The 71,574-nt window shown below is 40.5% G+C and overlaps 2 protein-coding genes and 1 pseudogene across 8 annotated transcripts; 2 read left to right on the top strand and 1 right to left on the bottom strand.

Moving 5' to 3' along the window:
- The first annotated feature begins 15,679 nt into the window (after nt 1–15,679).
- Znf655 (zinc finger protein 655) lies at nt 15,680–34,075 on the top strand. 7 transcript variants are annotated; one of them, XM_026404162.2, is made up of 6 exons: nt 15,680–16,508; nt 17,464–17,626; nt 19,018–19,103; nt 19,498–19,624; nt 29,597–29,698; nt 30,263–34,075. In XM_026404162.2, exons 2-6 carry the CDS (start codon nt 17,491–17,493, stop codon nt 31,654–31,656), a joined length of 1,845 nt encoding a protein of 614 aa, XP_026259947.1. In that variant the 5' UTR covers nt 15,680–16,508; nt 17,464–17,490; the 3' UTR covers nt 31,657–34,075. The 7 variants fall into 7 exon arrangements, with proteins under 7 accessions (XP_026259947.1, XP_026259948.1, XP_026259946.1 ...); XM_026404163.2 differs by lacking the exon at nt 15,680–16,508 and adding an exon at nt 16,525–16,714; XM_026404161.2 differs by lacking the exon at nt 15,680–16,508 and adding an exon at nt 16,525–16,725.
- A 5,307-nt stretch (nt 34,076–39,382) lies between these two features.
- On the bottom strand, nt 39,383–57,791 carry LOC113193560 (mitochondrial import inner membrane translocase subunit Tim8 B pseudogene; annotated as a pseudogene).
- A 21-nt stretch (nt 57,792–57,812) lies between these two features.
- Nucleotides 57,813–67,563, top strand: Tmem225b (transmembrane protein 225B). Its single transcript, XM_026404170.1, has 4 exons — nt 57,813–58,020; nt 59,645–59,791; nt 60,792–60,929; nt 67,391–67,563. Exons 1-4 carry the CDS (start codon nt 57,813–57,815, stop codon nt 67,561–67,563), a joined length of 666 nt encoding a protein of 221 aa, XP_026259955.1.
- The last annotated feature ends 4,011 nt before the right edge of the window (nt 67,564–71,574 follow it).

Below are 71,574 nucleotides of genomic sequence, written 5' to 3'. Positions count from 1 at the left end.
GTTTCAGCCTCCTGAGTGCTGGGATTACAGGCATGCACCACCATGCCCAGCTTTATTTTAAAAAATTGAAAGCCAAACATGGTAGCATATGCCTGTAATTCTAGCAACTCAGGAGGCTGAGGCACGAACAATCGCAAGTTTGGGGCCAGCTTCAGCAACTTAGTGAGGCCCTAAGCAACTTGGTTAGACCCTTTCTTTTTTTTTAATTTTTTTTTTAGTTATACATGGACACAATATCTTTATTTTGTTTATTTTTATATGGTGCTGAGGATCGAACCCAGTGTCTCTAACGTGCGAGGTGAGCACTCTACCACTGAGCCACAACCCCAGCCCCTGGTTAGACCCTTTCTGAAAAACAAAAACAAACAAACAAAAAAAAAAAAAAACAAGGACTGGAATGTTGCATAGTGGTTAAGCACCCCTGGGTTCAATCCCCAGTACAAAAAAAAAAAAAAAATTGATGCAGGGTCTCTCTGTTGCCCAGCTCAGCCTCAAACTATTGGGCTCAAGCAGTCATCCTGCCTCAGCCTCTCAGTTGGGACTCCAGTGTGTACACCATGCCTGGTCACCTGTTGATCACTCTGCCATTCTCAGGTCTGTCCAATCCTTGTTTCGATTCCTCTTACACAACGGCTTGAAGTCGTCAGTTCTGTATCCTTGGTGATACACTGTCATTTGGTTTTGTTGTAGATTCAGTTCAGTTTTCCTGTCCTAATTGCTGTGCATTTTAAAGGAGGTATTTGGGGAAGTTTACAAACTATGCCATTGTCATCCTTGTCTTCTCTTGTATGTCCTTTTTGAGAGCAATGGAAACCTCCACAGATGTTTACCAATAGACCACCTCCACATCTCTCTAACTAGAGTTATAACGAATCCCTACCTAAGTAACCTGGGGACGGTGACAAGGAGCATGGAATTACAATAAAAAGGGAAGAGCAAGACACTTCCTGGAATTACAATAAAAAGGGAAGAGTGCATAACATATGGATGGTGGATTACTAATTGAGTGCAACTGGGATTCTGCTGGAACTTTTTTTTTTTTTTTTTTGTACTGGGATTGAACCCAGGGGCACTTTACCCCCTCCCCTTTTTAGTTTTCATTTTGAGACAGGTGTCAGTAAGTTGCCCAGGCTGGCCTCAAATTTATGATCCTCCTGCCTCAACCTCCTGAATCATTGGTGTGCCCCACTGCACCTGGCTACTTTTCAACATTATTTTTTTAAATATTTTTTTTAGTTGTAGATGAACAGAATACCTTTATTTTATGTATTTATTTTTATGTGGTGCTGAGGATTGAATCCAGTGCCTCACACTTGCCAGGCAAGCGCTCTATCACTGAGTCTCTATCACTGAGCCACAACCCCAGCCCCAGCATTCTTGACAGTAACTAACAGAACATATTTTATTTCACACACAGTTTTTTTTTTTTGTTGTTGTTTATTTGTTTTGTTTTTTGGTACTAGGGATTGAACTCGGGGGCACTCAACCACTGAGCCACATCCCCAGCCCTGTTTTGTATTTTATTTAGAGACAGGGTCTCACTGAGTTGCTTAGGGCCTAGCTTTTGCTGAATCTGGCTTTGAACTTGTGATCCTCCTGCCTCAGCCTCCTGAGCTGCTGGGATTACAGGTGTGTGCCACTGTGCTTGGCTATGTCACACTGTATATATACAAAAATTCATGTAACCAAAACAAGGTTTATGAAACAATACTTACTGCAAGAAAAGAAAATTCTAGTTAATTATAAATAAATATAATTTTATTAACATTTAAGTGCAACATATGAAAAATACCTTAAAAAGTACAAAAGCAAAGTTTTGTAAAGATTTTCTTTAATGTGATGGTCTGCTTGTCTGTTCATAAGTTCCTTGTCAGGAACATAAAGAAATGCTACTCTCATGTCAGGTGCACTGTTGAGCCTGTTTCTTTTCTTTGTTTTAAATCATATCAAGATTGAAAATCCTAGTTCACATAAATAAGTAGTTGTGAATGGCAATAATTGCAATGTATTCTTTCTACTCAGCAATGGAAACTCATCTTTAATCTTAATCCAAAAGGCTGATAATTATTATAACATCTTATAATAATTCTTCAGTGTGAATGATGAACCAAGTTGCAATAGTTTATTTTCTAGGAATCAAGTTTAACTCAATTATTGATTCTAGGTTTTGAAAAGCAAATGGGTCTTTCACCCAAATATTTTCTTTAAAAATTTCAAATTTCATTTCTGGAAAGTAACAAAGGTTTCAGACAAAGAAGGGACATGCAACAATCTCTCTTATTTCCTTTAAGTCACCTTCCTTAATGTCTTTTCAATGTATTGCAACAATGTTGAGAACATATAAAGGCTTGCTTGCCACACAATAATGTCTTTTGGAATCCTAGGATAGGTTCAAGATATTCAAATATGTTATTGCTTTTCCCCTGTATCTTCATAATTAATTCTAAGAATGCCAAAGATCACTTAAATATGCCAATTTCGTTATCCAAATGTTATCTTCAAAATGTAAATTTCATTCCAGAGTTCATATTCTCTGCTCAGTATCTTGCCCTGAACAACCAATGAACTTCTATATGAAATAGTAAATGTATATGGTTAACTCCAATCTCTGAACAAAATATTCAAGAAATTGTGTAACATCTTCTGCTCCCAGTTTTATCTCTTAAAATTGTACTTTTTATTGAAACCCATTAAGCCTTTCTGACAGCTGTACACTTTTGTCCCATTTTATAGCATTTTTATTCTGTCATAATTTGTGTTGCTATTCTTCTCCCCTTTCTTTTTCTTTATTAAATTATTTACTTATTCTAATTTGTTATATATGACAGCAGAGTGAAATTAATTTCATAATAAATTTATTTCATAATACACATATAGTGCATAATTGAAGTCACTGGTTGTACACAAAGTATTTTCACAACATTCGTGTCTTCTTACATGTACTTATGATAATGATGTCTAACTCATTCCACCATCTTTTCTACCCTCATGTTCTCTCCTTTCCCCTCCTTCCCCTTTGTCCCATCTAAAGTTCCTCTATTCCTCCTATGCCCCCTCTATCGCCATTATGAATCAGCATCCTCATATCAAAGAAAACATTTGACTTTTGTTTTTTTGGGATTGGCTAACTTCACTTCCCATTATATTCTCTAACTCCATCCATTTATCTGCAAATGCCATGATTTTATTCTCTTTTTATCCTGGTAATATCCCATTATGTATATATACCAAAGTTTTCCTATCCATTCATCTACTGAAGGGCATCTGGGTTGGTTCCACAATTTAGCTATTGTGAATTTTGCTGCTACAAACATTGATGTGGCTGTGTCCCTGCAGTATGCTGTTTTTAAGTCCTTTGGGTATAAACTGAGGAGTGGGATAGCTGGGTCAAATGGTGGTTCCATTCCAAGTTTTCTAAGTAATCTCCATACTGCTTTCCAGATTGGCTGCACTAATTAGCAATCCCACCAGCAAGGTATGAGTGTGCTACCAGCTTCACTCTTCTTGGTAAGAATTGCTTTCCCTACATCCTTGCCAACACTTATTGTTGTTTGTATTCTTGATACCTGCCATTCTGACAGGAGTTAGATGAAATCTTAGAGTAGTTTTGATTTGCATTTCTCTAATTGCTAGAGAAGTTGAACATTTTTTCATATATTTGTTGATTGATTGTATATTCTCTTCAGATAAGTCTCTTTTCAGTTCCTTGACCCATTTATTGTTATTATTACTATTTTTTGGTGTTAAGGTTTTTGAGTGCTTTTTTTTTCTTAAAGAGAGAGAGAGAGAGAGAGAGAGAGAGAATTTTAAAATTTATTTTTTAGATACCGGCGGACACAACATCTTTGTTTGTATGTGGTGCTGAGGATCGAACCCGGGCTGCACGCATGCCAGGCGAGTGCGCTACCGCTTGAGCCACATCCCCAGCCCTTGAGTGCTTTATATATCCTGAAGATGAGTGCTCTGATGTGCTTGTAGTAAAGATATGCTCCCATTCTGTAGGCTCTCTATTCACCTCACTGATTGTTTGTTTTGTTGAGAAGAAGCTTTTTAGTTTGGATCCATCCCATTTATTGATTCTTGGTTTTAATTCTTGCACTATAGGAGTTTTGTTATGGAAGTTGAGACCTAACCTGACATGATGGAGATTTGGGCCTAGGCGCAAGGTCTCTGGTTTATTTCCTAGGTCCTTGATCCACTTTGAGTTGAGTTTTATGTATGGTGAGAGAGAGAGAGGTTTAATTTCATTTTGTTACATGTGGATTTCCAGTTTTTCCAGCACCATTTGTTGAAGAGGCTGTCTTTTCTCCAATATATGTTTTTGGTGCCTTTGTCTAATTTGAGGTAACTGTAATTATGTGAGTTTGTCTCTGTGTCCTCTATTCTGTACCATTGGTTTACAGGTCTCTTTTGGTGCCAATACCATGCTATTTTTGTAACTATTGCTCTGTAGTATAGTTTAAGGTCTAGAATTGTAATGCTACCAGCTTCACTCTTCTGGTAGCATTACAATAGCTTTGGCTATTCTGGGTCTCTTATTTTTTGAGATGAATTTCATGATTGTTTTTTCTATTTCTGTGAGAAATGTCATTGGGATTTTGATTGGGATTGCATTGAATCTGCTTTTGGTAGTATGATCATTTTGATGATATTAATTTTGCCTATCCAAGAACAAGGGAGATCTTTTCATCTTCTAAGTTCTTCTTTAATATCTTTCTTTAGCGTTCTGTAGTTTTCATTTTAGAGGTCTTTCACCTCTTTCATTAAGTTGATTCCCAAGTATTTTATTTTTTTGAGGCTATTGTAAATGGGGTGGTTTTTCTAGTTTCTCTTTCTGAGGATTTGTCACTGATGTATACAGAAATGCCTTTGATTTATGGGTGTTGAATTTATATCCTGCTACTTTGCTGAATTCACTTATTAGTTCTAGAAGATTTCTGTTGGAATTTTTTGGGTTTTCTAGGTATAGAATCATATCGTTATCAAATAGTGATAATTTGAGTCCTTCTTTTTCTATCCATATCCCTTTAATTTCTTTCATCTGTCTGATTGCGCTGGCTAGAGTTTCAATAACCATGTTAAATAGAAGTGGTGAAATAGGGCATCCTGGTCTTGTTCCAGTTTTTAGAGGGATACTTTCAATTTTTCTCCATTTAGGATGATGTTGGCCTGGGACTTAGCATAGATAGCTTTTACAATGTTGAGATATGTTCTTGATATCCCTAGTTTTTCTAGTGTTTTGAACATGAAGGGGTGCTATATTTTGTCAAAAGCTTTTTCTGCATCTATTGAGATGATCAAATGATTTTTATCTTTGAGTCTATTAATGTGACAAATTACATTTTTTGATTTCCGTATGTTGAATCAACCTTGCATCCCTGGGATGAACCCTACTTGATCATGGTGCACCATCTTTTTGATATGTTTCTGTATTCGATTTACCAGATTTTATTGAGACTTTTTGCATCTATATTCATTAGAGATATTGGTCTCAAGTTTTCTTTCTTTTATGTGACTTTGTCTGGTTTTGCAATCAGGATGATATTGGCTTCATAGAATGTGTTTGAACATGTTCCCTCTTTTTCTATTTCATGAAATAATTTGAGGAGTATTGGTGTTAGTTCTTCTTTAAAGAAGAAGGTCTTGTAGAACTCAGCTGTGTATCCATCTGGTCCTGGGCTTTTCTTGGTTCGTAGGCTTCTGATGTTGTCCTTTTTTTCCTTGCTTGAAATTGATCTGTTTAAATTGTGTATATAATCCTGATTTAGTTTGGGCATATCATATGCTTCTAGAAATTTTTTGATGCCTTTGGTGTTTTCTATTTTATTGGAGTACAAATTTTCAAAATAATTTCTAATTATCTTCTGTATTTCTGTAGAGTCCATCGTGATATTTCCTTTTTCATCATGGATGTTAGTAATTTGAGTTTTCTCTCTCCTCTTCAGTTGCATGGCTAATAGTTTATCGTTTTTATTTACTTTTTAAAAGAACCAACTTTTTGTTTTGTCATTTTTTTCAGTTGTTTCAATTTCATTGATTTCAGCTCTGATTTTAATTATTTCCTGTCTTCTACTGCTTTTGGGGTTGATTTGTTCTTCTATTTCTAGGGTTTTGAGATGTAAGGTTAGGTTGTTTATTTTTATTTATTTATTTTTTAATATTTATTTATTTTTTTAGTTTTCGGCGGACACAACATCTTTGTTTGTATGTGGTGCTGAGAATCAAACCTGGGCTGCATGCATGTCAGGTGAGTGCACTACGGCTTGAGCCACATCCCCAGTCCCTAGGTTATTTATTTTTTGACATTTTCTTCTTTGAAGGAATGAACTCCATGTAATGAACTTTCCTTTTAGCCTTCATTGTGTCCCAGAGATTTCAATATGTTGTATCAGTGTTCTCATTTACCTCTAAGAATTTTTAAATCTCCTCCTTGATATCTTTTGAAACCCATTGTTCATTCAATAGCATATTATTTACTCTCCAGAATAGCTGGAGAGTAAATAATACAGTAGTAAATAATATTTATTTAGAGTAGCTTTTATTTTTTATTTTGTCATTGATTTCTAGTTTCATTCCATTGTGGTCTGATAGAATGCAGGGTAGTATATCTACTTTTTGTATTTACTAAGAGTTACTCTGTGGCATAATATATGCTCTGTTTTAGAGAAGGATCCATGTGCTGCTGAGAAGAAAATGTATTCACTAGTTGATGGATAATACATTTTATGTATGTCAGTTAAGTCCAAGTTATTAATTCTATTACTGAGTTCTATAGTTTCTTTGTTTAGCTTTTGTCTGGAAGATTTTTCCAGTGGTGAAAGAGGTGTGTTAAAGTCACCTAAAGTTATTGTGTTGTGGTCTATTTGACTTTTGAACTTGATAAGAGTTTGTTTGATGAACGTAGATGCTCCATTGTTTGGGGCATACATGTTTATAACTGTTATATCTTGTTGAGGTATGTTTCCCTTAAGCAGTATGAAATGTCCATCTTTATCCTTTTTGATTAACTTTGGCTTGAAGTCTACTTTTTTTGATATGAGGATGGAAATCCCTGCTTATTTATGCAGACCATGTGAATATTTTATCCCAACCTTTCATCTTTAGTCTGTGGACGTTTTTTCTTCTATGATAATTTCCATAGTTTTTCCCATAATTTCCATAATTATTTTCCATAATTCTTGGATATTCTGTTCATGGTTTATTACCATCTTCATTGTGATGTCAACTTTATTTTCAAGATTGTATGTTTTGTCTTCATTTTTTCTCTCTTGAAGGAAGCATATTGTTTTTTTTTTTAAAATCCAGTCTACCAGTCTTTGTCTTTTGATTGGTGAATTTAGGCCATTAACATTCAGGGTTATTATTGAGACCTGATTTGTATTTCTGATATTTAACTTGACTTGGTTTCTCCTTTGGTTGGCTTTTCCTTTATTGTAGTTGTTCCTTTTGCAGATTTTCATTTCCTCCTTGTAGAATATTTTGCCAAGAATGTTCTGTAGTGTAGGCTTTCTTGCTGTAAATTCTTTTAGTTTTTGTTTATCATGGAAGGTTTTTATTTCATTGTCAAATCTGATGCTTAATTTTGCTGGATATAAGATTTTTACTTGGCATCCATTATCTTTCAGAGCTTGTTTTATGTTGTTCCAGGATCTTCTGGCATTGGGGGTTTGGGTTGAAAAATCTTTATATGTAATTTGATTTTTCTCTCTTGTGGCCTTTGAAATTCTATTCTTATTTTGGATGCTAGGCATTTTCATTATAATGTGTGTTGGTGTAGATCTGTTGTAATTTTGTATATTTGGTGTCCTATAGGCCTCTTGTATTTGATTTTCCAATTAATTCTTCATGCTTGGGAAATTTTCTGATATTATTTCATTGAAGAGATTGTGCATTCCTTTGGTTTGAATCTCTGAACCTTCCTCTATCCCAATAAATCTTAAAATTGGTCTTTTGATGGTATCCTATAATTCTTGGATATTCTGTTCATGGTTTCTTACGATCTTCACTGTGAGGTCAACTTTATTTTCAAGATTGTATATTTTGTCTGAGGTTCTGTCTTACAAGTGATCTAGTCTGTTGGTGATGTTTTCTATTGAGTTTTTTTTTGGGGGGGCTTATTGTTTCTTTCATTTCAAGGATTTCTATTTGTTTTTTCAGAATCTCTCTTTCTTGAAGTAATCTCTTGCTACCCTTATTTGTTCTCTTATCTCTTTGTTGGAGTGATCAGTTTTTGCCTGTATCTGTTCACTTAGGTCATTCCTTAAGTCCCAGATCCTTTTAGTTATGTATATTCTGAACTCCTTCTCTGACATTTCATCTACTTTGCTATCTATGGATTCTATTGTTCTATTTTGGTTTGTTTGGGGCACTTTCCTCCCTCGTATTTTCATGATGTCATGTGTCTTCTTCTCTTGAAGTGTAGATTTGAGGTATTACAGCTTCTTCCCTATTGTCTTATAGTGTCCCTGCAGGTCATTAATAACTCACCTTTAAGGGGGAGATCAGTATTACAGCACCCAAGTACCCAATGTGCAGCCATAGGTCAGTTAGCTTCTATTTTTACATTTGCAGTTTTGTTGCTATAATTAGAAAGAATGATTTCGGTTATCTTCTATCATATAGTCAATAGGTTTGCATAATGGTTTACAGTTTCTAATGGTGTGGGGGGGTACTGGGGGGTTGGCTGAGATGTTTATGACATAGAATGTGAGAATATAGACGTATTAGATTATATGACTAGTGAAAGGGTAATCATAAGAAATTGGCAGTCAGTAGGCGAAACGAGAATGGGAACCCCATGCAAGACTCCCTGTTATCTTAGCAACGGGATAACTTTTAGCACCCCTATTAGAGATGCCTCTGGTGTAGCCAGGCCCACAGGGACCTTGGTGATGTCTTACCGGTCCTTATTGTTGTCCCTTGATAGAAGCAGTGATATCCCAGTTTTGTGGCAGCAGCACCCTCAAGCCTATATGTACCCTGATATAGGGCTGTAGAACCATGCTTTGTGAATAAGGAAACTCCGCATTGGGTGTGGGACAGGCCTCTCCCCAGGTCGCTAGACTGCAGCAGGGTGGGGTGGGCCTCCTCTTTCAACTATATATATATATATATATATATATTTTTTAATATTTATTTATTTATTTTAGTTTTTCGGTGGACACAACATCTTTGTTTGTATGTGGTGCTGAGGATCGAACCCGGGCCACACGCATGCCAGGCGAGTGCGCTACCACTTGAGCCACATCCCCAGTCCCTTTCAACTATATTTTATTTGTTGATTTTCCTTCAATTTTAGCGATAGATCTCCTGAAATCCCATTCAGTCTTAGGTATTTTAAAATGGAGGAAATATTTTTGAAATCTGAGTCAAAGTTCTAATAGTGAGGAAGGAGAAAACAGTCCTACAAACCTTTGCTCATAGTGGTAGTATGAATCCAAATGAATGCACTCCAACAAGGTGGCGAAACAGAGCCAGGGCTGCTGTCAGGATCAGTCACTTATCCCTGATTTGGACAGGTCCTTTTGGGAATATTTTCCTGCTCCAATTCAGTTCTGGCAAAAGTAGAAAGATAGGGTTTTACTTTATATTTCTCAAATGATCCCAGCACCTAGTTAATCCTTTCTTGGCTTCAGACTGTCTCCACCACTGTATACCAATTACTATGTAAGAGTCTGATAACTCTATTCTTAAAATTTAATTTTTTAAAAAATATTTTTTAGTTGCCTGTGGACCTTTATTTTGTTATTTATATGTGCTGCTGAGAATTGAATTCAGTGCCTCATTCACACATGCTAGGCAAGTGCTGTACCACTGAGCCACAACCCCAACCCCTCTGAAATTTAATTCTTAATGCTTTCCTACTTTATATCAACTAGGCTACTCAAGAATAAAGACTTTCTGGGTGCAATGGCATTCCTGTAATCCCAGTGATTTAGGACGCTGAGACAGGAGGATGGCAAGTTCAAAACTAGTCTCGGCAACTTAGAGAGGCCCTAAATAACTTAGCAAGACTTTGTCTCAAAAAATAAAAAGGGCTGGGAATGTGGCTCAGTGGTAGAGTGCTTTCCTGGCATGCATAAAACCTGTGTTAGATTCCCAGCATCACAGGAAAAAAAAAGTGTAAAAACTGGCTGAAGCCAGGTGCAGTGGTGTATGCCTGTATTTCCAATGGTTCAGGAGGCTTAGGCAGGAGGATCACCAAGTTCAAAGCCATCCTCAGCAATGGCAAAATGCTAAGCAACTCAGTAAGACCCTGTATATAAATAAAATACAAAATAGGGCTGGGGATGTGGTTCAGTTGCCTAGTGCTCCTGAGTTCAATCTTCCATACCCTCCTCAACCCCCCAAAACCTGGATGAGTGAAGTAGTGTTCTTTTGTACTGCCAATGACCCATGAGGCTGAAGCAGGAGGATCCCAAGTTTTAGGCCAGACTCAGCAAATTAGAGACCCTGTCTCAAAGTAAAAACTGAAAATGGCTGGTGATATAATTCAGTGGTAAAGTACTCATGGGCTCAATACCCAGTATAAAAAACAGAAAAATAAAATTTTTATTTTTTTTTTTATTTTTTTTTAAAGAGAGAGTGAGAGAGAGGAGAGAGAGAGAGAGAGAGAGAGAGAGAGAGAGAGAGAGAGAGAGAGAGAGAGAGAGGGAATTTTTAATATTTATTTTTATTTAGTTCTCGGCGGACACAACATCTTTGTTGGTATGTGGTGCTGAGGATCGAACCCGAGCCGCACGCATGCCAGGCGAGCGTGCTACTGCTTGAGCCACATCCCCAGCCCAAATTTTTATTTTTTAACATAACATTTAACATGGTTCTTCATAAAGCAGTTGACATTTAAAAAATATTTGTTCAAATGGATACAGTATCAATGTTTTTTTTGCTCACTGGTAGAAAGTATAAAGTTCAATAAAGTTCATTCTAGGCCTGCTATTTCAATTGTTGCAAGGGCATGTCTTATATAAGTTAAAGAGATTTCACTATATTACAAATGCAAGGTTATTTATGAAAGATCCAATGAGAAAGAAAACAGTATTATTTAAAATACACATTTCCCTGTGTAATAAACCTATTGCTCCAGCAAATTCTAAGATTTCATTGATCTGTTTACAGTGTATTTTATACAATTCATTTATTGCTTACTTCTGGTCTACTTAGCACTGACCTGTATAATGAAGTTTTTATTTGGTCCTCTCTCATTTAGTAGCTCTCAGTAAAAGAAACATCTTTCATGTGCTAGTGGCACAACAAGAAATGGAGGTGGTCATTAGGTTTTAGCTAGCTGAATTTTTCACAGTGAAGTTCAGTCTATCATTGAATTTCAAAATTGAAGAGCCTTTAACATAGCTTATTTTATTTAGGGAAAATTTCAGACCTGGTGGGCTTACAGTTTTCACCCAAGACCACCCTGGTAACCAGACTCCTAATGGCCCAACTCACATTCTATACAAACCCCCTTCACTAGGAACCTTTGTAAGTTGAAGAGTTATCCTCCCATAACTGAAAAAATCCACCTATGGTCTACAGTTTCTCGTTTAAAAGCCTCACAAAGCCCTAAAACTGAAAGGAAAATGGTTTTATACACACAATCTTTCCTATTGCATCCAAAACGTTTTTTAATTCAATAGGCTTCATCCTGTAATTACCATTAGTGGTCGTGGGTTCTGGGAGGAACTGATGATGTACAACACTTTTGATATGTAATAAACCTGGGTACTTAAAAAAACTGGGGTCCTATGGAACTTCAGAAATTAGGGTGATTTCATCCAAGTCGCTGATACCGCCAGTTATCGGTGATGAGTCCTGTTTCCCCACCTGTTGAAGTTTGAACATTAGAGAAGCATGCTGAGAAAAGCATATAAAGCAGGGTTTATTTAAAAAGGGGTAACAGACTTCTCCCAGGAGGGAGAAGGGGGCCATAGCTGGTATCCTGGTATCCCAAGAAGCAGGTGTTCTGCCCTTTTTATATGCCCCGGACTTACTTTGTTCTCCTTCCTGTGTATGTCACTAGGCCCAGGAATGCTCACTGGGAGGGCCCAAAGGTGGGAAAAAAGTGGGCTGAAGGGGGAAGGGCAGGATGGAGTAGCCAAGGGCTTGTTAACAATAAAAGGGACAATTCCTGGGACAGGTTACCTTGCAACTGGTTGGAGCTGGGGCAGGTTCCTGATAAGGGTGGAGGAAGGGATCTGAAGGAATTAACATTTCAATCCCTCTGGGGACAGTCTCCAACTTCCCAGACTCACTCAAAATTGGCCTCTTTGACCCGAACTGACTCGATTTATCTATCTATACTGACTGCCTAATTCTGACTTCAACCCCACAGCGGGGCGACCACCAGCAAGTGGGCCCCAGAAGGGTGCGCAGACTCCTCTATCTGGTCTCTGAAACATCTCACCCCAGCCCCTTATCCAAACTTTGCACCCTTCTGGCCAGGATCCAGTGTGTCCCCGAAGGGAGCAGGGGCTTCTGGGGCCAAGGTGGGGAGTCAGGACACGTGTGAGGACCCTCCTCCATCCACATCATGGGTGGCCAGGGGCACGGCGGACACCTCAACCTTTACCACGCCCATTTGGCCCCTACCACATTTCAAGGTAATCCCTGGAGAAATCTGGAGTGCTGGGACGGAAAAAGGGGCTGATGCGAGCAACCCGGACCCTCAGGTCACGAGAACCCAGAGGAAAGAAATAGTGCTCTAACCGGAAATGGAAATGCGTCGCACCCGCCTTGCGGAATTGCACTGAGCTCGGGATCCTCTCTAGGATCTTGGGAGGTATTTGCCTCCGATTTCTGGACTTCCTTGGTACTAAATTCTGGCTTGGGGATCTCTTTGTTCAGCTTGCCCGCTTTGAGGACAGGGAAACTTGCCTTCACAGATATTTATATTTCACAGATACTTATATTTTTCTTATTGATGGCAGTAATTAATAGTTATAATTATTATCGGTCAATAATAATAGTGTGTATGGCTGAGGCTCTGCTGCAAGAGTATAGGTAAAAGAAGATCAAGGATAAATGGTTTCACAAATTGAAGTGGCTGCTTCTCTTTGGGGCCATGATTATGTGTTGCCAGTTGCGTGGACACTATTTTCAAATACTTGATTTATGTCGTAGATTTTTTTATTATAGTTTAGCTTTGCATTACTATAACAAGACAGCCTGAGATAATTTTTAAAGGAGGAAAATTTTATTTTGGCTGAGTTTCAAAGTTTTCAGTCCATGATTAGCTGGCCCTGTTGTTTTGGGGCATGTGGTGAGGCAGCACACCATGGCAGGTGGCAAAGGAAGTTACTCATCCCATGGCAGCAGGGAAGCAAAGAGAGAGAAGAAAGTGTTGGAGGTGAGGATCTCAATATCCCCTAGGAGAACAAGCCCCAGCCAGCTAACTTCCTCGAGCTAGGCCTCACCTCTTAAAGTTTCCATGACTTCCCAAGAGTGTCAGTCTTTAATACACTTCTTCTCCTTTCAGCACTTCTCCAGGGATCTGGTTAAAATAGCAGTTTGCTACTTTAATTTTTTTGGTTCTGGGGATTGACCCCAGTGCGGAAAGGATTGTGAAGAAAGAGGGCCATTCCTTGTGACTCAAGGAATGAGTCACTGAGTTGTATCCCCAGCCCTTTTTATTTTGAGATAGGGCCTTGCTAAGTGCTGAGGCTGCCCTTGAACTTGCAATCCTCCTTTACAGAGCTGGTGCCTCTGGGAAACTGAGGTAGCACAAAGATTCCCCCCACCTTCAAACCTCAATTCTTGTGATCAAGTCTGAAAGATTTCAGACATATCACAAAGAGTAAAAGGCATGAGTTTACTGAAGGGATAGAAGGGTAAAGGGGACACTCTCAAGGGAAAGTTTTTCCTCTTGGAGAGAAGAGGGACAGCGTGACTCTCCTGTATTCTAGTTTAATTGGGGAACCCAGAGAAACTTTCCAGAGAGTCCCATGCAGGTCTGACTTTTGACTAATAGCAGGATGACACCAGACTTTCAAGTCCCCTCTGCCATGCCAACTCTGGCTCACTGTGGCCCATACCAATTCTAATTGAATTCTTAACCATAAATTCTTATAGATGGTTAGGATGAATTATTCTTATATCTCCCTGGTTTTCAGAATCTGGTCTATGAAAGGACACACAGAAGTCACCCCCCCCCCCCCAGGGTAACTTGGGTTCCTCTTATCAACATTATTTTGGGCCTGCATTTCTCCTACAGATAACAGTTTGCTGAGGAATGTGACATAACCTGTCCATTTAAGCTAGGCAAGGCTGCAGGCAAATTGCTTCTTGAAAATGGGCCTTTTAATGAAGTATTCCCTTAACCTCGTGTCTCAGTTGTCTGTCCCACAACTCCAGCCTCAGTCTCCTGGGATTACAGGAGTGTGCCACCTTGTGCCCAGCAAGTTTGTTGCTTTGTTCAGATTCCAACTCAAACCTTTTCTCCAGCTGTTCCAAACTGCCCTAGTTACCCCATGTTTCCTCAGCAATTTATCTTAGCTCCCCTGCCCTGGCACTGATGTTTGAATTGAGGTCTTTAAACACGCTTGGCGAGTGCTCTACAACTGAGCTACATTCCCAGACCTTTTTTATTTTGAGACACGCAAGGTCTTGCTAAATTGCCCAGGCTGGCCTTGGGTTTGTGATCCTCCTGCCTTAGCTTCCCCAGTAGCTGAGATTATAGGCATGTGCCACTTTACCCGACTAGCTTAGTTTTATGTACACATGTCTATCTCAAACTACAAAAGTATAGGGGTGTAATATTTTACTTCTTTTGTGCCTATCCATGATAAGTGCAATAGGGGGCTTATGGTAAAAATTAATGAAGTGCTCAATCCTCCCTTGGGAATAGTTGCACGTTAAAGCAATATAGTTAGTGCTAAAAATCATAAATTTTATGAGTTGGTTGTTTCCACCTGTGTCATCGGAAGAAGTGTTGAAAGACTACTTTGCTCAAAAGCAAAATGATAGCTGTTTCTTAGAGAACCCTGCTCTGTTAGGGCTCAATAGCTATTGGGGGGAAGGGGACTCTTGAATGGGTGTCTCTTGTGATCCTTTCATTGGAAAAAACTGCCTGAATCTGCTAAAACTTGGAAACACTGTATGTACATCACTTTCAGTTTGCTCATCTCTTCTGCCTCTCTGCTTACAGTGTGAGGCACTTTGAAGTGGAGAAATAGCAACTCAGTAAAGAAATCCAAACCTATAGCTACCCTAGAATATTAAAACAGCTGTTATAAAAAGGAGAAATTCATGTGTCATCTGTTGTCCCAGGGACTGTCAATAGGAACAATAGTTAGACATCACCCAAGGGTATATTTCTGTTTAACACAAGACACAGTTTTCAACTGGAGCTGGCCAGCAAGCAATAAACTAAGCAGTGTATTATCTGTCTCTAGTCCTGACTCCATTGTGCCAGGATATTAGAGACTAAAGGACTGTGTCACAGTATGAAGTTGGACTAGATCAATGATGCCCAAGGAGGAAAGACAAAGACGGCAAAATCTCTCAGAAGTTGATGCAGTTTAAAAAGCATACAGAGGGGCTGGGGTTGTGGCTCACTGGTAGAGCACTTGCCTAGTATGTGTGAGGCCCTGGGTTTGATCCTTAGCACCACATAAAAATAAAATAAAGGTCCATTGACAACTAAAAAAAAATATATTTAAAAAAAGCATACTGGATGCTGCACATTTCAGATTTTTCTTAATTTGAAATGACAAGTAACAGTAAAGGATAGCATTTGACTTACTATAGACAATGTTTAAAGTTTTTTCCAAATCACTTTTTTTTAGTTTTGATTCTGTTAAAAGGTCTTAAGATCCAAGAATACCACGGGGATGCAATGCCCAGGCTCTCCGCCTGCCCAGGTAAGGCACTACCCTATACCCATCCCTGTTTCTGCGTGGCTGAGGCTTTGCACCAGAAACCCAACTGCCTTCCTCGGTCTCGCTTCCATTTCAACTTACACAAGGCTCCCCACCCCCACATTACCCAAGGTCCACAAATTTCAGCCGATCCCAGGATTTGGTGGTCCTCCTTTCGCTGAGGCGCTACTCGGCGGAGGCACCCTTCTGCTAGATCCCTACTATGACCATTAGTTCAGTCATTGTTCCTCAGGGTGATGGGCCTACTAGGGCGGGCCACCTCCCTGCGGGGAGTCCGAAGGGCCCGCTGGCGTCTGAGAAGGGCCGGTGGGGGGCGCTTTCCCAACGTCTGTCGCAGTCATAGGTGGTGTGATGGCTAAAAGCGCCCATCAGGTGAGTGCGACCGCAGAAGGACGAAGAAAACTCATATGAGAGAGGGTTTACGGCCCTTACTAGAGTACCCACTCCCCTATCCAGGACCCTCATCCAACGGCACCATCCGGGGCTCTCATCCGGGGCCTTTATTTCGCCGCCGGAAGTGAAAACGAGAAGCGCCCGCCTCCAGGTTGTCTAGAGCGGTCCCGGAAAGGCTGGCGCTGCTACGCGAACGAGGGTGTTCCTGAAGGGACTGTCGTTAGGTCCGCCTCTCTGCTCAGGGTGAGTCCCCCGGAAGCCGTTCTCGCGTCGCCGTGGGAGCGGCCCGTTGTTTCGCTTCCCCAGGAGGAGGAGGCGGCCCCGGCCGGGGCTGAAGGCTGTTCGCGTCTCTAGGAGCGCGCGGGGGCCTGTTTCTCCTCGTTCCTGGTTCTCCCGGAAGCCCGGCGCGGACTGAGGGCCCCGCGGTCAGAACTCGGTGTCGTGCCTTGGTGTGAGCTGGGTCCGTGTGGCCCGCTTCGCCTTTTTTGGGATTCTGTTTTCGCCTAAAAGGGAAGTGGGAGGAGGGCAGCATTAGGCGAGGCCTTTCGCGCACCAAGCTAGGAGCCTGGCGAGGGCCCTTACACCGGGTTGTGGAAGGAGGACGTAACCCTGTGGCGTCCTTGGGTTTGAAGGACACTAGTCAAACCTCTTTGAGTCTCAGGTCTTCTGTATGTTCCTCTCAGACTGCCCACCCAGTCGGACGAAGGGTCTGACCCCAAAAGTGGAGTTTTATTATTCTTTAGGCCCGTTCAGTAATTCAAGTGGGCTGTCGTCGTTACCAAAATTGTTCCTAAGGGGCCTCCTTTAGAAAACAATGAGTAATCACAACGAGCATGTTTCTCTTGAGTACGAATTTGAGACTCCAAGGTTGTACATTTAATTCTTTAAACTCTCTACAGGAAGCTTTACAGCATTCACTTGTAGTATATATATTTTTTTCTTAATGAAATCCTATAAGTTCAGATTTAGTGGGTTTCAAATACACCTATGAACCAGGACCTAATGATTTGGATCTTAAGTATCTGAAACTGAGTAATATCTGTTTTTCTTTGTGTTGTTTATTTGGAGTGGGTAATCGTTGTTAACTAGTTTTTATTGAGTACCTACAGTGTGTAAGATACTTTGGTAAGTCTAGAGGATATAAATCGATGTGATGTTTTAATGTATTGCAATAATTTCTCCTAATCTCACCCTGCAGTGATGGTCATTGTCCTCCAGAACAGGGATGGAGGAAATATCGGCCCAGGAAGCAGCAGGATCACCGAGGGTCCAGTTTCAGTCTTTGGAGACACAGTCTGAGTGTTTTCCCCCAGAACCTCAGTTCCTGCAGGACACCGACATGGAACAGGGACTCACTGGGGGTAAGGCAGAGATAGCATTTATAACCAGGAGAATGGGAGTGTAGAGAGTCTCCTGGGCCTGCCAGGGTGAGGCCAGGAACTTGAATAAGAATTATCCCCTAGAGGGAGGACTGGAATGGACAGATGTGGCTCAGATCATTCCTAGTTTGGACCTCTTGGTTAAAAATTATTCTTCTTTCTTTTTTCTTCTTTCTTTCTCTCTTTTTTAGTATTGGGGATTGAACCCAGGGATGCTTTACCACTGAGCTACATCCCTAATCCATTTTACTTTTTATTTCGATACAGGGTCTCCTAAATTGCTAGGTTTCACTGAGTTGAAGGATCTCATTAAATTGCTGAGGTTGGCCTGGAATTTGCCAATCCTCCTGCCTTAGCCTCCTGAGTCACTGGGATTACAGGCATGCACCACTGTGCTCGGCTCATCTTTCTTTAATAAGCAGAGTGGTAGTCATTCATTCTGTTCTGGGTGTTTGTCTTTCAGACAACCTTCACTTCATCCCACTTAATACATCCAAAATAATTTCTAAGATTTGCTGCTTTTGCCATATCTCACAATCCTTGCTTGACTCTCACTTCCTCTTAGATCCAGGACCTTTCCCTTCCCCTTTCACTTTACTTGCTTTGCCACTTGCCTTTCTGTTGCAGCTGCAGTGTTTGTGACTAACTTAATTCCTTGGTTGAGCATAATGCCTGTTTGAATGCATATGTGTTATATATTGACTGTAGAGTCATATTGTTATCTATAGATAGATTGTCAAGACTTTTTTTTTTTTCCCTTTGTTTTTTGAGAATTATGTCTTAGATTACTGTGGCCAGCTTCAGTGCCTGAAACACTTGTGTGTTGCAATATAGATTGCACCATAGGGTGTAGGGTGCTGTGGGGCATTGTGGGAGTGCGGAAAGGATTGTGAAGAAAGAGGGCCATTCCTTGTTCCTGGGAGCCTAACACACTGGTTGCAGAGACAGTGCCCATTCACAAAAGAGAGAGGCTTAATGGAATTTACAGAGCAGTGTCTGGGAAAGTGTCAGAAGTCTTTTAAATAACCTTGGTCCTGGATAAGTCACTACAAGTCTTTATGCTTTGCCCATCTATAGAACAGGTATAATGCTTGTTCTTCTGTGAGAGCAATAGCATGTCAAGGGGTTAAAGTAAAATAGGAGGATTTCTAATAAAATCCTGTATCACAGGTCTAAACATGTGTGAGTAGGGCATGAAGTACTGTGCAGGAGCAGAGAAGACACACCCATTGCTTGATAAATGTTCATTGGTTTTACTAGAATATTGATGTAAAGGAGGTCCCACTGACACCCCTTGGGCTAGAGAGGCCTCTTCTGAAAGGGAGCCCTGGGGAGGGGCTGCTCTCACTCTTGGCTCCTTTCTCCTCCCTCAGCTCCACCTGTTCCCCAGGTGCCTGCTCTTCCCCACGAGGGAAGCCCAGGAGACCAGGCAGCTGCGCTGCTGACAGCCAGGTACCAGGTGAGCTGAGGAACCCTCTGCTTTTCCTCAGGGGCTCTTGCTGCTGATATGAGTGTGACTACTCCCTCATCCCATCCATTAATCCTTGCCTAGAATTTTTTTTTTTCAATAGCAACCCCCAATTTGGGAACTGGTCCTCTTCAGAGATCTGCACTTTACACAAAACACTTTTCCATCTCCCCAATACCTGAGCAGACCTTCTTTGACCCTGGTCCTATGGTAGCCACTTACTCGATATTTAAGGGTTATGGGATTTATTCCCTAGGTCTAATCTGTTTACCCTCCTCCCCAATGTAAATACACACTGGATGCCCTCTCTGTCATCATCCTCATTTTCTGGCCATGGTGCTACAGTGGCCTCATTCCCCAGAGCAGCCAGAATGTGTTATTTCAGGAGTTTGTGACATTCGAGGATGTGGCTGTGCACCTTACTCGAGAGGAATGGGGATGCCTGGACCCTGTTCAGAGGGACCTCTACAGAGAAGTGATGTTAGAGAATTATGAGAACGTGGTCTCACTGGGTAAGGACCGTCTTTCTTATTTCGCAATTTATCTGTTTCTGAGGAGGTGTGAGGTTTCTGAGAAGGTCAGTAGGGTGTGGCTCAGATTTCAGTTTTTTTTTTTCCCCCCTGGGGAATTGAACTCAGGCGGGCTTTACTAAACACTGAGCTACATCCCCAGTCCTTTTAAGTTTTTTAGAAACAGGGTCTTTTTTTTTTTTTTTTCCCCAGGCAGGTGGGCACCAGGGATTGAACCCAAGGGTGCTTAACCACTGAGCCACATCCCTAACCCTTTTTTATTTTGAGTCAGGGTCTCACTAGGTTGCTTACCCCTTGCTAAATTGCTAAGACTGGCTTTGAACCTGCGATCCTCCTGCCTCAGCCTCCCCAGACCTGAGATTACAGGCGTGTGCCACCGTGCCTGGCTAGAGACAGGGTCTTACTAAGTTGCTCAGGGTCTCACTAAGTTTCGAAGCTGGCCTTGAACCTGAGATCCTCTTGCCTCAGCCCTCTGAGTAACTGGGATTACAAGGCATGCACTACTGTGCTTGGAAGATTTCAGTTCTTATAACTTTTGAATTTTCTATTTTTAAGGTTGGCTCCTGAGGGATGGTAATTAAGATTCCTTAGGGGTGTCAAGAGGAGACATTCTGCTTCTTATCCCCAGTTCATGTTTCATGGGACTTTTTATTGCCTGTTAGCAAAGAGAAACTTGCTTGTGCTTTGCTTAAGTTCTCACCTTATCTTTCTTTTTCTTTTTTTGCGAGAGACTCTAGAGCAGCCTCCCAACCCCCTACTAGACTCTTTGCTTTTGGTATTTCAGTGTCCCCATACCTGAGATTTTTCTCATTTTCGTATGAAGAAGTACCTTTCTAAAAGATAGACTAGGGCTGGGGAAGTATTTCAGTAGTAGTGCTCTTGCCCAGCATGTGCAAGGTCCTGGGTTCCATCTCCCTACCAGGGCCAAGACCTCAGCTCCTCTGTTTCTGATACTTTATGTCCAACCTGTTAACTGTTTATAGTGTATCCAAATTTAGCCACTGTTAACTGCCTTCACAGGTACTCCCTTGTGCAAGCCACCATTATGCCTCCCTGGAGAACTGCATAATTTCGAAAGAGTTTCCCTGTTTCTACATACCTTCAGTTTATTCTTATCACAACATCCTGAGTAACCCTTTAAAAATATAAATCAAATCAAGTCACTTTTCTGCTTGAAGACTTACAGTGAGTCCATATTTCATGTAAATAAAAGGCATATAGTTTTATGACTTTCAGAGTACCTCAGCGATCTTGCCTCCCATTACCTTTTTTCTCATCTCTTCTGTCTTCTCCTTTTTGTTGAGTAGTCAATTCATCTCTAGTCAGGCAAATTTAAGAGATTTTGCTTAAAAGCATGACTCACTATAAATTCATTCCAGTGAGTCACCTAGATGATAATCCCAAGTAACCACACCCAGGGCAACAGAAGTCTTAGATGTTTACCCCACCTTAGTGGGATAATTGAACTGTCTTTCTTTTGTCATTTTGAGTGGTGTAGTAGGAGTGAGGATTAGGCAGCCTTATAGCACTGTTGAGGGGCATCAGTGGGGAGTTGTTGGCAGTCTCCTTGATGAGCATGGTTCCTTATTTCCCAGTCTGTACTCTGTGTGTGTGTGTGTGTATACACACATTTATTTACTCATAGCTTTTTTTCTTTTCTCTCTCTCTTTTTTTTCCTTTTGCTTTGCCTGTTTGGGTGGTGGCATCTAGCACATTTCTTTATTTCCCAGATTACACACAGGATTCAAGAGGCCTTCTTACCTGCGGGGTGGCAGTCTGTCCACTGGGAAAGTTTTTAGTGTGTTTTCCATTCCTGGCTCTTTGATCTTTATAGGCATACTTCTTCGCCTTCCCATCACCCGGATTCATTGTGTGAATTCCTGCCCAGCCCTGAGTCATACCCAGGCAAGTGCTTTCTCTGGAGAAACACTTGCAGTTCTTACAGCAGGAATCTCCAAGAGATGGTGGCCCAAGTATCGGATTTCCATCGGTAGTGCTCGGCCCTGCTCGGAAACTCCTTTTCCAGGATTGTAAGATAATAAACTTGATTAATTGGATTAGATGCTTCCCGGAATGCCACCACTATGTAAAATTGCAGTTCTTCAAATGAGCTTTGTTAAATTTCTAATATAAGGGACAAAAGAAACCCTTTCTTTGCAAACAGATGGATTTTTGAACCTAGTTTATTTAGAAACCATGCTTGGTGGTCATTTGCATATGTTCTGAGAAACTAAAAAGTTCAACCCCATCTCCTCAGTTATGGTCTTTTCCTGTGGTTTTAGAGTGTGGAATATGTGCTCTGTGTAGCCCCTTTGCTGTAGTAAACATGACCTGCCCCTCGTGTTGCCTCACACTTTTGTGAACCTTTGTCTTTCTTCATTTTTAACATAATTTTCTCCTTCAAGGGCCTGCCTTCTTCCCCTTGATTCTTTGTGGCACTATATAGATTGATGTATTTATATTAGCTTTGCTGATTAAGTATTCCTTTGTTCCTTAGAACTATTCTCTTTTTTTGTATGGGGGATTGAACCTGGGGACACTTTACCTCTAGGCTACATTTCCTGTCCTTTTTAGTTTTTATTTTGAGACAAGGCTTTGCTCATTTGCTGAGGCTGGCCTTGAATTTGCAATCCTGCCTCAGCTTCCCAGAGTGCTGGGATTACAGGTGTGCACCACAGTGCCCAACTCCTTAGAACTCTTTTTTAATGGAGGGGAAGTGGGAGGGCCAAAGAGTTAAATCTATTTCAGGGCATCAAAAAGAATGTATATTAATAAGTTTGTAAATTGTAAAGTGATATACATAATTGTAAACTGTTAATTTTACCTAATAATTACAGAATTTCCAACAGTTAACCTGTCTATTTTTTGGAGTAAAGAAACTTTGTAGCAGTTTATTGCAGTCATATAGCACAATATGCCATGAAGCTGAACTACATCCCATTTCTTCTTTCATTTCCGCATACACAGTGCATGCATGCACACTGACAGTACCAGACACAAGAAACCCTCTTTCAACCTGCTTTTGTGACCAAGTCAGTAGCATCTCCTTAGCAATTATTTTTACGGTCCCTGAGAAGTAATTTTCATATTTGTGGGTTCAGCACATTCGAAATTAAAAGTTATATATTTATTAATTTTACTTACTGTTTAGGGTTGTAACATATAAAGACTTTATGATTATTCCCTGATTTAGCAGTCCTACTGTCTAGTTTATCTCTCTTACCTCTGGCAGTAGCTCTGAACTATATTTGACACAGTCATCAGAACTTTGGTCCTTTGGTTATGTGCTTCTACTAGATAGTAAATATATAAACTATAAATGAGTAAAAAACAAGAAAAATATTCTTATTATCAAATTTAAAAAGAAGCATGTTCTGTTGAAGTGAATGAATAAATGGTTTAAGGATTGTACCCAAAGAGAGGTGACCTGTGAGTGAGTGCTAGATTCAGGCCCAGAAAGGGTAGGATTGCACTCCACTTGGGTCATGGTAGATGCCCTGTTAGATAATGGTGTTAGAAACATTCTTGTCAGAATTTTTGATGAAGATAAATAAGTCTATAGATCTTGAATATTTTGTACATACCAGTTGCTTTTTGAACTTGATGCCATGGAGGACAACAGTAATTTTACACAGAATGTTTTTTACTGTCATGGCTATTTACCATTTACTGAGCAGACAATGTGTTACTGGGTATTTTATATATCTCTCTCATTTAGACCTTAGCATAATCGTGTTTATAGAGGATATTATCCTTACTTTATATCTGAGAAAAGTGAGGCCCAGGAAAGTTAAGTGATTTTTGCAGGAACAGTGATGGGCTTGGGACACAGTTCTGTCTCAAGCCTATGCTTTTTTTTTTTTTTCCTGTTACCAGGGTTTAAAGCCCCGGGGGCGCTTAGCCACTGAGCCACATTCCCAGCTCTTTAAAATATTTTATTTAAAGACAGGGTCTCCCTAAATTGCTGAGGCAGGTTTTAAACTTGTAGTCCTCTTGCATCAGCCTCCCCAGCCACTGGGATTATAGGCATGCACCACCATGCCCAGTGCCTATGTTCTTTTTGGTGTTTCAGGGCATTAGGTCAATAAATTCAAACACATATGGCATTCTTTTTTTTTTTTTTTTGTATTTTTAATGGTTGTCTATTTTGAATGGCAAGAAAACCTCAAAATAGCTGTGATAAATTAGATAAACAGGCCAATTTGTACAGTTCAGAACCAGGAAGAATATGCATTCAAGAAACAAAGCCATTTAGGGATTCATTTTAGCACAATAGGTGTCTACAAAAGAATGCTATTGCTGAGGAAAGATTTTATTTGCATATTTATTAAGGATCAAGAAGAAAAACATGAAGATTCCAGATGGCTAAAGTCTTAGCACAACTCTGGTAAGAGCAATAAGCCAAATAATAAGGTAAATTCTAAATGTTATTTTTAAAGGCAGTTTAGAATAAATTTCATTTAAAAACTCTCAAATGAAAAAGGTAAAAAGGTTTGAATAGAAAATTGAGTTATACTTTAAATAAAAGTATAAATAATTTATTTTTTAATATATATATTTTTTTACCTGTAGTTGGACACAATACCTTTATTTTATTTATTTATTTTTATGTGGTGCTGAGGATCGAACCCAGTGCCTCGCATGAGCTAGGCCAGCGCTCTACCACTGAGCTGAGTTATAATTTTAAATAGGAAAAAATTTAAAGCAAGTGTATGGTTAAGAAAGCATAGTGTTTTGGGGCTGGGGTTGTAGCTCAGTGGTAGAGTGCTTGCGTAGCATGTGTGAAGCACTGGGTTCCATTCTCAGCACCACATATAAAGAAATTAAATAAAGGTCCATCAACAACTAAAAAATATATATAAAGAAAAAAAAAGAAAGCACAGTGTTTCAAGTTAAAATTGTAGAAAAAGGCATTCAGGTCATTTGCAACAAAACCTACCATTAATGCTTTCTGTGACAGGCAGTATTGATAGATGGACAAACTATGGATTGTGGAACCAAACATTGATTCTGTTTACCAACTGTGATATGTTGAGTAAATTATTTAATCCATACTTGGTTTCTTCATCTATAAAACATGAAAAATAATGTCTACTTTTCTGGGTTATGCTGAGGATTAAATTGTACATATTATATAAATTAAATTGTATATTTTTAATGTGTATAAGTGTCTGGTTTATGCTAGTTATTTCAGTTTTTTGGAAAGCACAGCAAGTGATATGAGCTATAGAGATTTACTAATCCAAATAAAAATTTAGGAACATACTCAAATTATTATAGTGGAATTTTCTCAAATTGGACATTGGTTAGACTCTTGCCTAGGAGTTTGAATTTTTATTATAGGAGATTTGTATGTCATTAAGATGAAATGATCTTGTAGATCCCTTTTAGTTAAAATTTCTGTGATTCCAAAATCTTAGGATCTTGGCTCTCCATGTTTGTACCTTGTTCTCTACTGTAAATATGGTGGTCTTCTGTTTGTTTGTTTTTCCATATGTATTTTTGAAGGAGGGATGGGTTTCACTTCACAATTGTTTCCTCCTTTCCTTTTGGGTACTGGGGATTAAACCCAGGGGTGCTTTACCCTGCTGAGCTATATCCCCAGTCCTTTTTATTTTTTTTAATTTTGTGACCAGGGTCTTGCTAAATTGCTGGGGCTGGACTTGAACTTGTACTCCTCTTGCCTTAGCCTCCCAAGTGCCTGGGATTACAGGTCTCTGCCACTGTGCCTAGCACAATTATTATTTTTTCTAGTAGAATGTTTAAAAGACAGGTTTTTTTTTTTGCTGGTGTAGCAGGTATCAGGGATTGAACCAGGAGTGCTTTACCACTGAGCTAAGTCCCCAGCCCTTTAAAAATTTTAAAACAGGCTCTTAATAAGTTGCTTAGGGCTTCACTAAATTGCTGAGGCTGACTTCAAACTTGTGATCCTCCTGCTTCAGTGTCTTGAGTTGCTGGCATTATAGGCCTGCACCTGTAATCTTGGCATCTAAAAGCCAGATTCTGAAATAACGCTGAATTTGGAATCTTAGCTTTCTTCATCACTTATTTTGACTTGGGGAAGTTACTTAGACTTCTCAGAATCTTAGTATTTCAATTTGTTCAGCGAGAAAAATAATAGTTTCTGTCTCATAAAATTATGGTGAGTGTTAGATGAATGAAAACTTGTAAAGCTCCTGGCATGGTACTTTATACCCACTGAGTCCTTAGTAAACCTTAATACTTTGATTATACTTATATAATTGACTTTTAGTCTATCTCAAAATATTTTCCTCTTCTATAGTTTTTTTAAAAATATTTTTAGTTATAGATGGACATAATAACTTTACATTCTTATATTACCTTAAATATGAGTCTAAAATCAGATACTTTACTGGGTGCGTGGCACATGCCTGTGTTCCCAGCAGCTCAGGATGCCGAGGCAGGAGGATTGCAAATTCAAAGCCAGCCTCAGAAACTTAACAAGGCCCTAAGCAACTCAGCAAGACTGTTTCTGAATTCCAATTTGGGATTAATAGAGTCAGTTCTTTTCAAAACATACAAACAAGGGCTGAGTATGTGGCTCAGTGATGAAGTGCCTCTGGATTCCATCCCCCATACAACAACAACAACAAAAAATCAGATTAACTTCATCCCCCATGAAAACATCCTTTTATTGTGCATTTGTATTTTAAATGTAACTGTAGAGTAAATAACCAAAATGTGTTTCAGTTATTAGATACTGAGAAACACCTTAATTAATATATCAAAGTTAAATGTTACAAATTATGTTATTAAAATTCCAAGGAGGACTGGGCTTGGGATGCAGCTCAGTGGTATAGCACTTGCCTAGCATGTGTTTGCAGCTCTGAGTTCAATCCCTGCAGGGAAAAATAAGAATTCTGAATACAATATTTGTTCCTCTCTGCACACCTTGACTTAAGCTTTCATATCTTTCTCTTTTGAGGGAGGGATGCTGGAGAGCAAACCCAGGGCCTTATGAATTGTAGTCAAGTGCTCTACCGCTGGGCTACATTCTCATCCCAGCAAAACTATTTTATTTGATGTGAAAGAGCTTAATTAACTGAGTCCAAAAGAACTGACTCTTATTAATCCTCAGCTGGAATTCAGAAACAGTAAGTGCCTTTCATGGCTCTGTTTTGATTTCTTTGCTCATAGGCTCTTATATGGGGTCTTAAAGGGCAGCTGTTGTTCATGATATTTTTCAGGCCCAGTGCCATTTTTATATAAGTTGGTAGCTGTTCATATGTTGATACATGGGCACAAAGTTGGGATAAGATAGGTGTTGCGTACATTAATCAAAAGAATTGCAAGATAACATGGTCCCTGCTATCAAAGAGTTTATAAATTGGGCTGGGGTTGTGGCTCAGTGGTAGAGCGCTTGCCTAGCATGTGTGAGGCCCTGGGTTTAATCCTTAGCACCACATAAAGATAAATAAAGGTACACTAAAAAAATATTGAAAAAAAAAGTATAAATCAAGTGAGGATAATAATGCCTGAAATTTTTAAGAATGTAGCCAGGTGCACACGCCTTTAAATTCCAGCATCTTGGGAGGCTGAGGCAGGAGGATCACAAGTTCAGAGCCAGCCTCAACAACTTTTTTTTTTTCTCATTAATATATATGTCTTTATTAATAAATTTTTTTTGCAATTTTCCATTTTATTATTTTTTTTATTGGTTGTTCAAAACATTACAAAGCTCATGACATATCATCTTTCATACATTTGATTCAAGTGGGTTATGAACTCCCATTTTTACCCCAAATACAAGTTGCAGAATCGTATCGGTTACACATCCACATTTTTACATAATACCATATTAGTGACTGTTGTATTCTGCTACCTTTCCTATCCCCTACTATCCCCCCTCCCCTTCCCTCTCATCTTCCCTCTCTACCCCATCTGCTGTTATTCAGTTCTCTCCCTTCAAATTCTTATATGTAATTTTGTGTAACAATGAGGGTCTCCTTCCATTTCCATACAGTTTCCCTTCTCTCTCCCTTTCTCTCCCCCCACTCGTCTCTGTTTCATGTTAATCTTTTCCTCATGCTCTTCTTCCCTGTTCTGTTCCTAGTTGCTCTCTTTATATCAAAGAAGACATTTGGCATTTGTTTTTTAAGGATTGGCTAGCTTCACTTAGCATAATCTGCTCTAATGCCATCCATTTCCCTGCAAAATCCATGATTTTGTGGTTTTTTAGTGCTTCGCAATACATTGTGTATAAGTGCCACATTTTTTTTATCCATTCATCTATTGAAGGGCATCTAGGTTGATTCCAGAGTCTAGCTATTGTGAATTGTGCTGCTATGATCATTGATGTGGCAGTATCCCTATAGTATGTTCTTTTAAGGTCCTCAGGGAATAGACCGAGGAGGGCGATAGCTGGGTCAAATGGTGGTTCCATTCCCAGCTTTCCCAGGAATCTCCATACTGCTTTCCATATTGGCCGCACCAGTTTGCAGTCTCACCAGCAATGTACAAGTGTACCCTTTGCCCCACATCCTCGCCAGCACTTATTGTTGTTTGACTTCATAATGGCTGCCAATCTTACTGGAGTGAGATGGTATCTTAGCAGCCTCAGCAACTTAAGGAGACCCCAAGCAACGAAGCAAGACCTTGCCTCAAAAATAAATAAATAAATAAATAGGGCTGAGGATGTGGCTCAAAATAGTTAAGTGCTCCTTGGTTTAATCCCTGGTACCAAAAAAAAAAAAAAAAAAGAATCTTTAAACAATATTATACGGTGGCATGTCAAGATAAGGGGAACAAATAATAAGTTTTGTAGAGACAAGGGCTTGAGCAAGACCTTTCATGTGTGCTACCAGATATTTGCCAGGGCCAGCACATATAAAAACAGCCCCTTTTTTTTGATACTATCAAAGTTCTGTTCCCTTAGAAGCAGACTGTTTGTTATTTTAGCATTGAAAGAGATCTTAAACCATTATGCAAGCCATAGAAGACCATTTTATGTTTGAATGCACTTTTATTGTATTTTTTCTCATTGTATGGTATTGTAGTTAGTTGTTTATAGCTGTCTCTGCAGTTGGAGTGTGAGGTTCTTGAGAACTTTCAGGGGATGGACCTTTTACGTGGGTTCTCCATCCCCTACATTCTCTCTATATAAGGGGCACTTCCTAAATGCTTGTTGAATAAAGAATAATGTACAGTAATTCTAATAGGTAAGGATATTCTTTTGTTTTCCCTCATATGCACTGGAATTGTTTTTTTTCCTTTATTTTTAAGAAAATTGAGTTGTAATATTTGTATATCTTGAGCACATTTATGTAATGTTAGGAAAATAAGCCTTTCCATCTTTTCAAATATTAATCATTTTTATGTGTTAGGAAATTCATTCTCTTCTAGTCATTTTGAAATATGGATTATTTTAACCAATGGTTACCCTACTTTGCAAAAGAAGTAATTCCTCCTTTTTGTGTCTTGGTGCTCCTTATTGAGCATCTTCGAATTGTTTCCTGAGATTGGTCCTTGGAATAGCTAATCTTTATTTATTCTGTTGTTACAATTTAGCTCACTAGGCAGCAGCAGGTGCTTGGGTTTCACCTTTCTCCAGTCAGCAAAGTGATGTTTTGATGACCTCCATTTGATACTTGTAAACCAAGTCTAATACAAAGATTGATCTTTAGGTCACAGATAATGGTAATGATAACTTCCATGATGACAGGTTCACCCCCATGCACAAATTCCCTTGTCTGAAGAGGGTTTAAATGAATATTGTTGCTCACAAATTATCAACTTACCTTTAACATACCTCGTTCTGGAGCACAAATCTGTGCTCCTTGTGGCAGATCTTTGCCTTCCTTACTTTCCAGGCTTTTCTAACTAATGTCTTCTCAGAACTTAACTTTTCTCTATTAATCACGAGTTAAAAGAGAAAGTGGCTGGTTTAGCATCTGGGGGTAAATTGCCACATCCCATTTCCTTCTCTATGAGCAGGATTTCCAATTTCCAAGCCTGATGGGATCTCTCAGCTGGAACAAAATCAAGTCTTTGATCTGGACATTAAGAATAGAGAAGTCTTAAAAGATGACTGCTCAGGTGAGTAAGGCAGAATCAATCAGATGGAATTAGTAGGGAAGTGAAGTCCACTTGTTGAGCCATGTTGTGGCTGCATTGGTACTCAAAACAAAGAGCTCTGCCTGTCCCGGAGTGGAGAGCTCCTGCCTCTCTTTTTGATGTGGGGGGCTTGCTGGGAATTGAACTCAGGGCCTCATGCATGCTAGGCAGAGTTCCTGCCTTCCCTTTGTATTTGTTTAGCCCCTTATGCACAAGTTGTGCTAGGTCCCATTCAAGTTGCTTATCTAAAATTCTTTTGGAAGAATTTTATTATTACCTTCTTTGAAAAACCTTAACTGATTATCTTCTTACTCTGCCAGATATTCTATCTATTCCTACCACTCCCTTATCCATTTGGGTCCTACCTGATTGCTCTTGTTCATGCCCTTATGTCTGCTATTGAGATTTTGTGCCTGTTTTTTTTAGAGTAAATAAACTTCTCATCCTTGTAGATGTTACATCATTTAGTTTCCTCCTTTCTGAGTTCTCGTTAAGCACAGGTTACTACAGATTACATTTGCATTTTCTATTTATGTATTGTATCAGATGGAGAGACCAGAGAAGAGAACAAGCTGTTGATTGCTAAGCAGAGAATTTCGGAAGAAGTACATTCATACAAAGTGAGAGTAGGAAGACTCAAACAAGATATTGCTCAAGTTCCTGAGACTAGAGAAGTATATAAATCTGAGGACAGATTAGAAAGACTTCAGGAAATCCTAAGGAAATTTCTTTTTCTGGAGAGAGAGTTTAGGCAAATAACAATCAGCAAGAAAACCTTCACCAGTGAGAAGAACAGTGAATGTAATGAACCCGAAAAAAGCTTCAGTCTGGACCCTACCCTTGATGCAGATCAGAGAGTTCTTAGAATACAGAATATTGATGATAATAAGTACGACATGAACTTCAGCCAGGACTCGGCTGCTGGTAAACATGAACACATTAACCTGACACAGAATTTTCAGAGTAGTGAAAATAAAGAAAGCTTAATGGATCTCTCCCACCTTAGTAAATGGGAAAGCATTCCTACCACTGAGAAATCCTACAAATGTGATGCTTGTGGGAAAATCTTCCATCAGAGCTCAGCCCTTACTAGACATCAGAGAATCCATACTAGAGAGAAACCTTACAAATGTAAAGAATGTGAAAAATCTTTCAGTCAGAGCTCAAGTCTTAGTCGACATAAAAGAATACACACTAGAGAAAAATCCTATAAATGTGAAGTGTCTGATAAATCCTGCGAAACATCTGATAAATCCTGTAGTCAGAGCTCAGAAGTAATTCCGCATAAGAAGAGTCACACCAAAGGCAAATCTTATAAATGTGGCAGTTGTGAAAGAGTCTTCAGTCGTAGTGTACACCTTACTCAACATCAGAGAATTCACAGAGACATGCCCTGTAAGTGTACTATTTGTGGCAGAGACTTCTGTCATACTTCATATCTAATTGAACATCAGAGGGTCCATCATCCAGAGAAATCCTATGAGTATGATGAATGTGGGTTGGCTTATGTTAAACATCAAGGAATTCGTTTCAGAGAAAAGCCCTACACATGTAGTGAATGTGGAAAAGACTTCAGATTGAATTCACATCTAATTCAGCATCAACGAATTCACACAGGAGAGAAACCACATGAATGCAATGAATGTGGAAAAGCTTTCAGTCAAACCTCATGCCTTATTCAGCATCACAAAATACACAGAAAAGAGAAAGCATATGAATGTAATGATTATGAAGAAAGTTTCAGTCATAGCTCAGATCTTACCCTGCAACAAGAGGTTCTCACCAGAGAAAAAGTCTTTGATTGCGATGCATGGGAAAAGAACTTCAGTCAGAGAGCACACGTTGTTCAACATCAAAGAATTCATACCAAAGAGAAACCTTATGAATTCGATGAACGTGGGAAGACATTTAGTCATGTTCAGGCCTCATTTGACATCTGAGAGTTCACACCAGGGAGAAGTCGTGTACGTATTGAATGTGGCCAAGCTTTCACTCATAGTCTGACTCTTATCAGCATGAGAGATTCTCACCACAGAGAAACCCTTTGACGATGACAAATGTTGGAAAGCTTTTAATGTTTAAACTCTTAATTGGCTCTTGCATGTCCATACCAGTGAGAATGTGGTAAATTATTTACACTATTTTCATACCTTAGTCACAGTTGAGGAAATCATACTAGAATAAAATTCCATTACTGTAATTAATGTGAAGAATTCATTAGTCAGACTACCCTGGGTCAGAATCAGATTCATGCCATGCAGAAAAGCTGTCAATGTAATAAATGAGTATGTGTGTGAAGAAATTCACTCATAACCCAACATTTAGTATTAAAGAATCTATACCAAGAGAAGTCATTTGAGTGTAGTAAATATGGCAGATACTTCCATAGATATTAATCCAGTCTTTGTCATAAGAACATTTGTACCAGATGAGAACCTAATACAATGCAGACATACAATGCAGACAGAGAAATTTGCCACTGTATTTCAGGCTTTAGCCAACCAACATCAAAGTATGGGAGATAAAGTTGTTATTATTTGTATATGAAATTGTTAGTATTTAGTTCCAATCTTTTCCATTACAGAAGCTAGACTGAACTTGATAAATGCAGTCCTGTTTTCTCATGGCATTCTTGAATTTAATAAGAGATCTAAATAGTTATGTATATTTTATTTATAGAATTCATTTAAGCTATTTTGTATTTTAACATGGTCTATACACATTTTTATTTTTCCAGAAATTGGTTGTTTATTCACAGCTTTTCTAAGATATTGTTAACACAATACACCATTGTTAAAACACTCCAACTTCTGGAAAGTAGCTCAGTTAACTTTTTTGCTGTTCTGGGCCCAAGTTCCCTCCACAACAGACTCTGGCTGCGTTTTTCTGAGGAACTTTACAGACATAACCTTTGGTTTTTCAGAATTAAGCACCTTCAGATGATGGTTTCTTAGTTTTAAGCTTTTAATCAGCTGGTATGGTATTCCTATTTTGATGTTGCTAGTCTGGTATCTTCTTTCCTAAAACAAAGCATTGTCTTTTAAGAAAATTGGATATCAGTATGCAGCCAATCTATAAATATGGGGGATTTAATCTCCCTGAGTTTGTGGCAGGCAGCTAAACATTTTCAGGTGACATCCAAGTTTTTAGCTGCCTTGTCTGCATCCACAGCTCTCCAAAAGAGATGCTAAGGACATCAGGGAGCCCATCAGACTCCTGGTAGCCTAGCTATATTCATTCAGTGCCTGTTCTGCATGCCTAAGTTTAGAATTCTTTTATATGCCTCTATTGAAGGCCAGCAAAATGCTCAGGTCTGCTTTTGATAGGGCAAACATAAAGAACATAAAAAAAAAATCAGAAAACTTCATAAGGGAATACAACAAAGATGTTATGTAATATCTCTAGAGACTATTTCAAGAGTATGGCAGGTCTGTTCTTAGTAAAGATTTAACCATTAGGATTACTTTATCTGTTTGTATCCCCCACCCCTTTCAATCCAGGATAGTATTTGAAGTGTGGGGCCTTTGTGTATAATTATTTGTGTGTCATCATTTTTATTTTCTTTTGAGAGAGGATCTCACTTTGTTGCCCAGGCTGGCCTTGAACTCCTGGACTCAAGCAAGCCTCCTGCCTCAGCCTCCTAAATAGTTGGAACTATAGCCATGGCATTGGCTTATATTTTTGTATTTTAATAGAATCTACAGGCCCTATAAAAGAACATAGATTTTTATTTGATAAAACTGATTACAGATATTGTCTCCAGAGTTCTGGGTCACTGTCATATACCTAAAGAGTTCATAATTTTTTAGATGTGGTCAAAGCATTTTATTGTTTTTCTGTCTTAAGTTTCATAACACCTTGTGAATAAAACAAGTGTTACTTAAAATTCTAGTTGTCAGTCCAGCAGTTGAGGCTTTCATTGTTCAGATGTTATAATATTCACTAGAGATCCTTAACAAATATATAAAAATAAATTGCTCTATAAGCCTTTAGTGGCTAACCTCTAGTCCAGTTCTGCCACTATATTTTGCTTCTGTGCCATCAGCAAGCTTAGAATCTCATCAGGGCAAGGTAGGGATCTAAATGAAATTGATATATAATGATCTAAATGTAAAAGCAACTGAAAAATGCATGGTTTTTTTCTATCAAATATGTATACCCTTACTTATAGAGACCAATAGTCATCTCTGGTGACTATGTTACAGAGGATTAAGAAATACCTAAATAGCATAAAATGTAAATCACATGTATGCATTTGGTTTAGGAATGTGCTTTTGTACTTCTACTTGAATAAAGGTGTGCTTAATATTCTGAGAATCTGTTTCAAACAAAATCTGAAGGCCTCCGCCAGAAGCATTCAAAAGTCTTCGAATCACCTTCGTGACTGCAACTTTCTTCTTTCCTGAAACTTGCTCTATACAAAAGTGAATCAGCCTGTCTTGTATGGATACAAGACAGCTGAATATTTAGGATTTAAAGGGCTATTCAGTTGGGATGTTATCAGTACATGAAATGAGAGTAAATAGTTTCATGTTTTAGAACTAGAAAGAGTATTTTTTCTTTGTAAGTAAAATACATTTTAAAAAACAAGAAGCCAAAATAGTCCTTGAGTATGAGTAACTTGCCTTTTCAAGCAGATGTTTAATTAGTCCAATATAATTTGAGTTTGTTTAGTCTTTTATGGTCTTGAAGCGGGAGGGAAGAGAAGAAATATATGGAAGGTCATCCAGTTTATCTTTTCTTCTGTTACTCAACTTACATGTGCATTTACGCAATGTGTACATATTCAAACAATTCTCACCACAATTCTGCAAGGGAGCTGGCTTCTTATAGAGTAACTGAGGTGTAGAGAAGGTAAGCATGCTATCAGATACATCTCAGAGCTCAGCAGTTTTCTTTGATAGCCTTTCACTTCCTCCAGCGATTCATTGCTGTGTTTGCAGCTGATCCCAAGACTCCCAGAGCTCTGGGATCCTAGGAGAGGATATCTGGAGATGTTTTTAAGGAGCTAATCAAAGCCCTTCCTTGACACAGGCTTACATAATTTCGGCAGTGTCAGGTTATTAATTCAAAACTCCCAATCCTGCTGTGATATCCCTGTTTCATCAGCTAGTTGCACATTTCTGTTTCTCAGTGTTCCATGTTTTGTTCTTAAGTTTTCCTGCTAACTAGAACTTGCTGATGGATACATGCCCTTAATCAAGTTAATTGCTTCTGGTTAAAGCAGTGGAGCAAAACAGGTAACAAGCAAATTTGATTTTAGGCATTGAAAAGGATACAGATAAACCATAAAGGTCGGGGTATACTGGAACAGGATCAGAGAATAAGCAAAAGTTGTAGCATGTCAGACTTACACATGGGAATATGGCATTTTCAAGGTAATGAATAAGGGTGCTCCTTATAGAAAAGCCTTACCCTATGAAATTGTATGTAGACAATTGAGCAGCCACCCGCTTTCCCAGTGTTTGAATCCAGATTCTTGCTTTCCATATGCTTCCCACTGAGCTACACCCCTAGTCCTGCCAAGCAGGTTTAAGAGTAGTTCAAAGCAGGCCTTGAGGAAGTCAGCAAAGTACAATGGAATTCTCATGTATGAAAATGTAACCTCATTCTTAAGTAGTAAAATTGCCAGGCACTGATATCAATAATAGCCAAGGGGTGCATTTCACTTAATAAAATCAAACTGTTAATAAGAGGATTACAGGTTAGAGTAGCAGTCAAAACAATGACTGGAATCATATACACATTTGAGATTTTATTTGGAAAGTGAACCTCTGGTTTCCTTGTCTACACAATATCATGAAAGTTACATGAGATAATGTAAAAGGTGTTGATCACTACAAGTTAATATAATGTAAAAGGTGTTGATCACTACAAGTTAATATAAGGGCTGGGATTGTGGCTCAGTGGTAGAGTGCTTGTGTAGCATGTGTGAGGCACTGCTTTTGGTCCTCAGCGCCACATAAAACTAAGCAAAATAAAGATCTGTTTCAAAAATTGCTCTTGAATATAAAAACCAATAAATTTAGAAAAGAGCTGAGTTCTTTTACATTTAGCAATGTAAGATCAGCATTGTCTGAGGAGGGATACCTTAGATTTGGATAACTGGAGAAAGGATTGGGTATTTTGGGTTTTGATAGGAACTGCCTCCTGTCACTCCCTCCCTGCTGGAACTAGCAAACCGACACCTGTCCCTAACATTTGTAGTACAGTATCAAGTCAGAACTCTCTTACAATATGACTGTGTGAAGGAGTCAATGTTGGATAATCCAAGACTAAATGATTTCAGATAATGCAATTTACAAATCAAGAAAATAAGTACTGTAATTTTTTATTTGCTGACATTTCTCATTCACTCTGCTTTTAGAAAAGTTTAGCCTATATATATTTTTAGCTTGTATTTGTATTTCATTCATGTTATAAAATTACACCTTGGATATAATTTCCAGCTTGTGTCTTTTTTTTTTTTTTTTTTTTTTAATAACAGCCCCCAGTTTTGTTCCATTGTCCTTCATGGGGGTAGTTAGTGACCCTGGCTCTGGTTGGAGTAGGCCAGAGTTCAAACATGCTGTTTTTGGTGCTTATTCTATGTAGCTGCTGGCATGGTAAAATAGGGAAACAATACCTGCTTTGTAGGTTTGTGGGGATAATGACCTAACATCAGCCCAAGTGTACCATAACCGGTAGCTGCTGTATGTTAAACAGAACTGTTTATCTCAATCTCAAATAGCTTCAATATGTCAAATAGGCCTCTGGCAAACCCGTACTTCTGGCAGGGTAGGCCGATTGGTGGCCTTTTCTCCAAGGCTTCCTATTCCGGCCTGCTGGTGGAGGCTGGTCTTCTTATTTATTTACATAGTCCAGGCAAAACGGGTAGCAGCTGAGGTGAAAAGGGCTCGCTGGACGGCGACAGAGCTCTGTTCCCACAGGTTAGCCTGGCCTTGGCATGATAAGGGAGGTGGAGATGGCGAGGAGTCACCGACAGAGTGCACACCCAGCAGTGGCAAAGGAAGCCAACAACCAAACCAGCTGGGTCCGCTTGGCAAAGAAGGGGAGGTAAAGGGATCGGTCCCACCCCCAACCCCTCTTCAGGGACAGACGGAGGTCCTACTCGATCCAGCTCTGGCCTGCCTTCCCCACTTGCTCCTCGAGAACTTGCATCGAGTTATACCTCTCTTGCCTCCTAGAGGGGACCCGGAAGTGCAGGCGGAGGACGCTGAGACCCCTCTGGGGATGAGCGAGTGAGTTTCGGGGCTTCGCGGCGATGCGCGGTCCGCGGCAGAGACCCTGGGCCCAGAGGCTGCTGTTGTGGCTGCCGGACCCCATTTGGGGTCCGGGACTGGGTCCAGGCGGTGGGGGTACCTTCTGTTTCTGCAGGCTGGCTGCACCCCACTTTCGCTCATCCTGCTTGGACAAAGAATGGGGCTTCTGACATCTCCTCCTGCGTTGGGAGCCCCCCCTCGGGAAAACGTCACCGTTTCCCGAAATGACTGTGCATCCCTTGAATTCTTTTCTGAAGAATTTTCAGAGAAGATCTTGTCCTTGTGGCAACATCAGACATTGGACCCAGCCGGTGGAAAGGCCACGTTTCCAGTCTGTGAAAGCACTGTTGGGATGATCTGCCCTTCCAGCATCAGTTTAACTTGCACCAGTTAACTTGCTTGGCGCTTGGAGAGAAGCTCAATAAATGTGTGAATAAATAAATGCGTGAACTCGAGCTGGGGTTGTGGCTCAGTGGTAGAGTGCTGGCCTAGCATGCACGAGGCACTTGGTTCGATCCTCAGCACCACATAAATGTAAAAATAAAGATATTGTGTCCACCTAAAACTTAAGAATAAACATTAAAAAAAAATAATTGCATCAACTCATATCAACTTCCTGGAAAAGTTTGGATACCTGACACTCCTGCCCCCTTTACCTGAGGTATAAACTCCAAGGGGGTGCCTCATCCGTGGAGTACAATAGGTCAGCCACCTGCTATTGAAAATGAGGTTGAACTACTATTTTTTAAAATATTTTTTTAGTTGTAAATGGATACAATACCTTTATTTTTATGTGGTACTGAGGTTCTAACCCAGTGCCTCACAGCACAAGTTTTGTGCTCTACCACTGAGCCATAACCCCAGCCCCAAGGTTGAACTACTTTTATCTGTATTTCTATTTCAATCTGCCAGTTAATCTGGTGCATGGCCATTTAAAAAAATGGAGTTGATTATTTAATTAGGGCACAAAGGTTTAGATAATCCACATCATGGCTTATGTTTGGGAATTTTTCTTGCACAAATTTAGTCTTCTAATTATGTTCAGTTTAACTTAATTTAAACTTTCATGGATAATTACTACCAGGTGCTGGTGTTACCCATGTGAATTGTAGGCAAGAGGCCTGACATGGGTGGGTGGGGGGTTTTAAACAAACCAGGTGGGGCCACTTGCCCCCAAAACCAAACAGTAAAGATAATGGTGAAAAATTGGAAAATAACTTTAGTCAGTATGTCCATATTGGGAAGATAAAGTGAGATCGGGCATCTCAGTCCTGTCTTCAGAGTCCTGACAGGATCTTTAGGATTAAGGACCTTAGATGAGCACTCCTCTGGTGATTAACATGCCTGTGTGCAGGGCTGAGCGGGGTCAAGGAGACAGATACAGAATGAAGGTAGAGATGCCAAGCTTTATCCTGCTTTTTGTTACCTACAGGGCATCTGCAGGCCTAAATGAAGAGCCACTACTTTTAGAAAAAGCAGCATCTCTAAGTCCCTGTTATGTGGGGACTAAGTTAAGAGAAAACCTAATCCCTGTTCATCCATGAATGTGGAGTTGAGGTGGGAATAGTCAGTGATGAAGGTCTATGGGACAATAAGCAATGATGAAGTTCTCAAAAGGAGCTCAGGGCCAACTGGACATTGGATCAGGAAGCATTAAGAAACTCAAGGGCTTGGCTGTGAAAGAATGTATAGTAAAAAAAGAGTCAGATTTTAATTGAGGGGGAATAAGACTTGAGGAGCCAAGTGTCCTTGTTAGCCTGCTTAAAGGACTCAGTTATTCCTGATAGTTCACAGGACTTATGCATTCAGTACATGCTCCATAACCTGATTCCGGATACTCTGCCATGTGGCCTCAACCCAACTTCAAGGTCTTACTTCACTGTTCTCCAGACAGACCCAGCAAGATTGTTGTGTCTGCGCAAGGAAATGCACTACCCGAACTGTGCCTTTGTGTCCTTTTTCTCACGAAACTTGCTGTCCCTATACTGCCCTAGTCCTACACATCCCATGACTCAGAGTAGGACAGTCTTCTCTATGAAGCTTCTGAAGCTAAGTAGACAAACAGATGCAAGACATTTACAGGGAAACCTGGAACCTGGTGGCTGATTAAGCAGTAGGGGAAGTTGATACACTTGCCAGTGTTCCCAGTTGTACTGCTCAAACAAACAAACAAACAAAAACAAAACAAAACCTCCAAAACTTTGCTGTTCCCCCCCACCCCTAGAGAATTCACATTATTGAATAACTGGTGTGACACAACCTGGAATTTCTGAATTGCAGATAAATAAATTTCATTTTTTGAATGAAAACTTGGTAACAGCCTGATGCTAACCTGACAGTGGATTGACAACTTTCCCCCACAGGCACTTCAGTCTGCTTAATAACGAGTTTTTGGCTGCTTTTGTTATTCTCCCAGGGGATAACCCCCTTTCTGTACAATCTGGAGTACAAACCACCAAGTGACAGCAAGAGTAGTGTCACTGAAGTGGTCCACACAGCAAGAGTCTAGGCAATTCCTTGGCTTCTCCACACGTGGATCCCAACACAGCTCCATAAAGTGATGCACCTGTGCAGTGAACTGTGCCTTCTGCTCTTGGTGGCCACCAGACACCTCAGCCCCCCTCCATCTGCCTCATCCAGCTCTGCTCTTGTCAGATCGCAATATTCTTAATCCTTATTCATTTTTCAAAGCAGGGCACAACTTCTGCTCCTTTAGAACTGTGTTGGGGATGTAGCTCAATGGCAAAACACTTGTCTAGTATGCATGGATTTGATTTCCAGTACCTACAAAAACAAAGCAAGATTTTTTTTTCCAAGTTACCAGTGGCTTAACACACAGATCAGGGCCTTGTGCATGGTAGACAAGCACACTAACACTGAGCCCCACCCCGCAGCCACACCACAATACTTGGCACATTTTTCAACCCTTAGTATTTTCTGTTGATGTTATTACTCTTTGTTACTCTTGTTCCTTGGTTTTAGAAGTGAGGGTTTCTCCTGGTCTACCTCCTGCCTTCTCAGGGCCTCTACTGACTCCTGTCTACAGGTATGTGTGTGTGTATGTGTGTGTGTGTGTGTGTGTGTGTGTGTGTGTGTGTGTGTTTTCTTTCTCCAAATGGTACTGGAAATAGAACCCAAGAACACTCTACCTTTGAGCTACATCCCCAGATTTTTATTTATTTATATTTTATTTTTTTAATTTTTTCTTTTCTCCTTTTCCTCCTCTTCCTCTTCCTCCTCCTCTTTTTCTTCTTCATCAGGGATTGAACCCAGGGGCGCTTTACCTGGGTAAAGCCACATCTACAGCCCCCCTCCCTTTTAAAAAAATCTTTATTTTTTAGTTTTAGGTGGACACAATATTTTTATTTTATTTTTATGTGGTGCTGAGGATCGAACCAGTGCCTCATGCATTGCCGGGCCAGTGTGCTACCACTTGAGCCACACCCTGAGCCTCCCCATCCCCTTTTTAAAAATATTTTTTTAGTTGTAGTTGGACACAATACCTTTATTTTATTTATTTATTTTTATGTGGTGCTGAGGATCGAACCCAGCGCCTCACAAATGCTAGGTGAGTGCTCTACTGCTGAGCCACAACCCCAGACCTATCCATCCCTTTTTAATGTTTTATTTAGAGACAGGGGCTTGTTGAGTTGCTTAGGGCCTCACTAAGTTGCTGAGGCTGCTTTTGAACTTGCAATCCTCCTGCCTCAGCCTCCTGAGCCATTGGGATTATAGGCATGCACCACCACGCCTGGCCTCATGCTTTTTTAAAAAAAAATTGAGATAGGGTCTGGTTAAGTTGCCAAGGGCTGGCCCTGAACTTGCGGTCCTAGTGCCCCGGCCTCCTGAATTGCTGGTGTATGCCGCACACTTGGCTCTAGCTGTTTCTTAAATATCGATTTCCACCAGTAGCGTCCCCAGCCCTTTCACTTGTCACTTCTGTGGTTGAGCTACCTTCTTCCATGACTTTGGCTGCTCTTTTAGCTGACTCATGAACATATGCGATGTTGACTGGCATTCACAGGTGCATTTCTGAATTCATCCTTTCCCATCACCTCTCTACCTCCCAAGGTTAATTTTAGTAACTGTTTTTCCCAGGTTCACAGAGCCATGAAGTTATTCTCCTTCCCTGCATATCCAATCAATCACCAAAGATTTTTTCAGGAATATTTCATTCTGTTGTTGCCTGTCACTGCCAATTCCTCTTTTTTAGATGATGTTATAGTTTTCCTGCATTGTTAACATATCCTGTGCCAGTCAGCTTTCTGACACTATGGCAAATACCTGAGCTAATCATCTTGGAAAGAAAAAGTTTATATTGGCTCATAGTCTTGGAGGCTTCAGTCTGTGATTGGTTGGCCCTGTTGCTTTTGTGCTTGTGACAAAGCAACACATCATGATGGAAGCTTGTGGCAAAGCAAAATCACTCATTTCATGACTGGAAGATGAGGAAGAGGGTTGGGGTTCCACTATCCCTTTCAAGGGCACATTCACTCAGTGACCAGAAGATATCCCACTAGGTCTTACCCCTAAAGGGGTAAGTTTCCATCATCTCCCACTAGTACCTCCCTGGGGACTAATCTTTAACACATCGGCCTGTGAGGGACATTCTTGATCCAAACAATAGCATATCCCTCTCCCACCCAGACTCTCCCCCACACTGCTGTCAGAATGAACTTCCCTGGACATTAATTTTGATAATGTTATTCTCTACCTGTAGGATAAAGTCTAAAATTCTGAGTGAGGCTTGTAAGTTTTTTTTTTCCTGATACCAGGGATTGAATCCAAGGGTGCTTAACCACTCAGCCACATCCCCAGCCTATTTTTATATTTTATTTAGAGACAGGGTCTCACTAAGTTGCTTAGGGCCTCTCAAAGTTGCTGAGGCTGGCTTTGAACTCTCAATCCTCCTGCATCAGCCTCTCAAGTCGCTGGGGTTACGGGCACCATGGTGCCAGGTGTAAGTCTCTTCTTTATCTGGTTTTTCCTTATTTTTCTGCCATAACTCTTGCTTCCTTAACACATGGAGCATACATTTTAGTCACATTGAATTTTTTCCCCCCTACTCCTTAAACTTAGTATTTCATTTTATGTTTTGGAGGCTTAACATATGCTATTTTTTTTGTTATCCTTCTTGAGCATGGTTCAGCTTCCAGCTTACTGTCATCCTTGCTGCCACCCCCAACTCACCTAGGTGGAGGTTGTTATTCCTAATTTTGTGTCTTGAAACACCTGGGTCATATGTGTCCATTATAATCCATCTACCTGTATCTGTGTTATAGTAGTTGGTTCATAGATCTTTATGGATTGAACGAACAGGAAGTGTCTAGGATTTCTGTCACAAATTACCACAAATGCATGGCTTCAAAGAAATGTATGCTCACAATTCTGGAGGTTAGAAGTTAAAAATCAAGGTGTGGCCAGGCCCATGCTCCAAAGCTCTAAGGAAGAACCCTGCTTTGCCTCTTCCTGTCTGGGGTTCCCAGAAGTCCTTGGGGGCTCCTTGGCTTATAGCTTCAGAACCCCAGTCTCCGCCTCCCATTTCACAGAACTGTCTTCCCTCTGTGTCTCTGTATTTGAATCTCCATGTTTTATCTTATAAAGATGCCAACCATTGAATTCAGGGCCTCCTAATGTATTTTGATCTCATCTTAACTAATTACCTCTGCAAAGACCCTCATGTCCAGGTAGACCTGAGTTTTGGTGGGGCTGAGAGGTCCATGTGCCCTAGTACAAGAAGCATTGCTCTTTTTTTCTGTTGTGTGCTTGGATCACATAGTTCTGTATTAAACTACTGAAAGAACTTATAGGTTCCTCCTTCCTTTGGCAGATCAGTCAAAGCCACGTGCAGTGGGTGGTGCATGCCTGTAATCCCAGTGGCTTGGGAGGCTGAGGCAGGAGGATCTCAAGTTCAAAGCCAGCCTCAGCAAAAGCGAGGTACTAAGCAACTCAGTGAGACTCTGTCTGTAAATAAAATACAAAATAGGGCTGGGGGATGTGGCTCAGTGGTTGAGTGCCCCTGAGTTCAATCTCTAATACCCGCCCCCACCCCCCCAAAAAAAGATCAGTCAAAATACTTTTAAAATCACCTTCAGCCATAAGGACATACTTGATTTGCCTCTTATTTCAGAGGGCAGCTCCTTTCTTCTGTGGCTTCTCTAGCTCTGTCCCACATTGGCTAGGTATTCTAGGGTTCCAGCCATCTACCAGAATTTGAATCCAAGTTTTTGGCATTTTTTTTTACAAGTAGTTCAGACCCCTGAGGAGATGTATCTCTCTGAATTCAGAGTCTCAGTCCTAAAGATTTTTTAAAGAAATATGTTTTTAGTTGTTAATGGAACTTTATTTATTTATTAATTTATATATGGTGCTGAATCAAACCCAGTGCGTCACACATGCTAGGCAAGCGCTCTAACACTGAGTCACAACCCCAGCCCAGTCCTAAATATTTTTGAAAATAAATGGTATATTTGGAACCCTCAGTGATTTATACATTTGATTATTTTATTTTTTATTTGTTTATTTATTTTATATTTATTTATTTTTTGTATGTGTCCATCTAAACTAAAAAAAATATATATTTTATTGGCTGTTCAAAACATTACAAAACTCGGGCTGGGGATGTGGCTCAAGCGGTAGCGCGCTCGCCTGACATGCGTGCGGCCTGGGTTCGATCCTCAGCACCACATACCAACAAAGACGTGTTTGCCGAGAACTAAAAAAAAAAATAAATATTAAAAATTCTCTCTCTCTCTCTCTCTCTCTCTCTCTCTCTACTCTCTCACTCTCTCTTTAAAAAAATGTTTAAAAAAAAACATTACAAAACTCTTGACATATCATATTTCATACATTTGATTCAAGTGGGTTATGAACTCCCATTTTTACCCCGTATACAGATTGCAGAATCACATCGGTTACACATCCACGTTTTTACATATTGCCATACTAGTGACTGTTGTATTCTGCTATCTTTCCTATCCTCTACTATCCCCCCTCCCCTCCCCTCCCATCTTCTCTCTCTAACCCATCTACTTTAATTAATTTCTCTCCCTTGTTTTTTTCCCTTTCCCCTCACATCCTCTTATATGTAATTTTGTATAACAATGAGGGTCTCCTTCCATTTCCATGCAATTTACCTTCTCTCTCCCTTTCGCTCCCACCTCTCATCCCTGTTTAATGTTAATCTTTTTCTCATGCTCTTCCTCCCTGCTCTGTTTTTAGTTGCTCTCCTTATATCAAAGAAGACATTTGGCATTTGTTTTTAGGGATTGGCTAGCTTCACTTAGCATAATCTGCTCTAATGCCATCCATTTCCCTGCAAATTCCATGATTTTGTCATTTTTTAGTGCTGAGTAATACTCCATTGTGTATAAATGCCACATTTTTTAAATCCATTCATCTATTGAAGGGCATCTAAGTTGGTTCCACAGTCCTGCTATTGTGAATTGTGCTGCTATGAACATCAATGTAGCAGTATCCCTATATTACGCTCTTATAAAGTCTTCAGGGAATAGTCCGAGAAGGGCAATAGCTGGGTCAAATGGTGGTTCCATTCCCAGCTTTCCCAGGAATCTCCATACTGCTTTCCAAATTGGCTGCACCAATTTGCAGTCCCACCAGCAATGTACAAGTGTACCCTTTTCCCCACATCCTCGCCAGCACTTGTTGTTTGACTTCATAATGGCTGCCAATCTTACTGGAGTGAGATGGTATCTTAGGGTGGTTTTGATTTGCATTTCTCTGACTGCTAGAGATGGTGAGCATTTTTTCATGTACTTATTGATTGATTGTTTATTCTCCTCTGAGAAGTGTCTGTTCAGGTCCTTGGCCCATTTGTTGATTGGGTTATTTGTTTTCCTATTGTTTAATTTTTTGAGTTCTTTGTATACGCTGGATATTAGGGCTCTATCTGAAGTGTGAGGGGTAAAGATTTGTTCCCAGGATGTAGGCTCCCCATTTACCTCTCTTATTGTTTCTCTTGCTGAGAAAAAACTTTTTAGTTTGAGTAAGTCTCATTTGTTGATTCTTGTTTTTAACTCTTGTGCTATGGGTGTCCTATTAAGGAATTTGGAGCCCGACCCCACAATATGTAGATCAGAGCCAACTTTTTCTTATATCAGACGCAGAGTCTCTGATGTGATATCAAGTTCCTTGATCCATTTTTTTTTAAAGAGAGAGTGAGAGAGGAGAGAGAGAGAGAGAGAATTTTTAATATTTATTTTTTAGTTCTCGGCAGACACAACATCTTTGTTTGTATGTGGTGCTGAGGATCAAACCCGGGCCGCACACATGCCAGGCGAGCACGCTACCGCTTGAGCCACATCCCCAGCCCTCCTTGATCCATTTTGAGTTAACTTTTGTGCATGGTGAGAGAAAGGGATTCAGTTTCATTTTGTTGCATATGGATTTCCAGTTTTCCCAGCACCATTTGTTGAAGATTCTATCCTTCCTCCATTGCATGCATTTAGCCCCTTTATCGAATATAAGATAGTTATAATTTTGTGGATTGGTTTCTGTGTCCTCTATTCTATACCATTGGTTCACCCGCCTGTTTTGGTACCAGTACCATGCTGTTTTTGTTACTATTGCTCTGTAGTACAGTTTGAAATCTGGTATCGCTATACCGCCTGATTCACACTTCCTGCTTAGAATTGCTTTTGCTATTCTGGGTCTTTTATTTTTCCATATGAATTTCATGATTGCTTTATCTATTTCTACAAGAAATGCCGTTGGGATTTTGATTGGCATTGCATTGAACCTATAGAGAACTTTGGGTAATATTGCCATTTTGATAATGTTAGTTCTTCCTATCCATGAACAGGGTATATTTTTCCATCTTCTAACATATTCTTCTATTTCTCTCTTCAGGGTTCTGTAGTTTTCATTGTATAAATCTTTCACCTCTTTTGTTAGGTTGATTCCCAAGTATTTTATTTTTTTGAGGATATTGTGAATGGGGTGGTTTTCCTCATTTCCAGTTCAGAAGATTTGTTGCTGATATACAGGAATGCCTTTGATTTATGCGTGTTGATTTTATATCCTGCCACTTTGCTGAATTCATTTATTAGCTCTAGTAGTTTCTTTGTAGACCCTTTTGTGTCTTCTAGGTATAGGATCATATCATCAGCAAATAGTGATAATTTAAGTTCTTCTTTTCCTATCTTAATGCCTTTATTTTCTTTTGTCTGTCTAATTGCTCTGGCCAGTATTTTGAGAACTATATTGAATAGAAGTGGTGAGAGAGGGCATCCCTGTCTTGTTCCAGATTTTAGAGGGAATGCCTTCAGTTTTTCTCCATTTAGAATGATGCTAGCCTGAGGCTTAGCATAGATAGCTTTTACAATGTTGAGGTAAGTTCCTGTTATCTCTAGTTTTTCTAGTGTTTTGAACATAAAGGGATGCTGTACTTTGTCGAATGCTTTTTCTGCATCTATCGAGATGATCATATGGTTCTTATCTTTAAGTCTATTGATGTGGTGAATAACGTTTATTGATTTCCGTATATTGAACCAGCCTTGCATGCCAGGGATCAATCCCACTTGATCATGGTGCACGATCTTTTTGATATGTTTTTGTATCTGATTTGCCAGAATTTTATTGAGGATTTTTGCATCTAAATACATTAGGGATATTGGTCTGTATTTTTCTTTCTTTGAGGTGTCTTTATCTGGTTTGGGAATCAGGGTGATATTGGCCTCATAGAATGAATTGGGAAGTTCTCCCTCTTTTTCTATCTCCTGAAATAGATTGTAGAGTATTGGTATTAGTTCTTCTTTAAAGCTCTTGTAAAACTCTGCTGTATATCCATCCTGTACTGGGCTTTTCTTGGTTGGTAGTCTTTTAATGGCTTCTTCTATTTCCTCACTTGATATTGGTCTGTTTAGGTTGTTTATATCTTCCTGACTCAATCTGGGTAGTTCATATGTCTTAAGGAATTTATCGATGCCTTCACTATCTTCTATTTTATTAGAATATAGGGTTTCAAAATAATTTCTAATTATCTTCTGTATTTCTGAATTGTCTGTAGTGATGTTGCCTTTTTCATCCCATAAGCTGTAATTTGGTTTCTCTCTCTTCTTCTCTTTGTTAGCGTGGCTAGTGGTCTATCAATTTTATTTATTTTTTCAAAGAACCAACTTTTAGTTTTGTCAATTTTTTTTTTTAGAGAGAGACAGAGAGAGAGAGAATTTTAATGTTTATTTTTTAGTATTTGGCGGACACAACATCTTTGTTTGTATGTGGTGCTGAGGATCGAACCCGGGCCACACGCGTGCCAGACGAGCGAGCTACCGCTTGAGCCACATCTCCAGCCCCCTGTCAATTTTTTTTGATTATTTCTTTTGTTTCGATTTCATTGAATTCAGCTCTAATTTTAATTATTTCTTGCCTTCTACTGTATTTGCTGCTGACTTGTTCTTCTTTTTCTAAGGCTTCGACGTGTAGTGTGAGGTCATTTTTTGTTGGCTTTTCCTTCTTTTAAGGAATGAACTCCATGAAATGAATTTTCCTCTTAGTACTGCTTTCATAGTGTCCCAGAGATTTCAATATGTTGTGTCTGAGTTTTCATTTAGCTCTAAGAATTTTTTAATTTCCTCTTTGATGTCTTCTGTAACCCTTTGTTCATTCAGTAGCATATTGTTTAATCTCCATGTGATGTAGGATTTTTCCTTTCTCATTTTATTATTGATTTCCAATTTCATTCCATTATGATCAGATAAAATCTACTCCTTTGTAATTGCTAAGATTTGCCCTGTGACATAATATATGGTCCATTTTTGAGAAGGATCCATGTGCTGCTGAGAAGAAAATGTATCTGCTTGATGTTGGGTGGTATATTGTGTATATATCAATTAAGTCTAAATTATTAATTGTATTATTGAGCTCTATGGTTTCTTTATTCAACTTTTGTTTGGAAGATCTGTCTAGTGGTGAGAGAGGTGTGTTAAAATCTCCCATGATTATTGTGTTGTGGTCTATTTGACTCTTGAACTTGAGAAGAGTTTGTTTGATGAATGTAGCTGCACCATTGTTTGGGGCATATATATCAATGATCGTCAAGTCTTGTTGGTGTATGGTTCCCTTGAGCAGTATGTAGTGTCCTTGTTTATCCCTTTTGATTAACTTTGGCTTGAAGTCTATTTTATTTGATACAAGTATGGACAGCCCTGCTTGCTTCCGGGGTCCATATGAGTGATATTTTTCCCAACCTTTCACCTTCAGTCTGTGTATGTCTTTTCCTATCAGATGAGTCTCCTGTAGGCAGCATATTGTTGGATCTTTTTTTTAATCCATTCTACAAGCCTATGTCTTTTGATTGGTGCATTTAAGCCATTAACATTTAGGGTTACTATTGAGATATGGTTTGTATTTCTAGCCATATTTGATTATGTATGTTACTTAACATGATTTGTTTTTCCTCTATGATTAGTTTTTCCTTTACTGTACCACCTCCTGCTGTTGGTTTTCATTGTTATTTTTCATTTCCTCTTCCTGTAATGTTTTGCCAAGGATGTTTTGAAGAGCTGGTTTTCTAGCTGCAAATTCTTTTAACTTTTGTTTATCATGGAAGATTTTTATTTCATCTTCAATCCTGAAGCTTAATTTCGCTGGATACATGATTCTTGGTTGGAACCCTTTTTCTTTCAGCGTTTGAAATATGTTGTTCCAGGATCTTCTAGCTTTCAGAGTCTGTGTTGAAAGATCAGCAGTTATCCTGATTGGTTTACCCCTAAATGTAATCTGCTTCCTCTCTCTTGTGGCTTTTAAGATTCTCTCCTTATTCTCTACGTTGGGCATCTTCATTATTATGTGTCTTGGTGTGGATCTCTTATGATTTTGTACATTCGGTGTCCTGTAGGCTTCTAGTATTTGTATTTCTTTTTCATTCTTTAAGTCTGGGAAGTTTTCTAGTATTATTTCATTGAATAGATTGCTCATTCCCTTGGTTTGGACCTCTATACCCTCTTGTATCCCAACAACTCTTAGGTTTGGTTTCTTTATGTTATCCCATAATTCTTGGATGTTCTGCTCATGATTTGTTAACATTCTCGCTGAACTGTCTATGTTCTTTTCAAGTTGAAAAACTTTGTCTTCATTGTCTGAAGTTCTATCTTCTAAGTGTTCTACTCTGCTGGTAATACTCTCATTTGAGTTTTTAATTTGGTTTATTGTTTCCTGCATTTCCAGGATTTCTGTTTGTTTGTTTTCTATGTCCTCTATCTCCCTATAGAGTTGATCTTTTGCTTCTTGGATTTGTTTATGTAATTCATTGTCAAAGTGATCTTTCATTGTCTGAATTTGCTGTATAATGTCTTCCTTGAGACTCCAGATCATCTGAAGCATGTATATCCTGAACTCTTTGTCTGACATTCCATCAGCTGCAGATATTACCTCATCTAATGTTGAATTGACCTGTATTGTTTGTGGTCCTTTCTTTCCTTGTCTTTTCATACTGCTCATGATTCTTTCTAGCTTTGTGAAATTGTTGTGTTAATGTTTTCCCCCTTATATATTTGTATTGTTCTTGTATAGCTCCAAAATCCCTCTTTTGCGGAGAAAGACAATGTTAACAGTTCCCAATATCAACAGTACATTATCTAAGCACAAGTTTTCATTATTAATACATTTATAGTTAGATTCTAAGTCTATAGATATTGGTTTTAGTTATTATTTAAGAATATAGTCATTAGTTTCATAAAAGGCATACCATATCTGGTGGCATATAGAAAACTTAATTTCAGACGAAGGATGTTATACTTAGAGGGAAAGGAGTGAGGGTATGAGGTTGAACTAACTTAGCACTTTTGGAGAACTCTAACTGGTAATAGACTGGTAATTTATGGAAGAATGTATAGACTCAACCTCCTATCTGTATTTAGATAGTTACCCTATGTATAGATAGCAAAAGTTAGGAGATTGAAAGTGGGATAGAGGGAATACAAATGAAAAAAATAACAAGGAAGAAAAGAGAAATAAGAGAGAAGGAAAAAGAAAGTAAGATAGAAATAAAGAAAAAAAATGGGGGGAAGGTGGGGGTATATGCAATTCCTCTATATTATATTACTTTGGTAATTTGGTTGTTCATGCACAGTTTTTGGTTTCATATATGTTGAAGTTGTGGAAGAGCGAGAAGAAAAGAGAGAAAGAAAGAGAAAAAAAAGTCTCTCAGAACACTGTTTTCCTTGCTTCCAGTAGGTGGCGTTGTCTATTTCTAGCTTGAGCCTCTGTATTCAGGGTGGTGGGTTTAGCCAGTGCGGAAGGAAATGAGCTTCCACCTGTATCTTCCCTACTCTAGTCTCTGAGGTAGAAACCAGGTGCCTGTATAGTTGTTGTTTTGCGTTGATAGCTACAACCCCCAAAAGCTTGTGGGAAATATTTTGAGTTATTGCAGCTAAGGGTGGGGGAGTTGGAAACCGGGTACCTGGATCAGCCACAGAACCATGCTGGTAGCCACACCCTCTTTGATGGGTTTTAAGGGTTGATGGGCTTCCTCTGGACTAGCACACGGGGCAGGGCTGGGCTTCCTCCTCTGGTCTGGCTTGGCTGGCGCCGGGCTTCCTCCTCTGGTTTGGCTTGATTATTTTATTTTTTTCTCTTTCTTTCTTTTATGGTTCAAGAGATTGAACCCAGGAGCACTTAACCATTGAGCCACATCCCCAGCACATTTTATTTTTTTTATTTTGAATTAAGTTGCTTAGGGCCTCACCAATTTGCTGAGACTAGCCTCAAACTTGTGATCTTCCTGCCTCAGCCTCCTGAGTCGCTGGAATTATAGGTATGTGCCACCATGCCCACTTGTCATAGATTCTTTTCTTGTGGAGTCAAATTTCCTTTTTTAAAAAATATTTTTTAGTGTTGATGAACCTTTATTTTATTCATTTATTTATATATGGTGCTGAGAATTGAACCCAGAGCCTCACACATATGAGGCAAGCATTCTACCACTGAGCCAAATGGGTTGTTGGGAAATCATTGGGAGCATTTTAAAGTATCTAATGTGTGTAGAGGTCTTTTACCCTGTACTGGGATTGGAGAAAAAGAAACAGAGATGGAAGCATCTAGAGGTAGATGACAGTAAGGGAGTAAGTTGCTTGACACTGAGAATATGGGCTGTGATTTTTGGTCAATACCATGATCATAGAGTGAGGGATTGAAGTAAAGAGGAGGAATTGAGGCTGAGAGGCCAGGATATGAGAAATATCATTTATACAGATAATGGAAATATTACTAAGAGTTGTGAGAAAGGTGTTGGCAAGGCTAACAATGAGGTTGGAGATAAATCTGCAAGGAATTGAGAAAGATAACTGAGAGGTCTCTAGATGTCTACAACAGGACAAGCTCTAGCTGCTGGATGGCCAGGAAACAGCTGAATTCAGTTTGTTATCATTGAAAACTTGATATCATTACACCAATTTAAACAACATTTTTACTGCTGGGCATACAGACTAAAGTTTTGAGCATGCTAACCAAGCATTTTACCATTGAACTACACCCCCAGCCCTTTTATTTATTTTAAAATTTTGGAGACAAGGTTTTGCCAAGTCGCCCAGGCTGGCCTCAAACTTGTGACTCTCCTGCCACAGCCTCCTGAATAGCTGGGTGTGCCATTTCACTCAGCAGGATTTACATTCTTTGACTATGTCAGATTGGCTGTTAGATCTCTGGCAATGGACTAACTAGAAGGCAGTTCCTCTAGAACATGTGATCCTTAGCATGCTGTGGGAGAGAATGACTGAGTGTTTCATAGTGGAAGAGGCTTTGTGTGGGGAAGAACAGAATGAGTCTGGAAAGACAGGGAGAGGCTTGGTGTGGAGATGGAGAAGAAATCCTGTTTTCTGAGCTGGGCCTGGTGGTACAGGCCTGGAATCCCAGAGGCATGGGAAGCCCTTTCTTTCTTTATTTCTATGGTGATGAAGTTCCTGTTTTCTTTGGCATTTCATTTTTAAAATGAATCCAGTTTTGCAGGACTTCTAAGTTTTGGTGATCTGGTCCTGTAGGATAGATTTGGCAGATTTAGAATGCACCAGAATTTTACTGTCCGGTAGGGTGGCTACTAGCCACAAGTAGCCATCTAAATTTAATTAAATCTAAATTTTAATTAAAAATTTAAAAATCAGCTGCCCAGTCATCAATAGCCACATTTCGGTATGGCTCTTGGTTATCATATTGGAAAATGCATGTATAGAACATTTTCATAACTGTGGAAAGTTCTGGTAGACTGAGCCTTTCTAGGCATTAGTGAATTATTTGAGTTTATTATGGTGTCTTGCTAAAAAGAATTGTCCTTTATAGCTAGTGTTTAGAACCTTGATGGCCTTATTCATATTCTTAAGAGCCTTTTCCCTACCAAGGTGACTGTCCCTGCCTTGATGACTCATGCTTGTAATCCCAGTGATATGGGAGGCTGAGGCAGATGGATTGAAAGTTCAAAGCCAGCCATGGTGACTTGGCAAAATCCTGTCAAAACAAAAACAAAAACAAAACAAAACAAAATATCTTATCCCTGCATTTCAGGACTTGCCATCTGTTTGGCACACAAGGTGAATACATGTGCAAGGGATATAAAAATGTTAGACCCAGCATCCAAACTGAACATGCAGAAGAGAAGGATGGATCTGGAGTTAGGGGAATGAGTGTGCATATTGTTCCATGATACAGTATCACAGCTAATTTTGAAATAATTTGAAGGCCATGACCATTATCTAATAAAATCAGGGCTGTCCATGTTTTAGGCTTTCATTGATGATGGAAATACTGCATTGAGTATTCCTCAGCACCCATTTTTTTGGAAAGATTCCTCTAAGCAGAGGACCAACTCTCTCTAATATTATTATAAAACAACTTCTCTAGCTTCATTAAGCATTTTTTTTTTTTTTACCAGAGATTGAACCCAGGGGCACTTAACCACTGAGCCATATCACCGGCCCTTTTATTTTTCATTTTGAGACAGGGTCTCACTAAGTTACTTAGGGCCTCACTAAGTTACTTAGGGCCTTGAGAAGTTGCTGAGGCTGGCCTCAAACCTGCAATCATCCTACCTCAGCATCTGAATCACTGGGATTATAGGCATGTGCCACTGGGCCTAGCTAGAAAGCCTTTTTTTTTTTTTAAAGTATTTTTTAGTTGTAGATGGACATAATACCTTTATTTTATTTATTTATTTTTATATGGTGTTGAGGATTGAACCCAGTGCCTCACATGTGCTAGGCAAGCGCTCTACCATTGAGCTACAACTCAAGCCCCTAGTAAGCCATCTTTAACAATTAAAATTTGAGAGGAGAATTTTTTTCCCCTCAGGACACAGGACAGGACTCAGGGCCTTGCATATTCTAGGCAAGTGCTTTGCTATGGAGTTAAATCCCCAACCCCAGGAGAAATTTTTAAAAGTAAGTTGAAAATGTTTTTCTATTATCTCCCTTGGATACAGCAAAAAGTACATTTTTTTTTTTTTAAGATGCCAAGTCTCACTATGTTGTTCAGGCTGGCCCTGAAATCCTGGGCTCAAGTGAATCTCCTTCCTCAGTCTCAGCTGGGACTATAGGAGTGTGCCATCACACCCTGTGGAATTTGTTTTAGTATATATATATATATATATATATATATATATATATATATATATATACACACACACACACACACACATACACACACATATATTTAATCTTTATTCTTATTTTTTTAAATATTTATTTTTTAGTTGTAGTTGGACACATACCTTTATTTCATTAATTAATTTTTATGTGGTGCTGAGGATGGAACCCAGGGCCTCACACATGCTAGGCGAGTGCTCTACCACTGAGCTACAACCCCAGCCCTAGAATATATATTCTTTTAGAATATATATATTAATTATTATTATTATTATTATTTTTGCTACTGGAGATGGAACCCAGGGTGCTTTACCGCTGAGCTATATCCTCAGTCCTTTTTATTTTATCTTGATACATGGTTTTGCTGAGGCTGGCCTCCAGTTTGTGATACTCCTGCCTCAACCTCCCAAGTCTCTGAGTCAGTGTGAGCTCTTGCCGCAAGACCCCCGCCCCTGTCTCTGGCCTGGAAGCTCTAGCCTCCAGCCACCTTTTTTGAAGAGTCTTCCGCAGGTTAAAACCAGCGGTGAGAGGGGCAGATGGCCTTCTGCGAAGGCAGAGAGGAAGATGACTACAAGAGGCTGCAGGGGACCCAGGGATGAGAGTAGGAGTCAGGTGAGAGCACGGGTCGCGAGGAGTCAGAGACTCCCGGCTTCCTTCCCGCTCTAGATAATAGCTGTTTGCTGGCGTCTTTTCCAGGGTCATCCTTGGACCCTTCCAGCCATCCAACAGGAGGAGTTACTATTGCCATTCTACTTTGAGAAAACTGAGACCTAAAGTCTGCCTGCCAGTGATGGTAGAGCTGGAATTAGAATTCAGATCTGGCTGCGCTTGATGACTCCGATCCCCACCCATCTGTGAGCCTGTGAGCGAGGCCAGTACCGGGAACAAATGTGAGGCCCGGGACCCACCGAGGGAGGTGAGCAGACCGCGGGGAGGGCTGGCCGATCCCCTAGTTTCTGCAGCGCAGGGGGCTGGACCGCGAGGCTCGGCGCCAAGGGGCCTGCTGAGCGGTCTCTGCCAAGAGGGGGCGCGCGGGACGCCCCAACGGAAGCTCCGGGACGTGATTGCTGTCCAGGTCTGAAGGGGTTGACCACTGGCCAAGAAACCCGCCTGGAGGGAGACCCTGCCCGGAGGGAGACCCTGCTCAGGACTGGAGGAGACCTCTCAAGTGCCCCAGGTAGGGGCGGAGGTGGGCCTCTCAGGGTGGGAGAGTGGGAGGGTGGAGGGCCTGGAGACGTCCCCCTGCCCAAACCCGGATCCCCAGACTCAGCACCACCTGACCCACCCTGGTGCAGGGCAGGGTCCGTAGCCGGGTAGCTAGGTTAGGGTCCATCTTGGGTTCTGTAAAACATCCCTGAGGCTTTTGGGCCCTGGAAGGGTCGAGTTGTGGCATTGAGGGACTATAGGGTTGTCAAGGAAGGAACCTCTGAGACCCCCTAGTCAGTGGGAACCAGGCCTCACCCCAGGCCTACCTGGGAGGCGCTTTAAATTGCCCCTTTTCAGCGTCCAGAGTATTTGGAAATCACTCAATCTAACTGAGGCCAATGGTGGTTGGTGAGGTGAGTGGGCAGCCATGCAGAATTCTGGTTCCCACTCTGATACTGACTGTGACTCCTCTATCAGTCATTCCCTCTCTCTGGTTCTCTTTTTCTTTTTCAATTAAAATTCCTAGGATCCTAGAGTATGGCCTATATCCTTGCATATCTTAGATTGCATGTCCTTGGAGCACAGTTATCCAGTACTTGTACTAAGGGCAGTTTTCTGCAGGGTCCTGGACTAGGGCCTTGGGAGGAGGACAAGGGCTTCATCACTGGACAGCTGCCTGGCTAGGGAGGGAGCACACTGCAGGTAGTGCCTTGGGTAGCCCCAGGCTGGGGAGCAAAGCACTGTGCCATGTGACATGTTGATGTGTCTCTCCCCCAGTAGCTTCCAAGAGCCACTGAGTCCTATGTGTTTTCATCCCTGAGCCCCACCATTGGCCCAAGCTAGGCAAGGAGCAACCAGTAAGTGCATAGTTGGTTTTTGTTGATGGAACAGAGTATGGCTGTTGCCTGGGAGAGCTGCATGGAGTGGACAAAGTGGCACTCTTCAGGGGAAATGGAATCTGAAGGGACTCGGAGAGCAGAGAGGGCACCCTGGGAAGGAACCCAAGGAGGCTGCGGTGCTCCCGATTGACTGGTGTTCCCCATCAGGGTGGGGACAGGAAGGATGGGTGCTCAGAAATTTTATGAAAGGAACATAGTGTGTGAGGCAGGGTGATAAGATGGAAGCATCGTGGGCTGGGGATGTGGCTCAAGCGGTAGTGCGTTCTCCTGGCGTGCGTGCGGCCCGGGTTCGATCCTCAGCATCACATAAAAAGATGTTGTGTCTGCCGAAAACTAAAAAATAAATTTTAAAATTCCCCCTCTCTTTCTCTCTCTCTCTTTCTCTCTTTTTTTTAAAAAGATGGAAGCATCATGAGGGGAGGAGAAAGCAGTATAACCTCAAGGCTGGAGCTGGGATGAGTGAGGGAATGTTGGAAATAGAGAAAGACAGATGTCACTTCTAGACAGGTTGAGGTTGGAGGGTGGATAGCTGCCAAATGAGATACCCAGTGTACACCATCCCATGCAGTGGCTGTGACTCCTTCCTGTTGAGTTTTAGAGCTAGAAGGGCTCCTCAGCATTCATCACTGTAGAGTGAAGGAGACTGGCCCTGAAATTGACATGACTCATCAGTGTGGCCTGGAGAGTGGAAGATAGAAAGGGGAGACTTAGAGAGAGGGGAGAGTACAATTCTTCAGGGGAAAAGAGGAACTGGTGATTGACAGAAAGGAGGAGAAAGTACATTCAAACATTTCCAGGTCACCTTGACAGCACTGAGGAGGAATACCTGTTTAGGCATTAGTAATTGGTCAGCATGTTTGGGTGTGGGGATGCAGGAGGGATCCACACCTCTACCCTCTATCATCAGGCTTGTTGGGCTACAGTGATCAGCAGCTCTCAAAGACACCCGTCCCCTTGGCTGAAGCAAAAGAGTCTGCATCTGGACTGTGAAGGGGTCTCAGGGCCTGGCACTGGGCAGGAGCCTGCACACCCGGCACAGGGTGCAGGGACCCAGGGAGGTTTGAATTTTAGATGTCTGCCCTCCACCCTGCCCTTAATCCTGAGCACATCTTTAACTGAGCACCTGAGCACAAAGCACTGAGTTTGGCACTTTGCTATGTATTGCTTCATTTGGTCCTTCCACTGGTCTCAATGGGCAGGTGAAATCTATATCTATATCTATATCTATATCTATATCCATATCTATATCTATATATATACATATTATGCATACATCTATATGTAGTATACACCACACACACACACACACACACACACACACACACACACACACATTTTTGCTTTTTCCCCAAATGAGGAAGCCAGGGCATAGGGAGTTTGAGTTTGAGCAAGTTCCCAGGATGACACAGTTAGGGACAGGGGAGGCTGTGGCAACAGTCAAGGGCTCCTGATCAAGACTTGCCTAGTATGGCCTAGCTGTTCTTTTAGAAGAAAATATACTGACTGATGGTAGCAAAAGAGAAAATATTTTGGGATGAGAGACTCCATGGAAGAGGGCTCCTTGGATGAGGGCCTTGACTTCCAGGATTAGAGGGAACCTGGGAATTCAGGAGGCTCTCTGTGGAGCACTGAAATTATGAGTAAATCTTTCTTTAGTAAATCTGCTCATTTTTCAGCAGAGGCCTCCTCCTGGCCCAATGGACCCCATCCCCAGTTTCCTGTGGTCAGAAGGCTTGTCATTGAGCAAGGGCACTTGGGGTTCTGGCCTCACAGCCTCCCCCAGGCCCTCATTCTGCAATCTAAAGAAAAACAACTGACACAAAAGAGGCTGATGGAGATGTGTTTTGTTGGCAGTGGCATGGGGGTTAACAGAATTGAAAAATTGAAACTGTAGAGGTTAATGACCTTGGGAAGGGCTGGGCTGATCTCCTCATTGTGCCCGAGGAGGAAGTTGGGGCTCCCACCATGCCCAAGGCCACCCAGTGAATTAGTGCAGACAACATTTCCTGCATGTTTTAGGTCAACCTCAGAGGCCTGGAGGCTGTAAAGTTAAGCAAGACAAAGAAATCCCCATGGACAAGCCTCACCTATGTGCCATGCGCAGTGCCTGCATTTCCACGGTCATCATTTCCTTCACCCCGAGCCACGGGAGGATGTGGAGAAGTCCCACCTCTGCCATCACTTTTCCCTTGCACAGGTGATGCTGACTTTAGAGGACAAGAACATGAAGGGACTCACCTGGGCCATAGTCCTGGTCTTGACCTCCCTGGGCTACCTGCTCATACTGCTGGTCTCCATCTTTCCCTTCTGGGTGCGGCTCATGGACGAGGAGACCCAGGATGTGTTTTTCAGTGGCCTGTTTGAGAACTGCTTCCATATCAAATGCTGGAAGCCTCGACCCTTATCCAGTAAGGAGGGCTGGGGGTAAGGATGAAGAAAGGGGAGATGGGACCAGTTTAATGGCTGGGTGGAGATAGATAGGGCAGGTTGGGGGCAGAGGACCAAATTTAATAAGCCCATAAGCGCATTTTCTCTGAATCTTCACTCTTTTGGGGTGAGAGGAATGTAGGGCACTGTGAAAGGGTGATCATGTCGTGTTGACCACTGAAGTAGGGGCATATGTTTTAGGAACCAAGTTTATTTCCAAGCCATGATTCTCTGTGGGGGTGAGGAAGGGTTTCTGCTCTGCTCCTCAAGGTTGAAGTAGCTCCTAGTGGAGCTGAATTTCAGCTTCCCCAGTGACCGTGAAGTGACAGTCCTGCAGATACTGTGCTCAGGCCTGAGGACCACATTTGAGATGGAATGGACACAAATACTTGAGTTCAGAGGATGGTGAAAGCACTTGAGACTATTTTTACCAACCCCCCCAAAAAACAAACAAACAAACAAAACACCAAAAAACAACCCTTTTCTTTCTTTTGGTTCTGGGGATTGAACCCAGGGTCTTGCATAGACAAAGCATGTGCTGTCATCACTGAGCTACTTTCCTAGCCCCTTTAAGGAAAAATCTGAAGGCCCCAAGGATGTCTGTCTTGGAAAAGACGCGACCCAGGGAAACCCAGGGACTACTTTCTTGGGAATAGGAGAGGCCTCCTTGGGGGAAGATGGCCTGACTATGTGAGCTCTTTGACCCAACGTTCCTCAATCTTGGTGCTACTGACATTTTGGGATGGGTAATCTTTGATATGGGGGCTCTCCTATTTCTTGCAGGATGGGAAATAGAACCCCTGCCCTCTTCTACCCATGAGATGCCTGTAGTACCACTCCCCACTTAGTTGTGACAACCCAAATTGTCTCCAGGTATTGTCAAATACTTAAGGGACAAGTAAAGGAGGACCATCACTGATTTAACCCAAGGGTAGATTCTGGAATGTCTGGGTGTTCAGAAACACCTTTGTCTTTTGTCTTCCTCCCAGATGTCCATCTCTGTTTGCTCAGAAGGGCATTCAAACTAAATTTCACATGGTGGAAATCATCAATGGGAGAGCAAATCACCCCATATCCAGACTCTATTATTTTTGGTCTATTTCACTTCTCCTATTAAGAGGAAAATTAAATAAGGCTGAGGGGATTCCCTGTGAAGTTGAACATTTCGATCTCGTGGAGTTCTGAATTTCCACGGGTAGTTATTTTAGCATAACCAACATAGATGTGAGTTTTCACGATTGCACACACAACCAATTTTTATCAGGAGAGTTTGCTTTTATGTGTTTTATGAAAACCATTGTTTTTCCCAAATGGAAGATACATGATTTCCTCATACACCATCATATATGTTAAGAACTGATGAATGACTTTCGTGTCTGACATTGTCAATCTATCTTTCTCCCCATATGCTTCCACGTTGTTGGGAACAAAATGGTGAGGCCGGAGCATTCTTGGGGGGCAAAGTGGCAGGGTCACAGCTTTGGTCCCAGGCTGTGATCTGAGGGTGGTGGAGGCTCCGGGGCCCCCTGTGCCAGGCTCTGAGGGTCTCTTGCCTTTTGGAGGGCAGGGTCTCCAGCTCCAGCCCTGGCTCTTCCTCTCCTGCAGTCTACATCCTCCTGGGCCGGTTCTTCCTGATCTCTGCAGTTATCTTGGCTTTCCTCACCATCTTCCTCACGGTGTCCTCTGCATCTGAACTCTTCCCAAGGACTTGGAAGCACAATGTTGTGTCAGCCACTGTCAGCTTCCTCACAGGTGTGCAACAGCCAGGCAGTCCCTGACCTCTGAGGGCCCTTGAAGGGATGCAAAGGGAGTGGGTGGGTGGTTTCTGTGATATGAAGAGTCATGTGATTTTTAAGGTTCCTCCTGTATGAATTAATTGACCCCCACACCTGCCCTATTAGAATTTATGATGCCTCTTCCTTGGGGCTTCTCAACACTCTACATTTTCCTCTATGACCCTGTTGCTGGGGTCATATGTCTGGTAGGTCACCTGGCTAGTCAGGGATTGTCATAGAATCTGGCAAAGAATTGTAATTGAGCTGGGCGCAGTGGCGTTTGCCTGTAATCCCAGCATATCAGGAGGCTGAGGCAGGAGGATCGTGAGTTCAAAGCCAGCCTTAGCAACTTGGTGAGGCACTAAGCTACTTAGTGAGACCTTGTCTCTAAATGGAATTCAAAATAAGGCTGGGGATGTGGCTCAATGGTTGAGTGCCCCTGAGTTAAATTCCTGGTACAAAAAAAAAAAAAAAGAAAGAAAGAAAAATAATTGTAATTGAAATATATAAGTGAACTATCAATGTTTCTTGAATGAATGAATGGAAGAGACCTTCTTTGCTCTTTTGAACTTTTTGACATTTGAAAAGAGTGACCAGGCTCCAGGCTGGGAAGCTCCCAGGACTATGGAGAAGTAGAATACATGCAGGGGGTGGGGAATCTGGTTGAGTTTCATCCAAAGTATTTTACCTAGAGGGCCCAACCTGAACTGAACCAAGGGCATATACACCAGGGGTCCCAAGAAAGGAGTTTCTGTTGGCGGGACCCCTGGGTGGTGAGGCACATGTCTTTGAGATGAGCTGGGAATGATTGATAGTGTGCTAAGCGGGTGGTCGTTGGCTCAGAGTGGGCGAGGGGGTAGATAGGAAGGAGCCATTAAGCAGGAGCCACATGGGCTCTGTCTGATTCAGTGTGAGGAAGGTTGGGTGAAGACAGGTAGCCCAGGAAGAGAGCAATCATGCTTCCCATGATCCTACAGGGATCTGTGCCTTCCTGGCCATGTTGCTGCATGCCCTGGAGATCCGGGATCTGAGGATGAAGCCCAGTCCACCACAGTTCTCCATGCAGTGGCCTTACTACATCCTGGGCTTTGACATCCTTCTGTTCCTGGTGGCTGGTGAGTGTCCTGTGGCTGTTACCCACTCCTTGCCCTCTTGTCTGTAATTAGGAGCTTCTCTGGGGGAGCTGCACTGTTCCAAACTATAGCCACTAGCTACAAATAGTTATTTAACTTTAATTAAAATGAAATTAGTAGTTGTAGACAGTTAGAAATTCACTTCCTCAGCCATACTAGCCCCATTTCAGATTTTCAACAACCACACATATCTGGTGGCTACCACATTGGACAGTGTAGTGTGATTTCCATCTCTGCAGAAAGTTCTGCTGGACTGCACGACCTCAAACCTATCCCCAAACTTGGCCTTCGGGTTCTTATCCTTCTTGGTACTAGAAAGAAAACTTCCACATGTCTGTGCTGTCCCTTACACCTTCCTGATTTCTAAGGCTCTCTATTCCTGTCCATCTTTATCTTGAAATCTATCAATCTTGTTCCTCACTTTAACCTATTATCTTGAAACATTATCATCACCTTCTAGATTCTTAATCCTGTCTGATTTTGTCCCTACTGCTAATCCTTCCTCTGCTATGTTAACCTGACCCACGATCATGTTCTATTTCAAATTTAAAATATACCAAAAATATACAAAGGAATATTATTTATAGCCAGCCATGGTGGTATACACCTATAATCCCAGCAACTTGGGAGCCTGGGCAGGAGGAACACAAGTTCAGGACTGCAGCAAAACAAAAAAAATAAAAAGGGTGGGGGATGTAGTGGAGTATCCCTGTGTTCAATCCCCTGTACCACACACGCACACATACATTTATGAGATATCCATAAGATACAAGTAATTAAAAATAGAGACATCCAGTTCCCACCATAGATAAGAACTAGCTATATTTCAGTGAATCTGTTGTTCATAAGTTAAACCATTATTTTGTGTACCAATGAGGAAAGAGAAACTTGTGTAATTCTGAGATTCTTTAACTCGTAAAACATCCTCATTTCAGAGATGTTAAAATAAGAAAAAAATTTGGAATTGGCTTCTCAAAATTAATGAAATGCGGTGGAACAGTCAGTACCTTTGAAGGTCCCTCACCCCTAGCTCTTCTTGACTTCATCATCTTCTCTCCATTCCAGAACCAGTGATTCTGAGATTTATGCTAATCACATTTCCTACTCACTTGTATCCTTAACCAGCATATTGTTTAGTTTTCCATGTTTTAAAACGTTATATAAATACATTTTACTGTGTTTATTCTTCTGGAACTTGTTATGTTTGATCAATATTATACCCCTTAGAATCCTCCATGTTAATTAAGAGTAACTGAGATTCATTAATTTTTACTACCTTAAATATTTAATTGTATAAATATTCTACAATTTGCCCATTTTCTTATCAGTGGACATTGAGGGTTTCCAGTTTTGTTTCCTACTGTCACTGACTGACCTTTGAACTTTTTGTACTTATGTCCTATTGCATTTGTGCTGGATGCTCTTGAGGACATATGCCTAGGACTGAAATTCTTGTATTGAGATGATGCATATTTTCAGGTTTTCCAGATGATGCCAAATAGATTTCCCAAGGGATGATAACAATTTGCATTCCTACAGGCAGGGCAGGACAAGAGAATCCCTGTTGCCCCATCTCCTTGTCAATATTTGAAATTATCAGGTTTTTTAAACCTTTGCCAGTTTAATTGGTATAAACTGTTATGTTATTAATGTGTGTTTCCTTGATTATTAATCACGTTGAACATCTTTGAATAGCTTTATTGACCATTTTTCCTTTTCAAATTGATTTGTCAGAGGTGTTTATATATTTTATTTATTTATTAATTTTTTGTAGTTGTAGACAGACAGCATATCTTTATTTTATTTGTTTATTTTTATGTGGTGCTGAGGATTGAACCCAGTGCCTCATATGTGCTAGGCACATATGAACTACATCCCCAGCCCCAGCCGTTTTTATATTTTAAATAATGAACTACATCCCCAGCCCCAGCTGTTTTTATATTTTAAATCATGAACTACATCCCCAGCCCCAGCCGTTTTTATATTTTAAATATTTATCTATTATTATTCTATCTATTATTATTGTTATTGGTACCAGAGATTGAACCCAGGGGAGCTTAACCATTGAGCCACACCCCAGCCCCTCTTTTAAAAAATATGTTTTATATATTTTATTTAGAGACAGGGTCTTGCTAACTTGCTTAGGGCCTCACTAAGTTGCTGAGGCTGGCTTTGAACTTTTGATCCTCCTTCCTCAACTTCCAGAGCTGCTGAGATTATGGGCCTGTGCCACTACACCCAGCTGGTAGTTTTGCCATCTTTATTTAAGTTTTCAATCCATCTTGAATTGACTTATGGTGTGAAGTTGGGCTGCTTTCATTTTTCAAATGAACAGCTGGTTACCATAGTACTATGTGTCGACTACTCTGTCCTTTTGCTCTGACCTGCAGTGCCATTTTTGTTAGTAATCCTGTTCTTGTGTTCCACTCATTTATCTATCCTGGTGGACAAACCACGCTTTCACTGTTGCTCTAACTTTATACTATTCCTGACATTGTATATCTTGATATCTTGTTGGAAAAATCCTTGCACTTGTTTTCCAAATGTATTTGTTTTTTCTTGGCATTGTTTCCTTACATAGAAATTCAATAATCAGCTTGTGACAATTCCCCAAAAATATGATATTTTCTTGGAATTATATTGAATGGTCAATTTAGGAAGCATTGATTTTTTTAAAAACTCTTTTTCAATAATATTGAATCATCCTATCCATAAACATGATATTTTCTTCCTATTTCCTTGGGTGTTCTTTAGTGAGTTTTGAAAAATCTCATGATTTTTCTTTTTGTTTGTATTTTATCCCTTAGATATTTGTGCTTCCAGTATGATAATAATAGAAGTGGCAATAACTAAGGGGATTTTTTTTGGGGGGGGGTAAAGGGGATTGAACTTAGGGGTACTCAACCACTGAGCCACATCTCCAGCCCTATTTTGTATTTTATTTAGAGACAGGGTCTCACTAAGTTTCTCAGTGCCTCGCTGTTGCTGAGGCTGGCTTTGAACTCTGTCCTCCTGCCTCAGGCTCCCGGGCTGCTGGGATTACAGGTGTGTGCCACCGTGCCTGGCTAATATTTGCTCTTATTTTTGAATTCTCCTCCCTCCTACTGTCATTGTGTCTATTCTGCTATTCTTTTTTCCAACTTATTTCCCCCCCTCCCTGGACTCAATTTACTCACAGCATCCAGGCATTGGTCAAAACTAATTTAATATATGCAAAGTCCTGAGAAGGGTGTGTTTTGTCAACTTTTTCACTACTACGATCTTTTTTCCCAACTTCTTAAAATCAGGTCTATGTTCATTGATTATTTCTTCTTTTTCTGTTTAGGTAGCTAAGGCTTTAATTTTTCTCTAAAAATTACTTTTGTCTACATCTCCCATTCTGATGTGTAATATTTCAGTTATTGTTCTATTTGAAATATTTTCTAGTTCCCCCTTTTTTTGTGTGTGGGGGGAGGGGTACCAAGGATTAAACTCAGGGGCATTCCACCACTGAGCCATTTCTCCAGCCCTATTTTGTATTTTATTATAGAGACAGGGTCTCACTGAGTTGTTTAGTGCTTTGCTGTTGCCAAGGCTGGCTTTGAACTCACAATCCAGAGCTGGGGATATAGCTCAGTTGGTAGAGTGCTTGCCTCCCGTACACAAAGCCCTGGGTTCAATCCCTGGCACTGCAAAAAAAAAAAAAAAAATTATATATATATTGACCTCGCTATCCTCCTGTCTCAACCTCCCTAGCCATGCTGATTACAGACCTGTGCCACCATGCTTAGCTATATTTTCTAGTTCCCTTTATGATATATTCTTTTTTAAAAATTTTTTTTAGTTGTTGATAGATTTTTATTTTATTTATTAATATGTGGTGCTGAGAATTGAACCCAGTGCCTCACACATACCAGGCAAGTGTGCTACTGCTGAGCCACAGCCTAGCCCATGATATATTCTTTGATTCATGATCATTTTATATTTTCTAAATATAAAAAATTTGCATCTTTGTGTTGGCTATTCTTTTTTTTTAAATTAGAGCTTGATAGTTATGCATAGTAGTTGGTTCATCTTGACAAAATTACACACGTGTGGAATTAGATTTCAGTTCAAGAGCCCCCCTTTCTGTCATCCTCCCATCCCCATTCTCTTCCTGCACTCTGCTAGACTTCCTTTTGCTCATCTATTTATTTATATTTGATTGGTTCTCGTTACTTATACACAAAGGTGAAATTCCCTGGGGTATTTTTATATATGCACATGACATGATTTTTAAAGGATTCGTTCTGCATTGCTTTCCCATTCTCATCCCTTCGCTCTCCCTCTTGATCTCAAAGCTTCTTCTACACCACTGATCTGCCCTATGTTTATGGTATCCTTTCCTTCCCTTCAGTTTACTCTAGCTTCCGTATATGAGAGAAAATATTTGGCCTTTGAGTTTCTGAGTCTCACTTATTTCCCGTGGTGTTATGCTCTCCATTCCCACTCATTTACCAGCAAATGCCACACTTTCATGTGTTAGTTATTCTTAACTCCAGTTTGGTGAAACAACATGAACTGTGTAATCCTATACCTTTAAATTTTTGAAACTTGTTTTATAGCCTATTTTGAGGTCCCTTTCCACAAATGTTAAATGTAAGCTTTTGCAGGGCATGATTGTGCATGCCTGTGATTTCAGCAACTTGGGAGGCTGAGGCAGGAGGGTCACAAATTCGAGGCCAGCCTCAGTAACTTAGTGAAGCCCTAAGCAACTTAGTGATAGCAAGATCCTGTCTCAAAATAAAAAATAACAAGGGCAGGGGAGATGGGTCAGAGGTAAAGCACCTCTGGTTCAATTCCTAGTACCACAAAAAATTCATCAGTTTTCATAACTGAAAGTGATATTTTCCCATAAATCTTGTCATTTTATACCCTCTTTTTCCTTACACATGTTATAAACATGTTACATTTTGTAAATGTATTTTTATTAGAAATGTAAAACATACCTATTTTACACTCTGTGTCTCATAAATTTACTAACTGAATTTATTTGCAGGACTGAGTCTGTTTCTACCATGTCTGCAGGCTCTTGTGGTGGTGTCTGGTTTCCAGGTGTCTGTGTCTGTGTGTTTGTGAGTTTCTTCCCACTGTGTAGTCATTTCCCTTGGAATTTTACCAGTGGAGTCTTTGAGACCTGAATTTAAAGTGTTTCCTCCCTAAGGATCTATACTTGCTTCTGCCTGGTGCAGGGAAACTCTGGGTCACCTAAGTTGAGTGTGTATCTCCAAGATGCAGCTGAATGTGTGCTAAACTATCTTTTACTTTGGTTTTGGCTTCTAAGAATACCTTACATTGGTGCCAGCTTGGTGGTTAATTTAAAAATAATTTTTAAAAAAATATTTATTTTTAAATTGTAATTGGACACAATACCTTTATTTATTTATTTTTATGCAGTGCTGAGGGTCAAATCGAGGGCCTTGCATGTGCTAAGCGAGCGCTCTACCACCAAGCCACAACCCCAGCCCTAAAAATAATTTTTTAAAGTAATAATTTATTTATAATTTTTTGCTGTTTTAAGTGGGAGAGTATCTGGTCTGCTTTAATGCTGAAAATAAAATATGTCTTTTATCTTTGTCTTAATACATCATTCATTACTTGCTTAAGAGATCTCCATTCCTCCTCTTCCTCCACCCCCTTCTCTGGATCTTCTTCCCTCTCTTTTTCCTCCCCCTTCTTCCCCCCTCCCCCTTCTTCCCCCCTTCCCCTTCTTCCCCCCTCCTCCTTCTCCTCCCCTCCCCCCTCCCCATCCCCTAGCCAGGGCTTCTTGCATGCTAGGGAAGCCCTCTACCACTGAGCTAAAACCCAACGCCTCCATTTGTTCTTATGGACATGGATTGTCCTTTTTCTCTTTTACTTTCCTGAGGGTCTTGAGTTAGGCAACAAGAGCCTAGGTTTTCTGTTGGGTCTTCCTCTCTCTAAAGCTTCTTTGCTCACATTTTATTGGTAGACAATTGCTGTGATGCTGTTCAGTCCTGGCCATGGTCCTGTGATTTTTATCCACCTGTTTGTGTTTTTTTTTTTTTTTTTCTGGCGGTGGGTACTGGGGATGAACTCAGGGGCACTTAGCCACTGAACCCCACCCCTAGCCCTATTTTTGTATTTTATTTAGAGACAGAGTTTCACTGAGTTGCTAAGTATCTCACTTTTTGCTGAGGCTGGCTTGAACTCACGATCTTCCTTCCTCGGCCTCCTGAGCTGCTGGGATTACAGGAGTGTGCCACCATGCCTGGCTGTGTTCCTTGTTGTATGACATGTTCTGTTTCCTCTTCTATCTCTGTAATGCTCTGTTGGAGAGAAGGACTATGGAGGGTAGATCCAGAACCAGAGTGGCTCACAATTAGAGGAGGGAGCCCCTGACCTCTGATCTACAGCACAGAGCCTGACATACTCTCTCCGATCTCACGTTTTTTGCTGTTACCTAGGTGCCATTTGCCTTTCTCAAGGAAAAATCTGCCTTAGATGTCGCTTGTTGCCCATTTACCAGAGCACTGAAGACGTCCAGGGGACCCTACACTTGGAAAAGCTGGAAAGCTTGGGAGGAAAACTGAGCTGGGTACAAAAGGAGACCCAGCTGAGGGAAGCAACAGTTATCTAGCCCAGGACATTGTCTCTGCCCTTCCTGAAGCTGTGTGGCGACCCTTGCAGGTGTGTGCGGCAACTACTTCTCTGCCAGTCTCTGCTGCCTTGAGGAGCTGGAGCATCAAGCCAACCTTGCACGCACAGACAGTCCATCTTGCCGATGTTTAAAATTTGTTAAAAGTTCTTTGGTAAAAAAAAAAAAAAAGTTCTTTGAACTCTTCTGAGCTTCTTGAGTGATTATTATTACTTTTTTTGAAGGTATATTAAAGAAATAAAAGGGTAATTTGCATTGATCCATACCTCAAAAACCAAGCCTGGAGTCCAGGAGGGGAAGAATTTGATAAGATGAGCAAGTGAAGTAGGGTTTTAGAGAACAAAAACCTCACAGAATATAAATGCAATAGAAGGTTTTTGAGTTAATAATAAAAAAAGTGACATCTAGGGGCTGGGCCCAGGCCCAGGCTCAGTGGCAGAGTGCTTGCCTGGCATGTGTGAGGCACTGGGTTCCATCCTCAGCACCATGTAAAAATAAACAAATACAATAAAGGCATTGTGTCCATCTGCAACATACACACACACGCACACACACACACACACACACCAACTGACATCCTCAGATGAAACTGACTCAGTGCAGAAAACTTTTCTTGAGTATATGTTTATGGGAAGGGTTGAGTCTGGTTGAAGGTGAAATCTTCCCCAAGACTGAGCTCCTGAGACTGGATGCCGGAGCTCAGGGAATTGAGCCCCCAGCATATGGACACTTACTTCCTCTCTCCTTCATGGAGCCAGATGGGGCCCTAACTATAGCCAGTCAGCTAATCTCTCTTGTATTGACATGAATTTGAGTGACATTCTTCAAGTATATCTCATTTGCTGAATAACGGGGCTTTTCTGAGTGCCAGTCTCTCTGATTCCAGTGTCTTTCATCATTTTTACATCTTGGGAAAATCCTGTTCATCTCCACAATCCCAGCTGAAATGTCACTCATTTTGCAACACCTGATACAACTCTCCTGTCAAAACAGGATTAAATGCTTCTTTATTTCTCTTGCCAGATGATTTGGTATGTATTTCGTCCAAAGTGCTTTTATTATAGATAAAACACTAAAATTAGAAAGTTAAAAATAAACAGTCATGCTTCCTCCTCTAGGTATCATGGGATAATTTGAAATAGACTAATGCTGCTGTCAATAATGAGAAAATAGGGCCGAACATGCCTGTAATTTCAGCAGCTCCAGAGCCTTAGCAAAAGCAAGGCGCTAAGCAACTCAGTGAGACCCTGTCTCTAAATAAAAAATACTAAAAAGGGCTGGGGATGTGGCTCAGTGCCCCTGAGTTCAACACCCAGTATTAAAAAAAAGAATGAGAGTATGTTGATAAAATATAAATATTATTCTAAATTTAGGATACAAAGACATTAAGAAAAAAACAATTGGGCTACATTAAGGACTTGATTATGGCTCATTAAAATTTAGAACATTCTTTTCAGCAAAAGGCGACCTTAAGAGAGTGAAAGGTAAGCCATAAAGTGGCAGAAGATATTAGCAATACATATATCTGAAAATGGACCCTCTGTCAAATGACAAAAGGAAGGAATACCTCAGTAAGGAAAAGATACAACTGAATAAAAAAAACAGACAAAATGAATATAGAGAATAAACATATAAGAATGATTAATTCCATTGGTCATAGGGAAACCCAAATTAAAACTACCACATCATAATACTACACACACATCAAATTCATTAATAAGAAAAAAAAGACCCAGGCACGGTGTTGCACACCTGTAATTCCAGCTGCTAAGGAGGCTGAGGCAGGAGGATCGAAAATTGAAGGCCATTCTCAGCAATTTAGCAAGACCCTCTCTCAAAACAAAAAAATAAAAGAGTTGGGGATGTAGCTCCGTGGTAGAGTCCCTCTGGGTTCAATCCCTAGTACTGTTAAAAAAAAAAGAAAAAGAAGAATCATCTAAGAAAACAAAACATATTGATATTGGCCCAAATGCGGAACAACAGTAATTTATATACATGGCAATTATATACAGGTGAAAATACAGCAGTACAATGTACATATATACCATACAGCTCAGCAACCCTCCTTGGTAATCACTCAGTGAAACTATGAACATATGCTCACCCAAACACATATTTATAGCTGCACCATTCCCCAATGCCCCAGACTGGAAGTAACCCAAACTCAATAGTAGAATGGAGTAGTATATTTTGATATATAATACATTGTACTGTAGTTAGAGTCAAAGGATAAGTTTGGATATTTGGCATCAACCACAGACTGAGAACAACAATGAACCACAAGTAATTTTCTTTTTTTAATTTTTTTTAATATTTAGTTTTTACTTTAGTTTATTTTTATTTATTTTTTAATGTGGTGCTGAGGATCGAACCCAGGGCCTTACGCATGCTAGGCGAGCGCTCTACCTCTGAGCCACAATCCCAGCCCCTTCTTGTTTTTTTTTTTTTTTAGATAACTTTATTTAATTAATTTATTTTTTGATGCAGTGCTGAGGATTGAACCCAGGGCCTCACAAGTGCTAGGCAAGTGCTCTACCACTGAGCCCCAGCCCTATCCCCATCCCACAAATGGTTTTCAAATGAAAGAATAACCAATAATCATGGAAGTCTAGTTGAGTGACTCCATTGTATATGTAGCAGGAATTCCCAAAGAGAATGGGCAAGAGGATAGGTGGAGTGCCAAGGAGACAGTGTCAAAGACACCTTGGCTGCAATAGCAAGATTAAAAAGGAAGAGAAATCTCAAAAGAAAGTAGGGAGAAAATGCAGATTGCCTACAAAAGAACGATGATTTGAAAGTTTCTTATCAGTGATGATAGTTAAAATAGAGTAATAGCTTTAAGGTGCCAAGGAAAAATTACAGAAAACCTAGAAGTCTATATTGAGTTAAGGGCAAAAATACAGTTACAGAATAAAAGAAAGACAAAGATCAACAGACCTTATTAACCACAGACTCAATAAAGTATGTCTATAAGAAGGGACAAGGAAAGCAGAAGGAGAAATGGGGCTGTGAGACAGAAATATGATCATAGTAACTCTCCGGGATTTATAAATTATGATATAGTTATAAATTTGTGTTCAAAAAGGTAAAGCAAAACCTCGACAAATGAGATGGTTAGTTTAAAATATTAAATGAACCCTTTCCATTAGGACTTGTGTTTTGATTGAGAATCCCAATAACAGTGACTTAACCAAATGTAGCTTTGCTTCCTCACCTAAGAACTTTGGAATCTTCTTGCTTTCTGTGATGGTCAGGAGATAGTGTCAGCTCCAACCACTATGGTCATGTTCTAGCCAGGAGGATGGGGAAGAAAGGGAAAGTTGGAAAGACCACAGCTAGATGAATCAGCACTGTCTCACCCTCTCTCTCTCTCTCTCTCTTTTTGTATTCCTGCTTAAAAACATTTAACAGCTGCATTGAGGTACAACTGACATATAATAAAATGCACATAAAGCACACAATTTGATGCATTTTGACTGACATCACTGCAATGAAGAGAATAAACAGATCCATCATCTTGGGAGATTTCTTGAGTCCACCATTCGACCAGCGCACTGGTTTCATTAAAGAGGTTCTTGGCATAAAAGTTAACTAGTGAGATGGAAATAAACACACAGACTCAGTTACCTTTTTCTATGACCAGGTCTGAGACAGCTCTCCCCTCTGGTTCCCACCTTGAACCACCCGGTAGGGCAGCAAGGATTACTCAGGGCTAGCAGGAGAGAGAGAGAGAGAGAGAGAGAGAGAGAGAGAGATATCGAGCACACCAGGGAGTAGCCTTTTATTGGGGAACAAGAAATTCAGGGGAGAATTCCATCCAATGAAGGTTGAGGGGGGCCGCACTCCAAGGTCAGGGTCGTGATTGGCCCCCGGGGTCAGTGGTCAGTCACACCCCCACATGGACAGGCTCTCGCACCAGGAGAGGGCCGGGAAAGCTCCGACACAGTTTAGCCAGAGCGCCTCAGATCCAAACCGGGAGTTGCCCAGTCACGT

Source organism: Urocitellus parryii, chromosome 9, assembly GCF_045843805.1.
Source record: "Urocitellus parryii isolate mUroPar1 chromosome 9, mUroPar1.hap1, whole genome shotgun sequence".
NCBI lineage: Eukaryota > Metazoa > Chordata > Mammalia > Rodentia > Sciuridae > Urocitellus > Urocitellus parryii.
The sequence above is the reverse complement of the archived record's forward strand: the minus strand, read 5'-3'. Positions and strand labels throughout refer to the sequence as shown.

What these genes read in the sequence shown, in the direction of transcription:
- Znf655 (XM_026404162.2), top strand. Translation starts at nt 17,491, where the DNA reads ATGGAGGAAATATCGGCCCAGGAAGCAGCAGGATCACCGAGGGTCCAG. An exon ending in GGAACAGGGACTCACTGGGG is followed by an intron (nt 17,627 to 19,017) that starts GTAAGGCAGAGA and finishes CTCCTCCCTCAG; the next exon opens with CTCCACCTGTTCCCCAGGTG. An exon ending in CTTAAAAGATGACTGCTCAG is followed by an intron (nt 29,699 to 30,262) that starts GTGAGTAAGGCA and finishes GTATTGTATCAG; the next exon opens with ATGGAGAGACCAGAGAAGAG.
- Tmem225b (XM_026404170.1), top strand. Translation starts at nt 57,813, where the DNA reads ATGCTGACTTTAGAGGACAAGAACATGAAGGGACTCACCTGGGCCATA. An exon ending in CACTGTCAGCTTCCTCACAG is followed by an intron (nt 59,792 to 60,791) that starts GTGTGCAACAGC and finishes ATGATCCTACAG; the next exon opens with GGATCTGTGCCTTCCTGGCC. An exon ending in CCTTCTGTTCCTGGTGGCTG is followed by an intron (nt 60,930 to 67,390) that starts GTGAGTGTCCTG and finishes GCTGTTACCTAG; the next exon opens with GTGCCATTTGCCTTTCTCAA.